Genomic DNA, 72,089 nt, shown 5'->3' with positions numbered 1-72,089 from the left:
AAACGTTTTATACAAATATTTCTTAATATGATTTTAAAAACTTTACAAATTAATTTGTTCACTCACAATATTTCAATTTTGTTTATTCAATATTTTCGTATAAAATATGAATCTGCAAAATTTATATATACTGGAAGCGCGCCCTTCCACATAAATTTTCAAAACATAAGTCTTCATATGATAACACATTCTAATCTGCACAGTCACTGTGTACCTCTATTATCATTTTCTTCTCTCAAAACTTTCATAACAATTTTATTAACTTGGGAATTGGTCTGTGAAAATAGATTATAAAAAAACTTATTTGATGACCGAATGCAAAAACTATGCTTTCTTACCAGCGTGGACATCGATCTTAAGAGCTACATAAGAACTAAAATTTGAGACTGTAATTTTCCTTCCATGCATGTGCTTAGATTTGAATTAATTAAAATCTCGATGCCTGCAGATTTAAAATAGCTTCTTCTTGCTATTGGCTAGGACGACCTTGGAACAGAATAACCAATCAACAATATATTCCAAAATGATAGGAAATGAAAATTTCTAATTTCATCGTTACGTGAGCAAAGTCGTGATGTTTACTGATATCCAAAATAAAATCGGCGTTAGTTATTATGTATCATTCATTATTCTCAGCAGATGTCACCAAAGTAGCTTTAGCGCATTTAACTATTAAAAGGTATTGTAATTGAGCTAACATTGAAGATAGCAAAGGAACACTATCTTAATGGGAAATTTCACAAGGGTTACTAATAAAAAAATAAATGTCTTTGAATAATTAATTTAATTTGTATATACTCTTGGACTTAAATTATTTCATTTTCTTTTTTCTTGATTAATTTTTTTTTTTTGCAATTTTTTGCTTCGTTACTTATTTTACGTTCGTTACGCTTCTTACGCTAGTGTTGGAATCCTATTATCTAAAATACATCGCCTATCCTTCACGTAATCTAAATCTTCTTTTTTTGGGAAGTCTCTGCGTATAATCCACGAGATGCGTTTCTTATAACGCTCTGCCCATCAAAAAACGATTTCCTATGTATAATGAAGTGCTTGTAATCACTGTATTTTAATTTGTCAGTTATACATTTATTCGCTCCTTTGACTTTTTTGACTTCTTTCTCTTTATTATTAGCATCATTAACTATGTATACGTACACTCTGACATTTAAACTCGAAAACTTTATCATGATCCTTCCAACATTCTCATCTTTCATCAAACCTAATACCTTTTTGTTATTAGAAACGATATTGTGAATATTGCCGGGGATATAATCAGTTGTCCCACACTTGTGATGATTTTTTAAAATTGTTTTATTACCACCAAGTTCTATTATAAATAAATCCGTACCTGAATATATGGCCTTGCTTCTTCTTTGCTTCTGACTGACTTAAAAATTGTAATAAAAAACGTTTTACAGTTCCAGCGGAAGGGAAGTTTTTAGGGCAACCCCCAACCATGTAACTAATTTGTATCCCTATTGGACAAATACTTTTTGAACCGGCTTTTATTATAATTTTTTCCAAACTTACTTATTAACTCCGGCTACCTCTTGATACACTGAGTAAAGCCACGTCTAGTACGAATTTTTAATTGGTAAATAAAACTCTTTGTTACACAGTATAACCGACAAATTAGGCCCTAATTGCGTAATAAATAAATGAATATCGTACCTACTTAAATTATGAAAAATAACGGAAAGTAGGCTAGCCTAAGTTGAAAAGATTTCCTCCATTCTCTGTTGATGAACCCCACAAATTCCTCGGTAAAGTAAGTGAAATACTTATCTTTACTTCCTAATTGCTTCCTCGCAAGCGTAATATTTCTTCTATGTTGGTGGTTTACGTTGTGATAACTTAATAATTCATCAATTCGTTCGTAGATGACATTAGTGAATTTAATTTACTTACTTAGCAGTGGCGTTTTTTCTAAAGAAGTAATCCTTGAAAATTGCAGAGGACGCATATAAAGTTTTCAATTAGTCTCAGAGTAGTTGCGTTTTTTGTATATCGCTTCCTGAAACCCTCCGTCTGCTTGCTAGATCAATCATTCATTTTAATGATCTTGCTTCTTATTCTCCTATAGACGCTCTCGGACTTAACTTTATCTAAATTGTTAACACCGAATTTATTTAAAAAATTTACCCGAGCTTACTTTGGTAGAATATTTCAATAAACAGAGAAATTAAAAGGCTCAGAGCAGTCTCTCTCTGCACATTCGATGAGTATTTTTAGAAAGATTTGACTGCTCGATGATAACATTGTTTAACTCTTCGTGACCAACTGTCTCGGGCAGTTTTACTTCCCTATTTATGGACCTTTCTCCTTTTATTTATGAAGGAAAACCAGCTAATTAAAAAGTATATTACTTTTATCCTTATTTTCCGAACGCCCTAAATGTGCCTTGTGTTCCAACATCCGTTTTCCTTGAATTAGAATTGGCTTGCACAAACTATTTCGTTTACCGAAGAAGGTTGTGGCGGACACACTGTTAATTTAGTGGGGAGAAGTTTTCAATATCAATTTTAAAGTATTTATTCGTTAACTTCTCTAAGGTCTTATCGAAATCTTTGGGGTAAAAGTATATCTAACATATCTTATTAATGGGTTTTTTCTTTAAATTTTCATCATATTATCATTTTTTACATTCAGCAAATCATGCTTTTCCGTTCTTGTTATATCCATATATTATTTACTTTGCTATTCTCTATTGTTTTAAATTTACTAAATAATTCCGGTAAAATTGCCTCTTCATTACCTACCGGATCAATATTAATAAAAGTTTGAGAAGAGATAATGCAAATGTAAAATGCCTATTGTGGAGAATAGGTACAAATATTATTTTGTATTAGAGCAAGACTTGTTTAAATTTTTCGTTGACATCAGAGTTGTCGCCGAAAAATATTAACGCTTCTCCCATACACTGTTAATTTTATTATCATATATAATATTATGTGCATACAGTTCCAACACATTATTATATAGCTCTTGTTTATTTTGCGCGCATAATAAATCATTTAACTCCACATGTGTCAAAAATGGCCGTTTCTCACTGGTGTATATTGTTTCAAATTTATAATTATATTTCCCCACAATAAGTCGTTTTGATTTTAAAAATCGATTTACTTTAGGAAGGCATTTGTCGATGTGTATTTCTTGAATATTTTCTGCGATAGCATGCAGTGAAGATGTTTTACGTTCTTAATTTTTCTTGGGATAAGTTTCCACTTGTCTTCGAGTAATATCTTTTTCTATTATTATTATATATTAATGCTAAGAAACGACCCAAAAAAATTCTCGCTCTCATATACTCTTATTTTCTATGCTTAAACAAAATATCGCTAAATATACTCATACACTTCTCTAAAAAACAATATAATATGAGAGCATGCATTTCATAATAACAATTTATATACATATACAACTTCTAAAAACTTAAAACTTTATGCGTAAGCGAAATATTTTTTCAATAAAATATCCGCGAAATTCGGATTATAAAAAGGATTTATAATTTTATGAGAAAATTTATTAATGGCTATTTCATTTTTTACTTGAGTGTATATGTCGTTACCTTTTTCGTAAAAATCATTTTGAGAATATGTTGAATGTTTTATACAAAATCTAGTTTTGCTGTTGGTGTCATAGTTGTCACCGAAAGAAAAAGAAGAGATTCCCTCATCGCAGCCCATTAAAAGGTTGTTTTTCAACGTATTAAGGTGGCATTTTGTGTATTTATTTTCATATTCGCTACAGAGTACAATCAAAAAACTTGTAACCCATTGGAAGAACCGTTCTATATTAGAACAATACATTGCGGTTATCATTTGCCGCTTTATGAACTTGTGTTCAGATTCATTAAAATGATTTTCTGCATCCTTATACAGAATCCTGATAATATGATTTGTACATAACTGTAATATAAGAAAGGACGGTTTGCCTAGTTTCTGGTCTAAGTTTTTGAAGCAAGCATTAATATATAATGGCAATTCCATATTACAAAAAACCCATAAGATGGCAGTTATTAAAGCCATACTCCAATCGGATATAATTCGTTGACAAATTGGCCAACGTAAATTATTATCCTTACAAAATGTTTTCACATATATTAAAAATCTTTCTATATCTGTGGAAAAATGCCTACTTAAAAACGACTCGCACAAAGGGAAGAGAATTCCTGTTTCATTCTCTTCTCTTTGTATGTGCGCTATTATAGAGTACATGAAAATCCTTTTAGAATTAAATGAAATTTTCTTTATAACATTCCCTGTTGCATCCATAAAAAGTGTATGCGGATTTAATTTTTGAATTAATGTAAGTTGGCTAAGGGAAAATAAATAAATTTCCAAAGGATAACTTATTTTTTGGATATAATCGGACCAATTTTTATCTTGCAGCATTAAGTAGAGGTCTATGAAAGGATCGGAATGTCTGGCCTTCTCATTTTTGGCTTCCGATCTTATTTTTCGAATTACTTGTGAAGATGGGACCGCGACTTGTCCCACTTGTCTTAACTCTTTACTTTGTTTGCACAAGTATACATCCCTCCACTTAGCTGCCTTTTGATCTTTTAATGTCATTTTTGCGATGTTTCGCTGTTTACCACGGACTTGCGGAATTTTGTATTCTAATACCGAATGTGTAACATTTTCGCAATTCGAAAACACATCAAATTGATGCAACAGGGGCTTATAAACGATTTTATATTTCTTACACCCGTTATAAAAATATATGCATTTAGCATAGATACACAATTTAAAATTGGTGGAATTCCAATTATGGCTAGTATAAGTAATGGAGCAGACATTATTGACTAATGCGAATTTGCGCCTAATTAAGTCCTTGGCGTATACGATGAACTGCTTGTGTCCAGAAAATGCTGGTTCATTAAGAAAATTCTCCTGCATGAAAACGGTTTCATACCTTGTAAATGTTACCGTACCTTAGTGGTATTTGAAGGTGTTTCGCTGTAACGATGAACGTAATGTCCCCAAAATCACCTTCTTGTTTGGTGTTTTTGATGTTTTGATTTTGTCGCATATCAGGTTATATCCCTAGTCTCTGTACAGTAGTTTATTCTAGTGCTGCTTTTTTCCAAGTCTTCAGAATGCTTTGCCGACGTCAATATGCAACTGTCGCCCAATGAAATGCTTCGCTGACTTTCACTGTGCTTGTCTTCCTCCAGATCCAAAGGGGTGCACTAGAAATTGGCTTTCAAATTCATCTCCGCATCTACATATCCGCTGTCCATAGTCGCTTTCCCACAAACTTCAGAGTACACTGTATGTATTTTCTCTCTTCTTCTCTATCAATTTGATCATCGCTATAGCAATAACGGCCTTTATTTTCATTTCTTTATGCACAAACATACGAAAGAGTATGTTTGCAATGAGAATGAAACATATTCCGAATGCCTAATATTGTTGCGAAATATTGTTGCGAAACATTATTCCGGAGCATGATAATGAGTATGATAATTTTTAACGTTTACAAACAAGATGTAAGAGCAGTTATCTTAAACCGTGAAGTTATATTTAAATTTAACTAGCAAAGACAAAAATTAACAATTTTTGCTTGGACTGCTCATTGATCAAGGATTCACGTCATATTAGTTCCATTTGCTCGCGTCACTTGGTTTGGTCAGTTAAGTAAACTTTCACTTTTTCAGCCTTGTATTTGATATAGTAAAAAGACCTTTTTATACTAAGTTTTAATTAATTAAGATGAAGTCGTAATTTTTTATAATATTTTGAAGAAAATCCCATAAAGGTCCTACTTTAACTAAAGTTTGCTATAAATATCTCCGACACTCCGTTTAATAAAGCTCTGTTAACATTTCTTGGTATGTGCCTTTGCTAGTTAAATTTAAATATAACTTCACACCCTTAAATGCGTTATTCTCCGCCCATTTACATGACAAAATCCCAAAATTAAATTTGGTTGTCGTTTGAAGGCTTATAAAAAGGATTATAAAAAAGAAGGACTGAGAGCATGAGCTCATTCCATCCAAATTTTGCAGACTCATATCATATGATAAATTATGAAAATACTACGCTGTAAGCTATTCTAGAATCAAACACACACATGCACTTACTACTAACTCTATTATCTAAGTTATTCTAAGTTATGCACATTCATGTACATATAATAAATAACAGCACAAGAAGCGCGTGCGTCAAAGTTGTGGAACATTATTGCAGTCATTGGCAAGCAAGAGCAATAGTTCTATTTAAAACTTTGGAGAAAATGGTGAAGAGACACCAATAAAAGTAAAATAAATTGATCTTTATATTGGAGCCTGCTTTAAAGCTCATCCCAAAGTATATCAACTGTAAGGTGAAACGTCTGCCGGTAAAAACATCGAAATGATTGCAACGGTCACGAAATGCGAAATCTGAAGTGCTAACAACTCTTACATAAGTAACAGCCCAGCGTGGCCAATTGACTTTGACAGCGTGACTTCATTTATGTAAGAACCCATGGACGTGGAAGTCCGAGGAAGTCATGCCATACAACACGCCTCCCCATCGTCCGGAATAGAGTGGTAAAAGGTAAGGTATATTTAGTGGGAAAGTTGGAATGTCCACTTAGTGTAATCTAACAAATTTGCGAAGAGTTGAATGCAAGTTTTTTTTTTTTAGATGAGACGTATAAAGTGAGGTGCCGCCTCTCCGGAATATGTCAGAAGAGACTTCTGCGACGTCTTCGAGGGTTCCATAGCACTGAACAAGTAAGTATGACACGTGTACCTTTTTTTTATAGAACTAAAAAAAATTTGAGCATTTAGGCAATAGTCATATTGGTTGCAAGTTCAGCACCTTCTAGATGGAAGGCGGATGAAGATGTCAAATATGTAATAATAATCATATCCAAAATGACGGATATAGTGGAAAGGAAACTTGAAACGGAAGACAAAGAGAAGGAGACATAGGAATAAAAACAGAAAAAAACGCTCACCAAATGACACCAGGATTTGGAAATGGAATTCCTCAACCATGTAAATAGGAGAATGAAGGAAACTTTTAATATGTCACGCCAAAGCGATATATAGCGGGGTTTTTTGAATTTTTTCGTCATAAATGCATCTTTTTTGTGTTTTTTACGTTTAATTTTTTATTTAGAAGCTTGCAGAGATAGTAAGTTTGAGATATATTTGTGTTATTAAATTGAATTTTGGTTAAAATGATTTTTCAAAATATCAATGAAATAGAAGGCACTTCTATTGGCGTTATTCGCGCAGAAGCATACAGAATCTTCTTGCTATGCGATTTTTTTCATTTCTTTCGACTTAGTTTCGAAAGTCGATTCTAAAACAAATTTTTCACTTTATTGATTTTTGCAATTTTTCATTAATATTTATACAAACAAATGCGACGCAATGTTACGTCACACTAAACGCAATCATTGTGTTCAGCATTTTAAGCTGTTAAACGTCTCGTTGTCTTCTTATAATATGCGGCCATTTTCATCTGTCCATTACTTTAGCAATGGTGAGGCGGAACTATTACATGGACTACCAAAGCTAGCTGAGGAAATATCCAACGACTGAGGAAAATATATTTCTAGATAATATAGCAAGCATAACTAAAAATGCGATGCATCTGAAATGTAAAAAATATAAATGCTATTAATACAACTAAGTAAAAATTTGCATTAATTTTTTTGATATATTGTTAGCTATTTCTATAATAAACAATCTGTATAATCTATTATATTCTATAGTAAATAAATATGAAAAAAATCTAGAAAAAGTTGTTTGGTTACTTTCTACATTTAGGTTGAGAGATTGAATGTGATTGAAACGGAACTCGTTTATTTATTTATTTGAACCCTTTGAGAAGAAACCATGAAATCACTATTACAAGGAAAGACACTTTAACTTGAGAATCAATACATTATTATCTTACAGCAAAAGGCACCACTTCAACGTCTACTTTATGTATTCTATTGGTTAGTGGAAGTGCTTGCTTATGAGAAAGCGAGTATAGTATTTTAAATTATGATATTTTAACCCTTTAAGATGATAAAGGCAGGAGCGCAAAAAAGACTTCTTTACATGACAAAGCAAAAGGCAACAACAACAATATATTTTATTTAAAAGGCATATATGTAATAAAGCAAGAAAAGTAAACAAAGGAACAGCGAAATGGTATTGCCATTCACGATTTCGTCTGAACACTGTCATTTCGAAACTTATACTAACTGATGCGCTGAATAACGTTATCGAAGGTATCCAGCATTGATATATTTTTTGTTTATGTTCATATTCTGTTGCAAGCAATCCCTTTTCTAGGAAAATTGATTGTTTTTATTGCTTGTTATAACTATGAGAATTATGTTTTCTTGTTTTGTTATTTTAAGCAGAAGGGGAAAGAGCAGCATTCGTTGTTATTCATTGCTTGTGTCTCGCAGTCTCTGATGAATACATTTGTTTTAAAAAGTAGAGAACATTAGGAATGCCTTAGTGTTGAGAGTTGCTTGAAGGGAACCGCATGTGCGTACCTGTGTGCGTATATGTGTGTGGTTTCTTTTTTGCTATGCGAGCCTTAGAAAGGAACCTTCTAAATATACTGCTGGTTCGTACCAGCAGCATGAACGATTTCCCATCCATGGCACTTATGTAGTAAAACTACTTCTTACACAAACTTCGTCGACCGCTTTCCGCCGCGAGACCACCGTTAGGTATTACTTTGCAGGGATTGGTTGCAGTTGAAGCTCTCCAAATAGTGGGACCTTAGCGAAACATTCTACTTGCATCCACTTCCTCTTCTATTCAACTGGTCTTCTCTTAGCCGCCTTATTTCGTGGAGCACATTGCTCGCTAAGTTTTTTACAGCCCCCATGCTTCAGGAATTTCGACCGTACACTCTTGTGTGTAATTTTTAGCCAAACCTGGAAGATCACGTGCTCCACATCTTCCACATATACACAGCTCAGGTATACTAGGGAGCTATCTTGGCCATGTTGGTGGAGATAGCTTCGGAAGCAGCCATGACTAGTTAACAACCGTGTGAAGTAATATCATGCTATTGAGCAAGAACGTCCACCTATCTTCCGTTGCAATCTTCCGTTGCGTGTGCCAACTGATCGTTGATGTCAAGAGCTTCTTTTTGAGGGCATCTTGATGGATCGCCACGATCGCTAGAACTGTCCGTTTCGAAATCGTTCCAAGGCGGGATAAGGCTAGTCACCTTCCTGTATGCAGCTGTAGCTCACGCTAGGTTTGCTCTTACAACAGTTCGAGGCCGTCTGATGTTTGGCGTAAAGGGTACTAAAGATTATGGAATCCCGGCCGATGTCGACCGATAAAACCCCTACCCTACATTTGTTCGCGGACGTTACAAAGTTTAGCTGGTTATCAATAATCACATCAAGGTACTTAAGTGTGGAAGAAGATCGGATGATGTCGCCACACATCCTCATGCACATAGTGTTGACGTTTTTTCAGGTTGTTAAGTGTGTGATTTTATGTTTAGCCTGGTCCCATGCCAGGTCCACATTTGCAATGATCCTGTTGGCTGTTTTCTCCATCTCTCTAACATGTTTAGCTCTAACAACGAAAGTAATGTCTATCGTTTCCGCTCTCGTACACCAACGTACGTCTTGAGAGGTAACTCCTATTCAGGTCGACCAAGTACACTGGGACACTCTCCAGACATGGCATCAGCAGCCATATTTGACAAAGATTATAAGTCTATCAAGGAAATACCTTATGCAAGAACTAAATGCAATTCAATTGTGAGCACAACAAGCACATTTAGGGCGTTCGGAAAATAAGGATATAAGTAATATACTTTTCATTTAGCAGGTTTTCCTTGATAAATAGAAGAAGAAAAGTCCATAAATAGGGAAAAAAAACTGCCCGAAAAGTTAAAAATGTTATCATCGAGCAGTCAAATCTGTCTAAAGAGCCTTTTTATTTCCCTGTGCCTTTCAATGTTACGAAAATTTTTATAGGAAATACTGGAAAATTTAATAAATTCAATAAAAATTATTCCTAGTTTATTGAGATTAGTTTTAATATTATTATTTTATAATAAAGTAGTTAACTCAAGAAATGAAGACGAGGCGATTTTCGGTTATAAAAGTAAAACCTTTGCTAGTATTATAGAGAAATTTCCTTTCGAAAACAAAGACATTAATCAACAAAAAAATAATTTTGCTTGTATACATACAATTAGAGCTGTTTCCAACTACATTTTTTTAAAATCTCTCAAGAGGAAAAGATATAAACGCGCACTTTCCCATGAAGAAATGGAAAATATTTTACCAAAGCAAGCTGGGCTAAATTTTTTAAATAAATTGGGTAATAACTGTTTGAAAGCCTAGAATTTACACGAAGTCAAATCGGAGAGCGTCTATAAGAGCATAAGAGACGAAATAATTAGAGTAAATGATTTATGTAGCGACGACGTGGAGGATTAGAGGAAGTGATATACAAACAACGCAATCGAGGGCAATCACTTTTTCCAATACCTTGCCGAACCGTGAGAAGTTTAGCTTTTTGGTTTAGTGTTCGTAATGAGAGAGTAATCCCCCGCAGAGAAGATAAATCTAAAAAAATTCCGCTCAACATTTGCCGAAAAAATGGGAAAGCATGGCGTAGAAAATTTTATTATTTGAGCCAGATTTCTTGAGAGTGTATCGGTGTGGCACATCTCATAGACTCCGCTGTAGATATATGTGTAGATAAAATCTTGTTGGAAACTGCAATGCCACCGTACGAGTGCCGAAGATAATATGCGGCGGGTATAGAAATTTCAGCAGGATTATGATCCAAAATATTCATCCAATTTAGTGAAAGCGTGGTGCCAACCTCAATCCTATTTCCCTATGTGCCTCTTGGGGAGTGTTGAGGTGAAGTTTCGTATAACATCGAAAGAGAATTGTGAAAAAATGTTGCAACAATATGGTATAATATTCCAATAGTGATCTGCTCTAAATTGATTTCATGTATGCCGGAAGGAATATCAGCTGTCCTTAAAGCGATGCTGATTATACCAACTATTGACTGCTTCAATGGATTTCTTTAAAAATGATTACTTTTAAGTACAAAATGTTACGTTCTGATCAAGTTTTTTCGGTTCACCTGATTTCTAAACTGACCTCTCGTAAACCTTTGTTTATTCTTAACAGTCTTCTAAAATCAGTTTTAAATATGTTCGAAATATTCGTAGTTAGTTAATAAATGCTTAAATATGTAATAAGAAGGAATCGGAAAAGAATATCCTCCATCCGTCCACCTGTGTATTGCGAAAATTGACACTTCCTTATCCACTTGATTCAAATTTATGTTCTGCAACGAGAACGCATGCGAGAAATATGCTTAGTAACTCTAAAACTCTTGTAAATTCAAAAATAAAATTATAATTTTTTTATTTTATAGTTACAAAAAATTCCTTTTAACTCTTTATTTTTGTTTAATAAAAATTGTATACAAATTTTTAGTTTACCACAATAATGAGGCCACACTCTATACACTAGAAAGGAAGTATTAATGTGTTTGCGCGATCATAAATAAATAAATACACTACATACCGTACAATTTTATTTAATATAAAAGAAAATAATTTATTTGAATGTACGATCTAAACAATTAATACTTTTCTTTTTTTTTTTTATTATTATATAATTGTTTATATCTCTCTTAAATACTACTACTTTTAAATTATATTTACTTCGTTATACATATATATATAAATATATATATATATATTGTCTCGAATTGCATACGTATAACACATACACGTATATTGCGAACATTTTATATTAGTTCACATTTTAATCGTGAAATGAAAATCGAGATTTTTTTTTTTTTATGTTAAGTGATTTTGTTTCCATTTTTTTTTTTAAATTATGTTCATATCAACGACTGTTTAAAAATTCAAACAGTGGCAATTCAAAATGTATGAATGCGAATGACCGGAAATATTCACAAATACATAAATTCATATTTCATTAATATCGCGTGAAGATGATAAAGACCTTATATATATTTTTACATTATATTATATTACATATAATGTGTTTAGAGGTGAAGGCTCTTATGAATGTTCATTCGTTACTTTTAGATAATATACTCTGTTTTGCGGCTGCATAGGCTCCCACCGACAACAACAAAGAGCGGAATCCGCAATTATTTAGCTACAAGTTATATATTAAAATTTATTTCAGACTTTAATATAAGAGTTAATATACTGTATAGAAATTGTACTGACCAAGTACTTCTACAGTCCAGACCGACTAACCCCTAGGGAAAGGACAACATCAACACTATCAGAAAAATATGATTTGATGAAAATCTTTTTAAAACTTTATTAGAAACCAAAGATGAACTCGAAGCTTCTTTGCAAGAAAAGGGAAAGATTATAAAAAAACTATCTAAGGTTAAGAAATCAATCGAAATAAAAATAAGAAATGAATCAATTATTCAGTTCGAAACTACTGATTTTTATAAAAAATGGGAAATATAAAAATTAAAAAAAAAAATGGTTGTCAACAGATACATATTTATATACACCCGCCATATGTATATATACAACCGACACCGAGGTCTACGCGGAAAGCTGTGTCGTGCAATTAAAGCGCCAAGGCCGATGCGTCTCTGTCTCAACGCATACCTATTACTCCTAGCAACAGCAGGATCGAAATATCAGACAACCGAGGCGTGATGGCACACATTTTACACAACAGATCACCATAGTATCAAGTATCTTAATTATGATGTTTATATTATTCTCTAATATAGGAGAAATCCTAAAGGGAGAAATAAGGAGCTAGAGATCGATATTTTATCAGATCGCATGAGTCAGTCTTGAGTTAAAATCATATATTATGGTAAAAACCGACGTAGTTGTTAAATTGGCAATAAAACCCACAAGTAGAGAAGCGAAAATCTTTTTTTATTCACAATGTTTCCAATTCCCTACCAGCGGAAGAAAAGATACAGCCATCAATTAGGGCTTTTGGACAAAACTGGCGAACTACCCAAGCGGTTAATTCGCTAGTCATAAAAATTTCATTTTTCATGCATGAAGAAAAATGAAGACCAATTGCAACGAATGAACAATTTATAAGATTTCATCCTTTTTGCATCCTTTGTGCGAGGTCAGTATTTGTGAAATAATTTTACAATTTGTTTTTAATTTTTCTGCTTTTGTAAATTAAAAAAAAATTTCTACTTATTCTGTTACCTGTTATGATTTCACGATTTTGTTTATGTCATCTCATCTCATCGCTTTGCAGTTAGTTGTGATCATTTCCCCATTTAATTTTCTTATGGTGACGTCTGCCGAAGGAAATGAACATTTCACTTCCATAGTCAACATTTTGATGTGTTACCGGTTGCACTGCCCGTCTCTAAATGTTGCATTAACAATTGCTGTAAACTCACTCTTAAAGCCACCTCATCATTTATAATTTGCTTAATCTGCGACATATCCTGTTGCAATTGATGTATGGCAGTCCATAATTGACGCAATGTTGGTGTCATATCTTCGTTTTCCAAACCTATTGCATTTAGCATCGTGGGCAGGACGATGATAGCGGTAATGATGTGAAGTGATGTAAAAATATGAAAGAAAAAAGAATCGTTGTGGTATCGTATTTTGCGAAGAATTAGAAGAACAAACATGAAAAAAATCGGATAATGAATTTGCAATTTGGTTGTGATAAGGATAAGAATGATATAAGTATTGTAAGAGTACATAGAAAACATTTTACAAAATACGCAATTGGCTTAGCCAATTGAAAAGTCCGTGGAACGGCATTTGAGTTAAGAACAAAATGAATTTTATAGGTCTGGCTGAAACTTTGACTTACTACTGAACTTTATTGTGAGTTGCCACAGACGACAATAGATTTCATTGAACTCAGTTGTCGTCGTGATGCAAAAAGTCAAGATGGACAATCTCGTTGGTTTTAGTTTAGCAAAAAAAAAAAAAAAATCCCTTTTACTGGGGCTTCGTAGAGGTAGTATTCCCACAATAGACAACGATGTAAAAAATCGCTAGAAACTTGCTTTGTTCATCTCCTCCTCCGCCTAAAATAAAAAAAATTGATTTGACGGAGCAGGAAATATCGGAAAGGGAGAAGTTTATTTGGCGAAGGGGTCGAAGACAAATGCTGGCAAGGGAGAAAACGAGATGCATTACCATTTAAAAAAAAAAATTTAAGAGTTCTTTAGTTCTCCGTCCCGCGGACTTTCCTTATTATGAATGGTTTGAAGCATTTTTCTCTTTCTTCTTCCATTTGTTTTTCCTGTTAAATAACATGTAACCATAATTATAATTATATAAAAGATTTTTCTCATGTTCTAAGCTCAGATCAGATTGAAGAAATGCTACTTAATAGACTTAGTCTGCTCAAAATGAAAGTTAATAATTTGCTGCATAAGTTACAAATAGTTTTATAAATTTTAATAATATTTCATGTAAAAGTATGTACACGTCACAGAGGTCACTCTCGTATAAACCTTACGATCATCATACAATTATGTTATTAAATATAAATAAATATATATATATATATATATATATATATATATATATTTTTTTTTTTTTTTTTTTTTTTGTTAACAAAACCGAGAGATAGTGTATGCAGAGTAAGTTTAATTCATGTATAAGTTTTACGAATTTATTGATTTCGCCTTCAACTAACTAACTAAATACTTATAAATATTTTGATTATCGTTTACGCTTAGACAACACAAATACAATTCACTATACATAGTATAAATATTAAAAATTATATAGAAAAATATATATGATTAAAGTTTTTTGTATAAATAGTTTAAATTTTTTTTTTTTTTTTCTTTGCATTTTATTACAATTTCTTTGGCAAATTGTTAGTAACACTGATTTATTTTATAGTGATTAAGTAGCACTAGTATTATTATAAAACTTTTTTCTTTTTTAAATCTCTTTAAGTCTAAAATTAAACATACGTAATAATTAATTAGCTAACTAAGCAACAAAATCTAAAGCATTCAGTTAGAAAGTTTGTCAATAATAATAAGATTAGAACTAAAAATAAATTATATATTACATATATATAGTATATATATTAGTTAGATACAAAAAATCCTCTCATCCAATGATATCCAAATCCTCCTTTTTAAAGCAAATTAAAGACCGATAACCATTGTGTAAAGTTTCACTTTGTTGGGCCTTTTCGTTAATTGCTTTTGTGGATATGTTGCTACATACATTTTATAAGGTGCGTTGAAAGACGTGTTTCAAAATTGCACGCTCACGTGGAGCTGCTTGTAATTGCCTTTCTAATAGTTTAAAAGCTATATCCCTGATTGATTTTCTCTCAAATACATATAGCACTTGGGCGCATAAAGTCCGAGTTATAAGTTTTATTGTCGTTCACTTCAGTGTATATCAAACTGTAAAGGGGTGCATCCTAATTCGCAGCACTTGAGTCGCTGTGTTTTCAATAGAAGTAAAATAAAAAACACAATCATGTGCTATACCGTTGTCGTAAAAAAGACAAGAAAACAAGAAACTTTACAATGTTGGAATAATGGAACTCCGCAACTGTTCGGACGTAGCACGCAGAAGGGTTGACAAGTGAGGCATCGTATAACAGTAACAGAAACCAGTACCAATAAGTGTGACTTCTTCATATAATTTTTGATTTTTAGCTAACTGGTATAGGATAAAACGTGTATATGCCTTTCGGAATGATCGGTTAAAAATTTTGGAAGAATTTCGATGAACTCGCGCTTTGAATATTGCAAACTTCGTTTATCTGAGAAAGACTTTAACGCCATTCTCAAAGCGCTTGTAATATTTGTGGAATCTGCAAAAACTGTCTGTGGGTAGCGCATGATGTCGCTTACAACATTATAACTCGGCTTCCAAACAAGTTCGTTAGTCAGGTGTGGCTAACATTTAAAAGACGGTAAGGAATATGCTTTTTCACTACATGCAGGCCATCGAAAATGTGCTCATTTGGAAGTGTCCTGATTAATTTAGAATGCACCTCGTAGTTACTTTTGATTTTTCAACTAATAAAACAACCTATATTGCGCCGTGCTTGACGCACGTGTTCGGAAAAAACTGGAAAAAATCAATGTTTCACTCATGCGGTGTCACAGCAAGATGACAATATTCTACATAAATGGCAAAGTAAATAATTTACTGAAAGAGTGCTTCTAACGGAAAGACATGTAAAAGTGTTATCTACCCGTCATTATCTATATTATCCATTTCTAACAATTCATTCCCGTCGAATATAAATTTCCTTATATATAATTGACGGCCGTACCTTAAATTCTATTCTATTCTATTAAGTAAAAATTTTAACTACAAGCATAGCAAGGTTTTGCGTGATATAAAAAAGATTTCCAAAAAGAAAAAATATTTTCATAATCAGTCCTATAGTTCTTAAATGGACGGCGTTGCTGCTGATTAATCTATTATCGCGGTTGATTCTAGGTTTACACTTTTGATTTCAGTACAATTTTGTTTCAAGAGTATTTCTGATATTTGTTGCTTACAATTATTATAAGAATAGTACATTTTTGTAACTATTATTGAATTAACAATTAAGAAGAAACAAATATTTATGCGTAAAACTAAGATTATAACAACTACATATGTATATATTGTGTATATATATATATATATATCAAGGGTGTTTATTTAAATGCGTAAGCTCATCTTGTTGGCAAAACTCCCAAATCGATTACAACGTAAAACCCGCAAAACAATCGATCCCTAGTCCGTATCCAACATTAATATCAATGGAAGTTATCTACTTATAATAATATAACACTTGTATGTGATAAATACTGCATATGTTCGAATTCAAATCTTCGAATTGCCTTCAAAATTTTGATATCTGTTACGGTTTGTATATTATTATAATAATATTGTAAAAATTTATTGCAAAAATTTATTTTCTAATCCAATGTTCGACATTCTGAAAATACTAATATTGCGTCGTCTTTATGAGATCTTATTCCCCTCGTCTCCGCGTCTCCTTTATGAGATCATATTCTTCCAAGTATGACACAAATTTAGTGCACATATTTTGTTTCGCAAGTAAGTGTATGTTGTTGTAGCCCTCTCTCTCTCTCTCTAAATGTTTGGCACTCCGAAAACACCAAAAACAGATAGACGGACGAATGACCAGATCGAAAATACTGAAATTCTTTATAAAATCTTAGAAACCTATACTTTAGATAGAAAAAATGACCAATGTCCGCAAACAAAAGTCAGGACTGCCCCAGGATCGTCTGTTGATTTTCCATGTATTGAAATAAAAACTTGAAACTCCTTGCCAGTTTTCCTATTACATGACTCAAGTCAAGTTTGGAAACTAAAGCATCTCAAAATTTTCAAAAATAATTTGGTTTTTTTTTTAGGAAATTGGGTATGCCCTGGAAGAATGGATAAAAAGAAATAGTCAGAAAATGTTATCTTCGAACATAAGTTTGCAGCGCATGTACAGGAGCTCGAAACTTTAATTGTGCTCTTTTCAAAACACGATTTTTCGAAAGGGCACCTCTAACAAGGGTAACTCTAACTATTATCATTTGAATTTTTCGCAATATTTTTGAAAAAGACATTTTTTTTTTTAATTCAAATTTAGATCAACTACATGCCATGCCGCAGAGCCCGTTAAATTAAACATCCATCGTTATTATGGCTCCGGCTTTTATAACTAATTATATGCTTCTATTGACCTTTCGTTTGTTCTGAAACAAAGAAATGGTTTTTTTGTTGGACTGTTACAGTTGTCCCGTTCTTTATAGTAATCTTGGAATCCTGGACATAAACTGTTATCATGAAATATTATTAGATGTACAAATAAAATTCTCCCACTAAAATCGATTCCTTCATAAAACGTGTTTGATGCGTTCAACTTTCTCGAAATTTCAGACGACTCAGAGAACTTGGATATTGATATTTGAACGCCGAAAGTTTCAGTTGCTTACAAGTTGTCATTCGCTATGTAACTGAGTTTATCTGGAAAGAAATGTACCTAAACCTTAGACACTGGTTGGATTAGTATGGAATGAATATGCAGTAAGTTACAAAACACTTAAAAAGAAGTTTGCGAGAATTTGGGCAACATATTTAATCGTCTGTCTTTCGCAAAAACAGCAAGGAAATAAGTTTCAGCTGGGGAGTTTTACCGCACCAGCTGTATTCTCCAGACCTGGTCCTGTTCGATTGCCATTTATTCAGTTTGATCCCAGCATAGTTAGCAACCAGCGCTTCAAAGAAGTTGGAAATGTGGAAAAATGGATCCAATGGCTGTCTGGGCTTCAGGCGAACAGGTTTCTACCGCGAGGGTAAGCATAAGCTACCCAATAAATGAGGAAAGATCATAACTAATACTGGTGCATATTTCGATTATTGAGCTTTATTATAATAAGTACATTTTAAATATACTCGACTTTTATCAAAAACCGGCAAGAATTTATTTATATAGTTTACTCGAGAAGACTTCATTCACACAATATTTAATATATAGACATTTTTCTTTGCAAATAAGAAGAACAATGAATTGTTATCCCCTTCGCGAATATTCAACAGTAAGTTATATGAATATCGTTAAATAAGCCATGGTCTTAAATTCCTTCTACGTGATCCTTCTGCATTATTATTTTTGTAACATCAATAGTTTGGCCAATCTTAACTTTATGTGATTCTAAAGAGAATGAAATAAAGTCTTTAATTCGTTCTAACTGGACGTTTGAAAGTTTACGTTTTTCGGGAAACAGAGGAAACTAATTATATTTCAACCAATACTTTTCATAGGTCACAGAAATTGCAAGTTATTGTTAAATTTAAAAATTTGTACAAAAACACAGTCGTCTGTCATTCAATGCAGGTTTTAATCGGACTTTTAAAACGGGGCACGATGACTACTGAGTTCCAAATAACTTACTATTAAACTTAAAGTTGGCATTGCTCAATTTAACATGACATGGACATCAGCATTTGCTCCACTTAAAGAATTGTAAATACTCTTTAAAAGTTTCCGAAATATTTGCACAGAAACGTAGAGTGCTACGCTGCTCACAAGCCTTTGTAAAGCAAAAAATATCCAATAGATTACCATATTTTTCTTGCAACGCATGTGCTGTGTTGCTAATGCAATTGAGTTAACTGCGCTAAAAATTTATATTAAAAAATTATTTTATAGTCTTAGGTGCTGAGAGCTCGAAAATTCATCTTAAAAATGGTTAAAGCTTTTTATAATAACTATTAGTAAAAGTTGATGTACATGTTGTTGAACATGCTGTTGGGTGCGCGGCATCCGGCATTTTTTCAAATCCTATAATCATTTACATCAATATATGTAAGGGGGGAGAAGTGATGAAACAAAATGATCATTTAAGTCTTTTCAAGGGCCATTGTTATATATGAAGTATGAATTTCGTTATATGTACATGTGTTTGTAAGTTTGTTTTAGAAATCTAGCATTCAATTAATCAATTTTGAAGCTTTTCTCTGTTACAGTGGGCGGCAATCAGTAATTGTTGATTTTTCGCCACTGTTTCATTACAAAATTACCGCAACACCAATTGCCTGAATGCCTTTGAGAATCACTGTCTCCATTACCAACACCGTATACGGTCGCATCAACAGCGGACGTCGCCGAACCATTTGTATTCCCTTTAAGTAAAGCGGTTGTGCAGGCCTTTTGAATCGAATGCCGACCGTCCACATCATCGCTGTCATCGAGTGCTTCGTCGCCTGTTAAATGCGGAGTACTGCGTCTAATAGCAGTCGATTTAAGGCCATAGCCTAACATATAACCGCCACCGTAGCCTGCGTAACGATTACTCGATCCACTCTCAAAGGAACGATTTAAACGTCGATCGTAAAGTCCTGGATGAGCAGCGCTCGCTGGTTGTTCTTCAGAATATTGTCGTATATTTGGTGGTCTCTTTTGCCCTTGACAGTTATTTTTTATAATTTTTGGTGACGTTTTGTTTTTCCGTGGCAATAAAGGCGTCATAAATATATTATCGTAACCCGAACCGAAACCGCTTTTTAGACGATTCAATGATTTTCTGGTAGCTCTCTCTTCTGATAAGGCACGGTAGTCTAAGACACCTAATGAAGTATTCGCATTGCCGCTAGGACCAGTTCCAGCGGATCCAGATAGAGAATACCGATAACCGGCCGCGTTAAGAGAAGAAATCGAGGAAGAGTATAAATTAAAATTGTTAGGACTCGCCTCACGCCAAATATACGATGAATTTAGACTATTTGTGGAGTTTTGTTGATTACTGGCTCCGCTGGAGCCGGGAAAAGGAACACCCGTACTGCATAAGAACGGCAACTGAGGATTAGAAGTGGAGAAAGGTTTGCTAGTCTTTAATTTACCGCCACGTATGGGTAAACACGGTGTCCATGGTTGAAGAACTATAAGACGCCGCAAGAAAATTTTAAAATATTTGCGCAATAAACAGGGAATAATAAAGAGATAAAAAGAAATAGAAAGAAAGAAACAGAGAGAAAGAGAGAGAGAGAGAGAGATACAAAGAGAAAGTGTGAAAAAAATCATATAAATATAAGCGCGCAGGCAACAGAACGGGATCGACAGCAATGAAAAAACAAAAATGAGTTTATTAATATTTGAAAAACTTAAGAGCAAAAAAATGTAATCAACAGAACCAATACCAATTACAGCAGCAGCTGCCTTGCATATAAATTTTTTACAGAATTGTATGATCAAACACTGACAGATCAGGAATCGAAACAAGCGGAACAGCTTAACATTTAGACAAAGTGATAGTTTTCCTAACTTTTGGATTATTTTACCCAACAATCATGTGTTTGTCAAAAGTGCTTCCAAGGCGGTGTCGCTTTTATTATCAAATAGAGAAAGCATATTAGATTCGTCAAATATTTTCGAAGCATTGAGTTAAGTCCGCGTATCGCCCTTACCGGCGGGAATACCAGAATTGATTTCTTTGTCTGTCTTTCACGAGCTCTTTAACCCAAACCTACATGCATGCTTGTTTCCCTTACCTAAAGTATACTATACCACGTGAGGGTAGTTAGTTTAGAACTTGCTTGCAAGCCTAAATAACACCCATACCCCAATTCCAAAAAAAAAAAAAAAATTAAAAGATAAGACAAGGTATGTTTACCGAGCCGTGAAATGATATGAAAACACAGAGAGCGCTCAAAGCCTTTTTCGAGTTTCTTATTGCTTGGAAAAATCAAATCCTTTGCATTGTAAAGAGAGAGTATAAGATAATTGGTATGGAAAGCGCGCAAACGGGCAAGCGCTCTTTGTACGTACGATTAGGATTTGCTATAAAATTTATATGCAAGAAAACTGTATGCACTTGTGTTAGTTGCTATATGTCGAATGATAAGAGTTATTCAATTTGTCATACACTAACTTTCCCCTTTAATGTGATGTCGAACAAAGAAAAACAAAATGTAAAAAAATTAACTGTGGGCGAACGAAAAAAAGACACATTTAGTAAATAATTGATGGAAATTATAATGAACCGTAACTAGTATATATAAACGTTAATGTAGTTGAATGTAGGTTTAGTGCCGAATAACTAATCAATTAATAATGGGTGAAAAAAAAACATGGCAAATAAATATTAAAGCAAATCAGTGAGAAAACTCTATGCGGCTGACATCGAAAACCTAGGATATCCATCACCAGTAAGTGCGTATTATTTGCCACTGTATCAGTCGACCAATTGAAAGTATTTTTACATAACAATTTACAAAACTATTATTTTTTAGCCAATTAGTTACCATGAAGGTGTTTTCGTTCTTCTCTGGTCAGTTTCCAAAACTTGTCTGCGAAAGGATGTTTTCTCCAATTTTTGCATTTTTTTTATTTTCTCAAGGTCAATCTATCCAAAATTTCGTACTATAGGGACGACTTTTCACATCTTACTTATATCGTTCGATATTGTGGACGCCTCTAATTAATATTAAATTTGTCGCAAGTTCTATGTTGCAGTTTTCCAGATATTCCGCGTACATCCCGCACATACATAAATTTGTTGAATTTGCTCCTAAACTTCCCGAAAAAGAGACCTGTTTTCTATACCAATAATTTCCAAATTCCTTTACAGCCAGAATTTGTGTAAGTATTTGTAACGGAATGCTATGCGTCATGTGAAACGAAATGAGGTTATGACATAAATTATCGCTTTAGAGGAGAGATCTGATACATACACACTTTGTAGAAGGAATCTGATCTTGATCAACATATTGCTTCCGATGATAATGCAATAAGGTACGGTCGTCGTTTTATAGTCGCCATTTTAATGGCCGATTATATTTTTTTAAGAATTACTTTGACATGGATATCATATGAAAGTGCCCGAAGAGTAGAATACGACGAGCTAAAGGAGTTAATTTCAAATTTAACGTAACGGACGCTGTGATTTAGTGGAAAATCTTTTCATTGACAATCCCATTGATACAGATATCAAATAAAAGGCTTAAGGGAGTAGAATGCGAATTGTAATAAAGTACAAAGTAAAAAACGAATTGTATGTAAAAAAAAAAACTCACTAAATTTTTTCTTTTAATGAATGCGGTGCAAAACGAATGTTTTCCCAAAGTCAATTGTATGCGAATATGTACAAAAACTTGTGACGTTTAGAGAAATTGGAAATTGGAAAATGAAAGTTCGTTCAAAATGTTTTCTTTTTATATAACATCATATTCATTAAATCCTTTCGAAAGGCTATCATTTGCTCGCAACTCGGCAAAACATGCAACTTGTTCTATTCAAAATATGCATTCAGCTGTGATAAACTGACATTTATCGCTTACACTCTCTGGAACTAGGGACTCTAAGCAGAATTGAAATAATGAAACGTTCAGAGATAGAATTGGAAGAAATATAAACAGTTGCGGCCGTGAGACTTGATGAGGTATCAATTTCATTATTAACACAGTGCGGCGAATAATAAAAAGTATGTGTGATACGCTAAAAAATCGGGCTAATGGAAACAAAATCTGATGAGATCGGAAAATATTCTATTCTTTTGCAAAAGAATTAAAACCACGCATCTGCAAAGTTCGGCCTTTTTTGATAACTTTCATGTGCCTATACGTCTGTACTAATTTTGCGCAGATTTTTTTTTTTCCTCCTCAATTACTCCTGCCTACTTTTGCAATTAACACAGTGGCGTATCTCCGGCAGAGTTGGTACCTGATAACTAAATTTAAAATAAAATTTCTAGTGTTACGTCAAACTTCTTAAATGGAATGTAAGGCCGCACGCTTTTTAGGCGAGGACTCTAGATTTTTGTTAGCATTTAAGTAACTAATTATGGCGAATGATGGGATTTCATAAACAAATTTGATTTTCTTCTAAAGCTTTGGTTTATGTGTTTAAATTAAAATTAGATTAGGCCCAAAAAAAAAAAAAAAAAAAAGAAACTTAAAACTAAGTTATTGTGCAAACTATTACAATATTTAACTAAATTATAGAGAAAATATAAATGCAGCAAATTATTAGCATAGTGTCGCATTATTCATGTTTCGTTCACACACGTCACCTAGTAAAGCTATATGAATTATTTTCTTAACGGCTCTGTGTGCAAAAAAAAATTTCCAAAAATTAATGTTAACAACAAATCATTATAAACTTAAGACAAATTCATGAGTCAAGCACATAAAATTTAATTAGAAGACAAAAGCCAACAAAGAAAATGAAAACTGCTCGTATTATATGCGCGTAAACATACCTGAATGTATGGTATTGCGTATGTTGTTTTGATAGGCGGCGCTGTAAGCTTCAAAGACACGCAAAACCAAAGCGTCTTCTTCGAAAGTAGGTTGATTTTTGCGACTATTAAAATAAGAAGACAATGCGTTTGAACTGCTTCCACCACCTCCTCCACATCCAGTATTACTTGTAGCGGTGGCGTTGAACAGACTTGGCCGAAGTGGTGGTGCTGGACGTAAATTTGTTATGCTCCAGTTAGCTGAAGATAAGCAACAACGGCCAGAGCTTGACAGAGCTTCTTTGATTTAAAATGTATGAGACACTAACTAACTAACCTTTTGTGTTTACGCTCCTTACGTTTGTGGCCATGTTTAGAGGGAGATGGGTTTGATTTGGAGTCTTTGAAATACTGCTCGATGTCTGGACTAAATTTGATTTGTGGCTTGGAAGTGGCGCCGGATGATTTGGTAGACTTTGTTGTTGTTGTTGATGATGAGGTTGATGAGCAGGTGGTGGATGCTGATTGTGCGTATATTGATTGTAACTTAGGTGATGATTGAACGATAGGCTCCGTTTGTGTTGTGACGGAAGTGACATGGCTGGCGGTGCTGCAGCTGTGGTGGTCGTTGCGGCACAATTCGTTGTTGCCGTTGATTGTTGTTGATTGTTCATTCGTTGACTTAGCAAACCTAGATTGGCTGGCGGAGACATCTAAAAAAATGAGGAGGAAAATAAAGGAAACATTAAACTGAGCTTTAAGCATTATATATATATATATATATATATCAATATGTACATGTGCATTTTATATGTGATTAATTTTTCAAGTTAATGAAATGTTAACGTAAACAATTGTGAAACACATTTTTTAGTTAGTTTTGATGAAGCATTTGTCCATATACAAACAGAGGCTCGTCCAGCTTTATACGCAGGCTGTAAAAAAAAGCGCAAGCAAGCTAAACGCAGTGCAATTGGTAAACATGTTTGTAAATTCGTTTTCGTTTTAATCCATTGCTTTCGGGCATATTGTTAAGATCTCCATTTGCATAATATTTTTTTTTTTTTTTTTTTTTGTTTTTTTCTTTATAAAAGGAAAGCATTTAATTTTCACAAAGTCTGATACAAGCAAATGTTTGAATTCCATAGTGCAAATATGAATCAGATGACAAAGAGGAAATACAAAAGTAACAACGAGAACCACGGTCACAAAAATGGGTCAAATAGGCGAAAAGCTACTCATGCAGTTTATATCATACGTTTGAGTCGTACAATAATGTGTTTCATTTGAATCCCAATTGAATTTGTACGGCTTTACAGCATAATGTAAACTAGGTTCTTTGAAAAAGACGAAATGTAATGGTGGTAGTGAAAGCAATATTATTGTGGAGAACTTAACGAATTTACAAAACGAAAAACGTGCACAAAACAATTATGCCAGAGTTATTTTTGATCCCGATCGGAACTTCCAAAAATAAACTGGCATGTTCGATAGTTTGCTTGCCTTCTAAAACAGCCGCTGGCACATCCTCTGCTATAGAACCCAAAGAATCGTGACGAGCTATATAGGAAGCCGAACATAAAGGACACTCCATGGAAGTCGGGCGTGTCCTTGGCGTGTAGGGAAAGGTGGCAGAATTCCGATAAGTAGAATCCATTTCTCTGCTATTGTCCTTAAAGGAAGTGCAATCCTGGCATATTGAACAATATATTGTCTCCTCACCAAAGCCGCCAGCGCCTACTGCGCAGTAACAACTTGAACATAGCGAGCAACGTGAATCCTCACTTGTTTGCTGCGTGGGTAACAGGTTTTCTTTGCATGCATCTTTTATGCTTCCAACCAGAGCGGTGGGTAGAGGTTCTTTTTTCCACCAATGTGCATACATTCCTGAACGAAATAAACCGGATGTTTCAGGCGCGTCTACCTTCTCCAAATTTGGAGTGAAGATCATGTTGGAACACAAATTAATTTTACTCGTATCAGCAGTGGGATTTGTAGTATTTAAAACAGTACTGCTCGCCTTTAATTGCAAGTCCACATCGGCTGTTAAAGGATTCGAGGATCTCTCCACGTTCGTAATATCACTAGATTCCTGCACAACTTCTGAGGTAAGAAACTTTTCTCTAAATGTACCGCAAACATCAAAACGCACCATATCTGTAGCGTCATTATCTCCAATTTTTGGTGTACTTATCAATTGCGACGACCCGTCGATATCATAATAATGTAATTCTGTTTGAGGTGGATCGGGTGAAGCTATTGTGCAACTACCAGCCATTCCCGAATCGCTGGAACGAGGACTGGGGCATTGAGAATTTTCACAACATTTACATTTAGAGAGATCGATTGCCGTACCGTTGCCATTACGATGACGATTTCGAACATGATCACGATTATCTGGAATGTGATTTCTTTCATTTGTAGCTTTCAATTGGGAACCAATTTGTTGTGAGGAGTCCCGCTCGTTGTTTAAATTCATAGGAATGCACTGGAAATGAATAAAACGCTTTAAGGAATTCGAACGACGCTTTGGATCCGCTGATTCTTCCCTAGATTGTCTCGAGCTCTCTTTGTACAAAGATGGCGGTGCAATAATGTCATTGCTTTCTTTAAAGTTATACAAAAGCTCTGCTTGAAGTTTATCTGGAATATCACGACACCCTGTTGGTGGCAAATCCACTGAACTGGAATGAATTACCAAATTGCTTGACTGGGCGTTGCGCTCGATTCCGTCAACACTTTCGTTTTGCACCTCATTGCGATCTTTCCAGGATGGTACATAAACCGAAGTTTTTGAGCTGCGATTAAAACGATTCCCCACAAAAATATTTGGCATACTATGCCTTTCGGCAGGTGCTACGTTTGGCCGATCAGTTTTTATTTGAGTTTCGTCACACATATTGGCCAGATTTTCGCAGGCAACGTACGCTCCACCCAAACGCCCATTATATACCGAAGACATCTCAGAGGTTTCTGATGTTTGTTGTTGTTTAAGAGGGGGCCTCAAGTATGTTTTTGGATCATTTGCACTCGCACTAATATTTCCACTAAGATCAAGACGAGCTGTCGAGGTGTGAATAATAACACTTTGCTCACTAGACTTTCTAGCTATCGCACGCATGGTTTTTGACCCGATTACTAAAGATTCTTTATGCATTCCACTTAATCGCTTATCATCGTCGACGTTATCTAAATCGAACCTTATCAGATTTATGGAAGAAGTATGACGCATTCTATGCGGAGAGTTAGCTCCGGATCCATGGTCTATAAAAGTTCCCGTTGATCCAAGTGAGTCATGCCTATCTGTGTAAAACTGAATGAACTCGAAAGGGTTAGAGACACATTCGCCACCGCAATCTTCAACGTTGGAATCTTCTACTTCATCTCCACTCTCAGAATCAGTGGGAATTTCAAATGCATTTTGCCTTTCCAAGTCCAAATGCTGAATTATGCTGAACGTGTCCATGACATAGTTACAATTCTTTTTAATAAACTTGACAGTGGCTTTATGGCATTTCTTCTGACGTATCGGAATTGATTTTAAATCAATGCTTTGTCTTGACTGCGGATATAATAGCATTTTGACTAAAGTTCCCCGCAATTTTCCAGCCTTTACCAAATTAGCAAAGTGCTCACTAAGGCCAGCGTAAGGTGCTGCCGGTGGGTAATTGTTGGGTGGCAGAGTGACATTATGCAAAATAAGCGAGGGGCTATTATAATAGGCACACAATGAGAAACGTGTACAATATCCTCGCGTATCCAAGTTTTGAGAAGTCTGTTGATTCTTTTATAATTTGTCGGTATTTTTTTTTAAAAAAATGTATGATATTCAAGATAAACAAACTGATTGATGGGTTTAGAATACTTACGTGCGTAGGTGGTTGATGAACATGTCCGCCGCCACCAATTGAAGCATTACTTAAATTGCTTAATTGACGTTTTATCCCCACAGGCATTGAGAGTTTTACGGATGTCAATAGTTCCACCCATTTGTTAGCTTCGTTGGGGCCCTGGCAAATGGCGACGATACGTTCAATAAGAGGGCTGTTAATTTCGAAAGCGTTCTTGTAAATGTCGGAATCATCTAAACGATTAACTATAATCCCCGTTAATGGCAATTTACCCTAAAAATGACAAACAAATAAAACTTGATATTTTAACTAAAAATGAGGATAGATTTCAACGATACCTCATAAATAAAGGCACTCATTCTTTGGCTAACACTAAGTATGAGCAAGGTATGAGGAAATAGAACGAAGTAGCGATCTCTATGATCTGGTCCCACCGCTACACTCCCCATATGTATAATGTCACCTAAGCGGAATCCAATGCATAGTATTAATTGAGTAAATGGAGATTTTTTAAGAATTTACCTAATGAACTTAGTTCTTGGCCTTGCCAACCCCTTACGGGACCCGTCAAAACTTGCAATTCCAACTCCTTCTGTCTTCTCGTGGCTGAGCAAGTGGCCTAAAGTTTGTAAAGTTAAGAAGGAAATAAAGTTTAAAAAGCGAGCTATATTACGTACTGCTATATCTTTGTAAACCGATACACTTCGCTGCGTATCGCCACGATCAGGATGACTGTTTTCCATATGACGTTCCAACTCTTGCAACATAGCTGAGTACTTATCTAGACGACGAAATGGCTTCGAAAGACCCGTTGTGAGTACTAAAAGACCGGGACTAGCGGCGCCTTGACGTTCCATATATTTCTCTAACTCATCTCTAAATTTATATAACAATTAAACTTTTGCTAAGTCAATGATTTTCTTGTAAAACTCAACTTACTTGTGTTTATCTAATATAACGATGGCTTTAGGGTGTGCCGCACAATAGGCTTGATGAGCTTGTTTCATTGTCGGTGCTTTAGTAAGAAACAATTTTCCCACTCGATCGTTGCATTCCTCCATTTGCGATAGAAGCTCTTCGTGGATTTTAACTATCTCTACAAAATTGCACATAAGTTGAGCATATTCGTCGGCTGTGAGTCTAAATTTAGTGAACAAAAAAATAAAAGTCATTACTTCTTTGCATAATTATATGAAAAAATATTAATAGGTTTCACCAACATTTGCGTTTGTTGCAAAGGTTCCAGGAAATTTTCCAATAATCCTTGTATTTCGGCAACATGTGCCCGTTCAGAATCGAGTAAATCTTTCAGAACTACCGAACGATATTCTTGTATTTCCTCAGGTGGTCGAATAGATTCTGTGATGGGCAGAGGTGCCTTATATTCATTTACGTAATTGCTGGGAAACCAGCCAGTCTTATCGTTCAGCGTACCTTCCCACCAACCGCCTTCCTCGCGCTGCGTTACTGTTATTAAATCGCCTTTTTTAAAGCACAACTCATCATTATTGCCGCCCTTAAAGGAATACTCTGCTTGCACTATAAGCGGTTGATCCATTTTGTAACGGCTAGAGTAAACGCATATAAACTTTTTTTACGCGGGTTGATAAGTCAATCTGCAAGACAAACAATTGTTTTACCCACATTGGAAAGTTAACTCTTCGCATTAACTGAGTTTACTTGGTCTGAATTAGTGAGACGCGAGATACAGCGCGTCTATGAATTCGCATAATGTTTACCATATTCAATACACTCACACGATCATTAATTAATATTTCATTTATGAAATATGAAAAATCTTTATAAATATTATACGCGATACTCTTTCTTCCTCTAGAAGATAATCAGCAAGTTGTGAATATTTGTTTGCTAATATCTACAAAAAAAAATTCGATCATTTTACTTGCACGCATATGCCGCGTAATTATTAAAAACATCTGTTTTTGAAAAGATATATGAACGTAAAACCCTCAACGCAGCCATCAATTTTCATTATTGTTATAAAAAACGAAACCATTAGAAGTTCAACCGATGACGCCATCAATGCTTGAAAGATTTAATATGTGCGTTATAAATGCAAGACAAGCCCAAGACAATCGAGGTAATTATATATAAAATTCGACCGATATCATTTACTCTTCTTTTGCGTCCATAGAATCCGAACTGGGGGCGATGGTAGCTAACAAAGTTTGTCCTTGATTTTACTTTAGAATTTTTAATTGAAATTTATCGTAAATCGTAATCGACAGCGTTAACCCTTTGTACTCTTCAAGTCGTTTGCGTGTCGAAACCACCGACCAACTCCTATCAAGGAGCTAGAAGTAGGTATAAAAATTAGGAGTGTAAATGTCGAATTGCCCGCCCGAATAAGAGCAAAGCAAATGAGTCCGATTTACTCCTTAGAATTTCTATGGAAGAAATTATTTTATGATTGTTGTTGTTGTACAACCGAAGAAAATATAAAGGTGGTATGAAGCGAGGTGGTGGCGAGCAGAAAGATGACATGGACTTTACTGAATTTGCCTTTTTGGCACGGCATGTGGCTAAACATAACCAAATTCGGCTTCCAGAACTATTTTCGCCACATTTTTAAAGTTTGGTATGGTAGTGTATACCGACGGGAAAATGGTCAAATTTGAGATGCTGGTGCACCAAAACCGAAAAATGTTGCCTATATTCGCGTATATCATGTGAATAATACACCAAACAACAAATTGGGCTTCACCTGATATAGGTAAATATCGACTGAATTTTTTAGTTTGGTCGCACTAGAATACCTACGAGACCTGTTAGATCGTGTACAGAGCTCTGTTCAGGGAGATGATAGAAATCTTTGGTAGGTAAATTCGTATTTATCTTCAAACTCTTCTGTCCAGGATGATAGGTGTTATTTAATTCCCTAATTAATAATTTTAAATCATGTAATGTCGATTTTATGCCAACATAGCAATTGATATAAGAAAGACAACGTCGAGATGTAGTCGACGTAGGAGTGAGAGGAAATAACTTTTACAGGGAATAGTAAAAATTATTCTGCTAAAGTGTAGATAGTACTTTTTGGGACCTTTGAAGAAGCCACGATCTGTGCCAAAAAGGAGCCAAACGCGAAGGCGTTACATCTTATGCGTCACACGAGATAAAGTACTGGTAATGAAAAAAGAAGAAAAAGGGTATAAATATCTATTTAAAGTCCTACACCCCAAGCACCCCGCACGGGTTTAGGTGGTTTTACTGAGCTATGATCTGCTCCAGCCAAATGAAATTATCGCTTACAGACCCTACCAAGAACAACAAACGCTTCCACTACGTTCCTTATTTAAGGAAAACAGTTGCAATACAGGGAAATGCATTATAAGTTGAGTTTTCAGCAGGGCCTCATATTACGAGGCGCGTCCAGACAACTGTTCTTGTACACCTAATTAAAGCAAACAAAAAAGTCTGCACCACTGAAGGAAGGAACTTCGGAGACTCTATAAAGTATATATATTCTTGAATTATAACTACTCTGAATTGATTAAGCCATGTCTGTCCGTCTGCGTGGTGTGTTGCTGGCATTCTTCTGGTTGCAAAAATGAAGAAAACGACTTCAAACTCGGTAGACACATTGGAAATACTTACAGGCAGGTTGGTATTGAAAGTGAACCAAATGGTGGAGCATGGACAGCAGTTGCGTTTTTCGTAATAAAAATTTGTGGGTTTTTACTCGTTATTATTTTGTACTTTCCTCGAATGAAAATATAGTCTGCCTGGGTTAATTCTAAAATGAATATGATAGACTCCGCGATCTGATTTAATTCTCTCTTAATAATACCAGCAGGGTGGGTCTCAAGCAAACCAACTTGCAGAGTAGAATGCGATAAGCATAGCGATGGGTAAGCGAGATTCGGCTCCAGCCGACTATAAATTTCTTACTTGTTTAAGGCCTAAAGCCTTATTACAGATAAATTGGCGTAAAAAGTATTGCAAGTCATTAAAGCAATTATCAGGTGCAATGATCCGGATTGAAAGCAATACGGAAACTTCGTCGGAACTGTAACTTGAAATTTTAAGCGAATTTCTCCCGAAACCATGTTTCGATGCTTTTTCAACTTTCATCCGATTCGCACAGGAAATTTTATGTTTTGTTTTTCGAATTTAAAAAAAATTTCAAATTATCGTTATTGCCTTTTAAATCAATTTTTTGAAACAAATCGGACTATGCTCACTTCATTTGGAGCTTAATTTCTCGAAAATGTTTAGTTTTCTAAAAAAAAAAGAAATAAAGAAAAAAGGTGGAAAAAAATGAATACAAACAATTTCAAGTTCAAGAAAACAAACCAGAAACCTTGCAAGAAAAAACAATTATGAATGAAACAGAGAATGTCAAAGATAAAACAAAAAAGAAATTATTTTAAAAGCAAACAATATGTGTCTGGGGGCACCGACAGTGAAAATTGTGCCGCACATTGCAAGCCGTTGTTGTTGACAATTATATGGCCCGACAGGCACGACAGGCACGACGAGGATGACACTTAGCAACGTTTACATGCAAGAATATTTTTTCATAAATGCATTGTATAAAAATAAATGAATAAATAAAACAAACGAAAGAAGAAAAATGTAGTTAAGGCACAAATGAACGGCACACAATAGAGCGTGAAAATATTTTTGAAGGCATTTCCGATCTTCATAAAAACAAACGAAAGAGTATATTAATTTATTTATTTATTTAAATTTAAATTTATTTATATATGCTGTGCATATGTACAATATTATTATATTATGCACAAGGTCACAAACACACACACACGCGCACCATGTCAACGATGTTTGCTAACAGATTAACTATTCGACAGAAAAAAAAAACAAAAAAAAATTTACTTTAATTGTAATTACATTGTATTGATGTCGTTACGTATAGTAATAGCAAGCAAGCAAAATATTAGATGAATCTTTGCTTTCGTTTTATTGCCCTATTCACAAGATTTTGCAATTTTGGCTAAACTAGAGCAAATTGTCTTTTAAACATTAGCGCCGAATCCGAAAAGGTTGATGTTCTCGTTACAGCGAAGACCGTGAGTGAACTGATTTCACTTTGTTTGTTTGCATTCTCTCCCATATGAAATATGAAAGATGTACATCATTTTGCTATGCTATGCTATGCTGCTTATAATGTATTTTTATATTTATAAAAAAAAAAAAACAAATTACGTATGTGTATTTATGTGTCGGCTTTTTTCTGTTTGATTTAATGAATGATGAGTTGAATGAAATCCGCTTAATTACTGAGGAAAATTTGAATTTGCATATGTAACTTAATTTCTGATAAAAATCTTTCCCTTTTTTTTGTTTTGCAATGGAATGATTTACAAAAAAAGCGTAAAAAATTAAAAAACATCGACGGAAAAAGATAAAAAAATTGCAAAATAAAAAACAACAATAACAAGTAAGGAAATTATACTTCTATATATTCACCAACTCTGTCCTAACGCATTGACGTCCGGACACAATATTTCTCGTTTTCATTTGACTTTTGCTGCTTTTGCGGCCGTAAAGCAGAAATGTCGTTTTGGTGAGAAGCCACCATCACTTGATTGTTTTTGATATAACGGTGTTTTGTAAACATCACCATTCTTATAGCACATTTTTGCACCACATGAAGTCACGATACACTATAGTGTATGATAAACGTGCTCGACTTTTTCCATTTTGGCACTAGCACTATCACATCATCCTTAGAAATCCCAAATCCCTGTAAATTTGTATCATTACACTTTTAGAGGATATAAATGACAGATAGAAAGCGGAACTATTCTCAGCTTATGACCAGAGAGCTTTTAATACAGGCCGCACGCAGAAGGACATGCTTAGATCTAGTCATAATTCAATACCTATTAAGGATACATGTGCTTTACTGCTAGACTGTAAAGCTTTTTTTCGGAAACCCTGCAAACATTTTTACAAAGTGAATGAACTTGCATTCTTCGTTGCTGCTGGTGAGTATAAAAATATCAAGTGGACAAGTTGTGCATATTATCACCCTTTCATTCATTTATGACTCCAATGTCGTGATTTTTCAATATTCTTATGCCTAATACTTAAGTACAGTCTTAGCAACTTCCTCGAATATTATTATTCCGTTGGTTGTTCTTGCATCCCAAAGAAACTTTTGCAATGAACTATGAAGAGCTTTCTTTTTTGTAAGACCACATATGTATACCAGAGGAGTTCAGAAATTGTCCTGCTCCATAAAAATTTTGCTCATTTTCTGTCAGATTCTTGTCAAGAATATTACTTCTTCGTCTTATAACAAATTTTTTAAAAACAAGTCATTATACGATTAGTCCGACGCAATTTATTTTCGACAGCTTTCGTTCTTGGACACAAAAATGTCAGCATATTAAAATTAATGGAGATATCTCGAAAATTGCGACCTTTAAATGCATGGACAAACAGACTGTCTGACACACAGTCAGACAGACTAAGAGCATTTTCTTAATCGTTTAGAGAAACAAAATGTAAAGTCCTAAACAAACTTAATACACCCATGCCACCGCAAAGTGATGCAATTCATAAAAGAGAAGAAAGAAAAAGTAAAACCGCAGAAGATATTAGTCTCGCGAGTAGTATTCTTATAGTTAGTTATGAAAATAAACGCCTATTATCTCCTCTCTTTAAACATCTGTATTCACATCAAAGCGAAATCAATCTTGGCAATTCACCGTTCAAGATAAATTTATGTAAATCGCCGGCCAGCGAGGTAAGGGAGCCGATGGATATAAGACTAAAATGATCCAGGAATTCATATTTATGAAGAATTTGTTTCACTGACGTAGACTTGTCTTTTAACTATGTTTCCAGCTTTACGTGATCTAATTTATTACTCTTTATTGTTGAAATATCCATAAGAAAAGATTGGAACGATTTTTGTGTAGAGCTTCTTGAGGTTTATTAAAAAAAAAAAAGAAAAAAAAAATCACAAAACACTCCCATAAATATTGTGTGGTATTCGTTTAACAACAACTCATCGCGTAGGCTTACTTTGCACCAGCATTAATTTTTTTTTTTCCTGGTTATGTTAATACAAGCGCTGGAGATTACCTCACTGTAATAGTAATGTAACTTTTCGAATTCATAAGCAAAACGTAGGAGAGATAAGGGATAAAGTTTTAATTAATCCTGTTCAAGGTTTGAAGTGGACACTTCATCGCTGCTAACAGTTTGTGGACTTTTTGTGGAGCTTCACGAATAACGGTGTAGTGTTTATTACTTTATTCATTTTATTGTGTTCGAAAAGTAGTCGGTGTTTTTCGAAGAGCTCGTGCGAGTTTATCCGGGCGATTCACTTTTCTTCCTTAGGTAGGCAGGCAGCATTTTAACTGACACTTGTGTAAAATTTCATGACAATGTCTTTAGTAATCGCTACTTGACAATTGTTAAGCTTCTTGACTTTCGTAATCGGTATATCTTGAAGGATAGTTAAAAAGTTTATATATAGTCTTCAACGCGTTCTCTGCCCTGTTTGAAAAATTTATATTAATCAAAAAATTGGCTTTGGATATAGAATCGCCATCAAAACATTTTGCAATATTTCGAAAGTCGAATTTCTATTCTTGAAGCAAGAATTGATATAACTTCTTGGCTGCTTACGTTCACTCATTTTAAAAAGTTAAAAATTCATTTTTTTATTTTTATCTTTTTTTTTTCCATGACGTATCATTCACATGATTTGTCCGTTACATATAACACGGTGGTGGTGAGAAGGTGAGAGGAGTAATGAGTGTGTTGCCTTTAGCGGCCGAGTAATCGCTACACGCACACCCACAACGTAATTGAAGTATGATTTGCTGCACTGAGGATTGAACCCGTATATGGCGACTTCAAAATCGCTCTTTTCTAACTACTAACTAACTACTTGAGTTGACCATGCGGTACCTGGCAGTGGATAAAAGTAAACAGGCATGTCTTATTAAGTGCTAAAAATGTTGGCGTCAAATTTCACATAGATGCGCGTTAAAGAGTGAAAAATTTTCCTTTGAATAAATCACAAAATTTAAATCTTAAAGTCTTACGACTTTTTAAAAACAATTTAAAATGTCATGAACTAGCATGGTCTGCTATAAGACACCTTACATTATTATTTCCGTCAGAAAATACCAAAACATATATCATGTAGGCAGACAGAATGTACTTCTAACTCAATTGGTAAAGTAAAAGTTATCTGTAAACTGTCATTATAAAGTACATTCTCTGTGACTGCCTTAACTTTACCTTGGCTACAACTATTGCATTTGGAACGAAAAACGCTATGGAAATCATACAATCAGCTACAGAAGAGAATATCAATGCAATATATGAATTTATCAAAACTACTAGGCTCAATGTCTAATGTGCTTTTATAAGTTAGAGCCGATAGCTTGTGTTGCTAGTGCTCAATGTCTTTTTTTTTAGTCTAAGAATTTATTCCATTAATCTAAAATTCTAATAATAATAATGTAGACATCTTCACAGACACATTACATTCTTACACAACAAGTGGTTTAGAATATAAAAAGCAGCACGGGTATTATGAATGCAGACCATAACGGAATATGCGAATCAAATCGAATTAAATTTCATTGTAATAGGCAATAGCCGGTCAATTTGACCGACAACTTGGATTTGATCATCTCGCGACCTTATATCGCCCATCGGTTAAAAGTTGATACTTTGAATATCTCTAGAAGACGGAAACACTGAGAAAAAGCATATGCGAACATCCCAGTCGTGCAGGGCCGTCCTTTATATACCCTACATCACTAAGACTAATACAGTTTCTCACTTTTTTTGGTAATAATACATTAAAATTTATACATTATTTGCATGCAAGCGTATACTTTTCGTATACTTACGGCCCGCATATGGGAGGAATATTTATCCAAAATATAGACCTACGCGGTCCAAATTTAATCACGTTGACTTCCATGCAATAGTAAAGCTTGTACCTTTTTACTATACAAAGATTCAGCTTTCGTAGAAATGGTTATATGAGTTTTCAAAACATTTTCCCAGTTGAACCAAATTTTTCGTACCAATTTAGAATTTCCAAATACTATTACAGAATGTAGGCAAAATATGGCGTTATTTGGGGAGTGGTCGCAAAAATAGGCCGACCCGAACCATTTGCAATAGCCTCACTGCAACAAATTTCTATCAAAATTTCCCAAAATTTCTGACCTTAGACAGAGAGGTTTAGATCGATTCAAAATCATTCTCTGAATTGGTTGATATAGCAATAGGTGGGTTTACCTTAAGAACTTCGGTTACAAAGTTGTACACAAACTTAACATACCATATAAAAAAAAAGTGTTTGAAGCTTATACATATATGACTCAGATCTGTAAGGGATAATAAACCTAAATAAGTTGGATTGCAAAAAAAGTTTCTCTAAGGGGGAGTGGAGATTTATCCAATCGACAATTTTAACGCACCCCTCGTCAAATCTATCCAGATGTATTTATAGAAGATAGAACCGGGAAAAAAATGATACGAAGTATTGAGCTTTACTAACGACAGGGGGAGTTTTTAACAAAAAGAAATAGTCTTTTGGTTGCAAAGATATTTTTACGGAATATTTAGACAAACTTAATGAGACTAATTTCCTGTAGGAATTCCCTTAGTTGTTCTATACACTAAGATATACTCTTTTTTAATGTCTTTCAATTTATCAATTACATCAATTCTTTCGTTCGCCTTTCGCACTTGATATTTATCAAAGCAACAATTAAATCGACACAATAATCGAGAAAAGCAGAAAAACGCGAAATATTTTCTCACAATATTTGGAAACGAGCCAAAAAGAAAAAAAGCTTCCCACTGAAAGGAGAAAAAAAAAAAACATGAAAAGAAAATGGACAATAAGTAAATAAGCGTATCGCTCGATATAGGTGGAAATATTTAAATATTTCTAAATAACCAAGCAAAGCCAATATAGCATTTGGATACAATGTGTTGCTGCGAGCGATGCAACAAACTGTAAATGGAATTTAAAACAAAAAAAAAAAAACGCATCAAATCACTCGAAATATTTTTAGCATAAGTGTAATGATCATCGAGTACTTTGTTCTAATCTAATTGAATCGACATAAATCTGAAATGATGGAGAAACATTTGTGATTTTGATATAATATTGTATTCTTATGGCAGACATCTGGCAACATATATATATATATATATATGATATAGATTTACCAATTAATGACCCTTAGAATTCATGCATGCTTACATCCACGTATACACACATGTCCGCAAACAAAGTATATTTTATTAAAAAAAAAAATTCGCATACATTACTCATTAAAAATATTCTACGATTTGATAATTGTTTGCATTGCCAGCTTTTACATGGGGAAAAACGGCGACCTCGTTTGCAATAAATCAGCTGCAATTTAAGGAGCACCAACATTTGGTACTTAAATAGCGATCTCTTCTTTCTTTTTTAGCCTTGCAAAAACAAACCAAATCCATTTCTAACTTACTAACAGAGTTAAAATCGCTGCAGGCATCGAGCGATAACATTGTTAATTGTTATTTAAGTCTGGACTGGTAAATGCATTTTCGCAATAGAAGTTCCAAATCATGTTTATTTATTTTACCAGACGCTATATTCTCGTATTGTCAGAATGATAGGCGAATGCAAATGCGATAGTGGATTGCTTGACGTGTGTGCGTCTGCCTTTGCGTTCAACATACAGGTCGCAAATTTTTGATATATTTTAACGGAATTGTATGCACTGGAACAGCTTTCAATATAAACAAATATTCTTACAAAAAAATGAAATGTTTTTTTTAATGGCAATTTATCAAATATTCATTAGTAGAGGCATAAGATTTACCGATTGGGGATATACTTACAAAGCTATGGCCACAGTGCTACCAATTCAAAAACATACTTCTAATATTCGACATACTCGCGCATTTTGACTTGAATATTGGTCTTACTTTTTGATCACAGTATGACGTGTATTTTTCTTATCACTTACGGTATAAGTGCTCTCATCAAAATTAAGCCTTTCTATGATAACATAGCCTAATTGTTGGTTTCTGATGAAAATAGGAAATGATTAATAAATTTTTCACTAAATATACATGATATCGGTTGACCTTCTGGATCCCTTCTTATATAAGGCTTCTAAAGAAGATAAGTCTTTATATAACAACAAGGTTTAAATGAAATACGTAAACTACTGTAGGCCTTGCCTACCGATTAGGTTTTAAATTGCTTCATATCATTTTTAGTAATATTGATATATAAATTATGATTACATTTCGGCTTACGTGCTTGCTTCAATTGCCAATGTATTATGCAATATTTTCGAGTTTTATATACGTACAGAGAGAAATAAATATCAAAATATCTATATAGGGGCTTAAAATGTATGCTTGTGCGGATACCGTCTTATCCCCCACAGTCACATAAACCACAAGTGCCTAATATTAAGTATCTACTGCAGCACGCCTTACTCAGTCAGTCACTAACCTGCGGACTACCAAAGCTTAGAGTGAATGATTTGTAATGTTGACTGTGTTTTGGGAATGGTTGGAGTATTCCTTCCTTTTAATACGTTTGTTTTTTCTTTTAACTCTCAACGTCAACAACAACGACGTCGCATTATTGATGTTGGGCCTTTTATGTATGTTGAACAAATAAAAATAATACAACCTTTTTACACAATAAAGCTAGAAAATTGCACATGCAACAAGCACACACTCATGCACGCTCAAAATAGAATCTTCTTCTTTCTTGGCACAATGGATGCATTGCAAGGGACGATGTAAACCGAAAGCAAATAGTATGGTAGAACACTCATAGTGACAAGTATATATGTATAGGCTTCAGGGAATTGTAAAAACTTGAAAAACAATAAGACAGATATTCGAGTATATGCCGGTAGGAAAAGTGGCGTCACGAAACGGCGCCTTTTAACTTTCACCAGACATTGTTTTTTCACTATTTCGAAATATGAGCTTTTCTTAAGTTTTTGCTTATAAACTTCACCAAGAGAAAAATAAAAATTTTAATAGAAAAATATTACAATAAATTGTTGCCACTTACTACTTATGCATTTCTGTACTGACTGATTAGAAAGATGTTAAAAAGATCCTTTTTATAAAGATAGCAGAGCAGTGTGGAATAATCTCTTTAGGCGTTATTAATTATTCGCATTAATTCGCTTTTTATACGTTTTGTACTGTCTTTTTAAGTTGGTGTTTTTTTTTTATTTTTCTTAATGAAACATCTATAAATAAAAACCGCAAAGATCCGTCGCTCACTCACATTAATTAAATGAAATTTGAAGACATTTTCATTAGCAAAAAGAAAAAACTATGAACACACGTGTAAACACTCAAACACACACCTAGTTTAATATACCGCCGTTTGCTACACAGTGAAATGGTAACAAACACCTTTTTTTTGGTATATTTATAAATGTTTAATATAGAATCGTTAATTTTTCGCTAGGAGCACGAATAAATAAAAACTCAACAAAATAAAGAAATCAACAACTTTTTCTACTTTTCATAAATCGCAAAGTTAACTCAATAGTAGAATTCCAGCCTTAAATTTCGCCAGGACCTTTTTATTAAAGAAAAACTTATTTAAAATGGAAACGACGAATAGTTATTACACTCTTATTTTATCACAGTTTTCTTTTTTATTTAATTGTAAAAAAAATAAGAACACCCGCAAAAAGAAAATTTGTGATCTCTTCACTGACTTTGTGAAATAAATCTTCTTTATAGGGTTGTCGTGGTCATTAGTTAGTCATTACTCTATATATTCACAATAAGTAGTATTTTGCAGCGCAGTGAATGTGATATTCCTCTTTTTTTCGTATTAAAACTGCTTTTTTTAAGCTCTTTATGCTTATGCAGCACCTTTTTAGGAAATCTTCGTCTTTACAAAAAATAATGTACTAATTTTGGGATTGACTGCATATGCAACCTTTATTCTTGTTTGCTTCCTGGAATTCAACAACTTTGTCCACCTCACTGGCTTATCAATTCGCAAATAAGAATAATTCTAAAGATAATATATGCAATTGTGGTATGCATTACTGCAATGATATATTGCATTAAACAAATAGAACACATAGTTTGCATTGCATTGCTGCAGAAAATCGTATGGTGGCAAGGAAAAGTGACCACCTCATGAATTTCGCTCTTTACAGAAACATTAAAAATATTAAAAAAGGAAAATTTTCTTTAGAAACCCACTCTTTTTTAGCTATAGAAAATTTGTATTACTCTTCGCAATCTTACTAATATTATGACATAAGTATGAAATATACATAAGTACAACAAAAAAATATGTGAGAAAGCTTCACTATCTATCGCTGTTACCTGTATACAGTTCTATTGGAAGAAATTGGAGTTGAATCCACATATTGTTTCATCCGGTTCATATTTATGGAGCTTTTAATGTTTTAAACTTCAATTCCCACGCTTGGCAATCGCGCGATGCTTTGATGTGTTTTTCTCTTATTGAAACTGAAACGGTCTTATTAAAAGCTTTTTAAATTCTATTGTAAGGCAATAGAGAGCGGTTTAATTTGGGAGAAATATTTGCCACTTCACACGCAAGTGATATAAGAAAAGATTATGCAAATACAGCTTTGGCACTTCCTATATTTTACGGAAGCTTTGAATCAAAATCGCCATTAACAATTGCCATGTCCTTACCGTAACTTGCAAGTGGGTAGATTTCAAACTTCTAAGAACGATTTTTTCGACAAATTTATTTCACACCTTGTTCTACGTTTATTTCATTTTTAGTATAATTGTTTTATTCTGATTCATAGCTAGTTTGAGAAAATATATAATTCCAAATAGTATAAATTTATTCCTAAAACCACAACAACAACTTTTTTTAAAAGTTTAAGAGATTGCCTTTTATTGGGTTTTTAATGGAGTTTTTGCCGCTTTGGCGTTAATACGTAAGTTCCCAATTATTGAATGAATCGAAGACACATTTCTAATGCCTTTCGAAACCTTTGTGTACTCTGTACTGTAACAAAGCCAAAAATATATAAATTTGAATTTTGGTTTATTAACCATAAAATCTTGATGAATTTTCCGACCATTTCCCATATAACAGCTTATTTTAAAAAGTCGTTATATGAATAATTAAAGAGTGACGTACAATCTTTTATAGTAGACTGTGACCCATTATAGTTTTTTTACTTTTTTTAAAAGTAAATTTTAGTTTGTTTTCGATTGTATGAATTTGGTCACATCTGAGAGCAATTGAAAAATCGAGTCCGTACTTGTTGATTGATTGGTTATGTCATGTTCTTTAACTGCGAGAGCATCTTCCATCAGTTATACGCTGTAGTAATTACCTTCGAGACTATTTCATCCCGTTTCATGAACTTTTCGAACCCAAACGCAAATAAATGCTGAAACAAAAAACGAGTTGAATTTAGAAGTATCAATTATTCTTGATTATTCATATGGTTGCATAGTGAAGCGCCCACAATTTCTTCTTTTTTTTTACATTCAAGTCCTAGAATTACATCTTATTTCGTTATAATCACATAACTTTATTTTAGTGTAGCTAAAACGACTTTCAACCATAAAATATTGAATCAACTTTTTCATGTCTATCTGGATCTGTATCACCTAGTGATAAAACTTAAACTGTAAAGAGATTTGATGGTTTTAAAGACATGCCTCCACTACGACTACACACTTAGTGGCAGCTTTTTCTATTTTCAGCTTACTATTAGTAAACAACAGACACGTCGACGAAAATTATCATGCACGTCCTATAGGCGACCCTGCATTCAAATAGAAAAAAATCAACGACTCCAGTGCAGCATTATAGGAAATCGAGAAAGAAAGATGAAAGATTCAGTCACAACTGGGAGTAATATGAAAGAATTTTTTTTTTTTTTTAGTTCTCAAAGTCGAATCTGTGCAGTCACCGAAGGATTTCGTTAATACAATCAAAATGACAATTTTTTTCCTCGGCTACAATTCCTTTGATCACATTTCTCCTACAAGTCGCATGACCATGCCGGCAAACCCAAAGTAGAAGTAACTCCATTCGTTTTCTTTTCATTTAAAGAGGGATTTGACGTAAAGCAATCGAGATACTCTGAAGTATAGAAATCGAGGTTCTAATCGTTATCCTAGCTGCTGCACACAATAAAATCATTACAACAATTAAGATGAATTTAAGCCCATTTAGGCTACTTACAGTAGTACACACCTCTGCAACGATTCATCCAATCGAATTTCTTCTTCTCATCGGCTGTGATAATTTATTTTTTCAGATCTGTACTTAAACCGCGCTTTTCGCATGGTATTAAGTATTAAGTATTTTTAGGAATCGCATTCTTTTTAATAAGGAGTGTTCCTGTTGTGTTTGGGTTTTCAACAGAAGCAGAAGATTGTAACCTTTTGAACCGAGCCTTGGTCTTTCTTTTATCCATTTTAAGATATATATATATTCGATTTTCAAATTATACTTTTCACAACGACTGTGCTGACTGAAACAGGTACATGCTGGGCTGGAGATGTATGTTTTTCTCTCTCCTATAATCCTGAACCGGTTGAACTATTGGAGAACAAAAACTTACACGGCGTGAAAAGTGTTTTCTTTCCATGTTCTGACAAATGAAGAATGATGAACAAAACTCTTGGTACTTATCACAAAAGTACAGGACTGCAATTTTTGTTACTGGGTGCAGGTTAAACTTCCGAACGATCGCCCGTTGTGAGAAATATGTGTTCCAAAATCTGCCTGGTGAAAATTCTCAACTTCAAATACACAAACAATTTAAATAGGAAATCAGCTGCTAAACAGTTTACGATATGATGATAATAGAGTTGCCAAACTTTTAGCTTTTATTATGTTAACTAGGTATTGGGATAAGACAAATGTGCACACAAACGTATTGTACAACAAACTGAGTTTGCAACGAAATTTTAAAGGAATGTAACGATGTGTTTTATTTATTTCAAGCTCAAATCCATTTTCATAAAACGTACGTCGACAGTATTTTCTTCTTTCGTAAAACTTATGTAACGAGGAAATGTTTCGTACATACAAATTTAACCTTCTATAGAAACGCAAGTTTCCAATATTGGAATTGCTCGCCTAAAGGAAGTTTTTTTTTTGTTTCGTGTTTATTAAAAGTTTATGATATTATTTAGACAATACATAACAAGCATTTTTCCAAGTTTCACCAGGGGACGTGAACATAGATTTGTCTTTCCGTTTTTTTCTAGAAAATGAACGCATCGAATATCCTATTACGGAACAATAAAAAATTCCGAATCTCTGCCTATTTCGAAGATTTATATGGATGACTTGGACACAAAACACATGTAGAAACTTGAATTTTCGTAAAACTTGTCTTAGTTGATGATAAAAAAAAAAGTTTAAAAATGTAAGCGATAAATAAGTAAGAAACTTACAATCCGCAATACATAATTTTACTCAATTCGTTGTTGCATTATGAAAGTTCTTAAATACGTCCCTAATTAAGTTCTTAAATTCAAATCTAAAAAGGGTCATTTGGAGGATCTAATAAAAAATTTGTTCACTAGTGAGATATTACTTTCGAAATATTTTTTTAATTGATATCTGTTAAGTAGTCTAAACACGTAGTTCAAAAATAATCTCTATCCTTAAAGGGATTCAAGGCACTTGCAGTATATTATAGAGATTTTAGCTGATACAAAAGTTTTCGAAAGCAACAACATATTTATGGTAACGAACTATTGATTTTTGCCTACGTCTCTTTCTTAAATTGCTCGTGTATTGCCTACGAACACGATTAGGTCGTGGTATTCAACGTTTTCTAATTGGAAATTATGTTTGCTGCTTATAGCTACTTCGAATAAGCGCCATTACCTAGTTACACTGAAGCACATAGGATCTTCTTGACTCCATCTAACAAACGATTCAACAATAACAATTAACTGATGACAATTTTTTGCTTCTTTTGAAGTCACTTAACGAAGCGGTTATGTTTCAGGTAATGCGTTTGCTTTGATAGATCGCAATAACCTAATTAGTGTGGATGGTTCGTTTGTCACCAGCAGCGTAGCCGACAATTTAATGTACAGTTTGCAAAAAAACAATTGTACTTTTTTATAGCGCATAATTTTTTTTGTCGAAAGGACGTTTCACATACTGAAAAAAATAGCTTTATTTTATGTTTGAATTTTTATACTCTACACCACTTGTAGTACAGAAACGCTTCAGATAGACCCTCCTTTCATCATTCCCTTTCTATCATTTTCTGAATCGATCTAAGTATGTCTGTCCGTCTGATGCTTGTCCATGTGTATTTGTGTTCAGGCTGCAGGCCGTCATTTTTCAGATATTTTGATGAAATTCGGTACACTGACGTATTTTAAATCACTTTTCGACCAGTCCCCATATAATGCTCTATTTTGGAAGTAGTTATGTGGAAAAATGTGCAATTTCGAAAATTTCTCAACAAAAGTGGCTAAGTAATAGCACCTCTGATTAGCTGAGGCAATTCTCATATAACGAAAACTGAAACTCAAACGACGAAAAAGCGTAATTTTCGAAGCTTTACAATGAAAATTATATCATAATAGTAATCTAACATAAAAAAATTAACTGTACCAAATTTGGACCATCTGGCCTCAGGATATGGCATTATATGGGGAGCTCACTCCTATTGTCCTGTGATTTTTGCATAGCATAGCAGTTGAGAGCTGAAATGAAGAGTAAACCCGTGACTTGGTAAAGAAACAAAGAGAAAGAAGCATCAGTCATTAAGTGGCGTTTAAAGTTGTAAGATTAGTCGTTAAGTAGCCGTCGGCGGGTAAAGTCTAAGCCGCGCAGTCGTTAAGTAGACTCAACAGTCGTCAAACCTTTTGCCTACTTTTTTATACCCATCCACGAAGTATGAGGAATACATTCACGACGTTTTCAACGCTCAGAAGGAAGCACAAGTATATACATTCTTGATCAGCATCAAATTCTGAATCGATTTAAGCTTGTCCAACTGTTCCTCTATGTAATATCTGTTGTAAACATTCTCTTGGCCACAAAAATGAGTCTATCGTCTTCATATTTGGCAGAAATAGGTCCACAGCATCATATAAACTGAGAACATCTGCGTTTTTCGAAAGAAAAATTGGTTTTTTGCTCATTACTTATAAACTATAGCAAATAAATATTCAAAAATTTGAATGCATATTCTGTGGGCGATGTTGTAGCATCTGCGCACAAAAGTGAAGAAAAATTGACCACACCTATCCAATATTATAGTCTGTCAATATACAATTATTTTTTCAATACCTTTTGCCGTTAGCCGAAATGGAGATATCGCCTAAAAATTGACAAAAGAATTTGGAATTGATCTAAACTTTTTAAAGGACACGCCTACAGCGCCGACATGCTTCCACGACAAAAACTTTTATTTTGAAAATAAAAGAAATCAACTGCGCCCGCTCCCTTCATGGCAATTTCGATCTTTTACGTCTTTTGTCTTTTTTTGGGGTAGATGGTGGTGAGTGTAAAAGACTCGGTCCCGACCAAATCTAATTTTCTTACTTGAGTATTATTATTATAATTTTTTTATATTTATTTAGTGGTGAATTTGAATTACTTTTGGATAACATTCGTAGAATATCTTTAACATTAATATAATGTGATATCAAAAATCCTTTACAATATGTCTGTATAGCTCACATTTATTTTTTTTGCTAGAGTAAATACAATGTTTTTTTCGATTCTAAATAAGTTAATATATTTTTGGTTATTTTTGTAACATATTCATACAATTTTCATATAATAAATACCTGCATGTTTGAGAGCTCAGGTGTCGGAGATCCTCTTCTACTTAAAAATTTTTACAAAATACTATCATCGAATATCAAAATTAAATGATGCATAAATTTAGTGAAAAATATAACAAAACTATTTTAAATAAGCAACCACAAAAAAACGAAGAGTAAATAAATAACTAAAATATACTTTGCTCTGATGAACTACCAATCGATAAATATTTTCATATATGTGTGTAGGTTATTAATTAACTGTTGTTGAATTTTAAATTAACGCCTTGGGCTATTATATATCATTTTTAATTCTTTGTTTTGACAAAATTGAAGTCCTTTTAAAAAAGTTTCCTTAGGCGATAATATTGCCCACCTTATGAGCGTGAAATTGTGGCTTATTTTCGGGAATTTATTTTAAAAAAATCAACGAATCCTTTGAGGTATTAAAAAAAGTCTTTCTTAATTTTTTAAGAACTACAAAGCGACGTACAATACCTCTCTCTCTCTCTCTCTCTCTCCCTCTCACGAAAGGTTACTTTTTACAATATCCCCTTGTTCGTCGGAATTCCTATCGACTTTGGCTGTTCATCTAAAAAAAAAAGAAGAAATTCTGGAAATATTTTTTAACAGGTATAGGATTTTTTGAAAACATTCTAAAGATGTAACCTTTTCGAACAAGCGAAGATAGGTACGTAGTGTTGATACTAGCAATGGTATAACGGGCAGACAAGTACAGGCACGAATCAAAGACCATGTGACGGAAGATGTACAGAAAACGGACGATAACATCGCATATGGCACGACAGCACGGGCCTGTCAAAACTCTTGCTTGGTTTATTAGCTTAGTTTAGTGTCATTTTCTTTTATTTCTAATGTTGCCTGAGGTCGTCAGGGTGAAGCAAATGTATAATGCCCCCTAGTTAATAACGTTAAGCAGCGCGAAGTGATTGCTTGAATTGTTAATACTGTTTCAATGGGACGCAGCATCCCACCGATACTAATGCTGAAAGTTTGCATTCTCGTGCCATCTTTCAAGTGCACATTCATATGACGGATTTTAAAGCGGATAGTAAACGTACGGTAAAATTTTCAATGATACATTCTGCTGGCAGTGAAAGAACGGGGGGCTCTACCGGTTTAAGATTCCGATTTACACTAGATTTTAATAAATCATTTTGGCGTTTAGGAAATCGCATTAATAACTTACTCGATGGCCTGAAATGCGTACTATATCGCGCCTCTTGTCCTACTCGCATATTTTAAAACTCTTTGGGAGGCAATTGCCAGAACTTAATGGTGATCAATGGCGTCAATGAGTTCTTTAACCGTAACACGTGCAAAAAATAAAATCTGTGTTTTAATTAAATGTGTGTGCTCTATGTTAAAAATGAACTTGTGAAGTAAAAGTACCGTCTCCAACGAGCTCTGATAGTCAAAATTTCTGAACGCTGTAAGTTAGATAAAACGGCTGGTCGATTTTGTCTTAATAGTCCCAACTTAGGCATTTAGCATAATGAAGGGTACTGCACGGAAAGTAAGGGGCTATACATTTTTCTTTTATGCACATAGTAAAGAGAGACTTATGTTCTTTTAAATAAGCAGTGCGATTTCTTTCTTTCTTCTTACACAATTCGCTACGACACGCTTTATCATCCTAAAAGTATTTTCTTTACAAAAAAAGATACAATTTTCGTTATCTTATCCTGACATATGGAATACAATCCTGCCTAACCCTTGCGGCTTTACTTGAATTTCTATTCATGTTGCACTCTCTAATGTTTATTTAACACAAATATGGTATTTAGTTTTTTTTTCCAAAGAGAATCGAGGAAAAATCGTGTGTAAAATTGGTTCAAGTGAATCGTTTAACTAACATTTACACCCTTCATTAGGGAGCGGTATGTTTGTAGTGTCGTTAGTTAAAAACTTGGACTCTTTTTATAATTGCACCGACTTCCGTGATATGTTAGATTCTCCACCTATCGATAATAGTGAAAGTTCCCCCGATAGAGTTGGAAATTGATGAGAGAAATTCAATTTTTCAAAGTAAGGTATTTTTGTTCTTCTTTATAATAAATTTTTATTCACAATATTTGTATAAATTTTCTTTGCTTGAAATAGCTTATGGACCGGAAAAATAGAATAAACACAAGTGGGTTTATTATTTACAATAAAATAATAATAAAATTGCATATAAGAGCAAAATATCAGTTAAGCAGTAATGAACACAAAATCTATGCTATTTATGTTATTTGCATGCAATGTCAACAAAAGAATCAATTTACGTCAGCATAAATTGATGCCTCATTCGATGCGTATAATATTACAATATCATATGTGTGTATGTGTGTGTAATGCAAATATAAAATTTCCAAAAATACAGAATTACATTTGAAATTTGAAGTCAACTTATTAAACACAGAAAGCGTTCGGAGCACGATCGACTCGAAAACCATAGTTTGAAGAAAAACGCGATTAAAATATTTTAAGCAGTGACTTTGCTTGAACAATACAATTTTTGATGTACATAGAGACTTGCATCCCTACATGGGCCCTTTTTTGATATTATTGTTGAATACATTTAAGGAACCATTTAAGATGACAAAAAGAAAAATGATAGAAAAGAGTCTACAATTTGACACAGTTTCTTACAAAAGCTTTTCTACATTATTTGCTTTGCTAACAATACAGGTAACATCAGGTATGTACATATGAAACCGGAGATTTCTTCTTAATCTATCCATGGATTTTTTACCTCTAGCATGCCCAGTTGGGACACGATGGAAAAACGTCTTCCTTTTGTAACGTTCAGCGAATGGAAAAGTATCTTTGAGTGACGACAGATGTTGGTGTTCCGATTTCCCATTATTACTAGATGTCTAAGCTATTTAAAAAAAAAATCTAACGCCAGACATGTATGATCTCTACACGTGGTGTTAGGACGATCTAGGGGTCAATTCCGGTTTCATATTTACGTATAATGCATAAATGTTGTGTAAAAATGTGAGAGGAAGACAGCAGCTTTGGAAAGTTCCGGCGGGCATATTGATCGATTGAGTATATAAACTGCATACAGTCTATTATCCAAATCATAAAATCGAAAAATACCAGCATAGTAATCTATCTGGTTTGTTTTGCATTGTCTATGTTGCACTTGTGTAAGTTGCATTATATATGTATAAATCGAATGAAAAGATTTCAAATGAAATCAATCCATATGAGAGAAATATGTGATGATTCTCTTCTTTCTCATTTTCGGCTTAAAAGATTGCCCAAAATCAAAATTCGAACTTTTGTCTCTTTTAACAAAAATTGCACTAGCGTTGCTTCGCATTGCACTTCACAATTAGTTGGGCAATGTAACCAAAGACAATAAGTATCTATTGTTCGTTCCTTTTAATTGTTTTTATATATATATTTTTTTTTTTCTTTTTTTTGCTCTTTGAAAGTTAAACACATTCAATGATAATGGAATTTTTCTTTGTCCATGGAAGAGTCAGAGGAACGCTTCCTATTAGCATACAGTAATTGCAATCGATGATTTGTGAATGAGAGCAATTATAACTGGAAATGGGATTAATTATGGATGCTATTTGGATGGCTGATATAGCCTTGGATTTTAAAGTAACTGGATATAAAGGAACCTTGCCCATATATTCGCATTTTTTCATGCCACAAATTACATAAAGACCTTGATTTTTATATTTTTCATTTGAAAGTTGTTCCTTCTAACCTTGCAACTTCAGATTTGCTTTTCCAAAGTTTGCTAAAGTTTCATTGCTTTCGCTTTTGTGTATAATTACAAAATGGCTTCGAACAATTTGAGCCTGGATTGTATCAATCGTGTATTGCCAGGTGATCTTACTTAGGTTTCTTAATAGTAAACGTAGGTGTGGATTGACTAACAAGTGCGCAGAAAGCGCAAATTAAGCAATGGTGCAGGACGTTATAAGTATATGTCTGTAACAAATGAAAAAGTGAGACAAAGTTGCTGTTTGAAGAATAAAACAAGAAGAGCTTTAATGCTTTCCAATCGATTCTGGACGAATATGATGCTTGCGGGATGATTGGATCAATCTCCTAACGATCGATGGGACTTGCATTGGAACCTAAGCTCTGCTTTTAAATGCGAAACTCGGATTCTCAACGCAGAAGAAACTGCCGCAAGTGATATATTCCGTCTGTCCGTATGTTCACTTGTTTGTCTGTATTGTGTTTTTATGTTTAATCTACGGACCGTAATTGTTGTGATACTGTCGTTGTGATCGGATCATTTTTTCGATGATTTCCCATACCATGCCGCATTTGGGAAAGTCGATGTACGAATACCTGCAGGGTGATGTAGGGTACTAAATATTACTATACTTTAAAATGGAAGACGATTTTTTTGTATTTATTCGACTTATTTGATAGTCAACATTAACCTATTTACGTTCCTACGGATATATATGCATAGCAGAGTATGTCATAATTCGATTCAATGCCATATTTTACAATGAGCATGGCGTATACTTTATGGGGTTTGTGGCTCAAGAGCACAAATTTAGAATAATTAAAAAATCCACTTACTTGCGAGATTCTTGGAATATTAAATTAGATGCGTACTTGCAACTTTGCATTCGCTCATGTACATGCATATATGAATAAAAATTCAAGTATGAGCCTCTTAGAAAAAGAAAGAAATAAAAAATAAAAAGCTGACAAGTTTTCTTAATACAATCATCGGTCATTTGAATGTCCGCTTCCTTGTCAAACCGTAAGAATTAATGCTTTACACACGATGCCAATGATCGGGATAGCCATTGTTATTGCTACTGTCATGGCTGCTGATGTCAAAACAACAGATTTATGCATGCATCGCTGACTGCTATCGCATGTGTGTCACGAACTCAAACATCAATTCAAAATGAACTTTCCTTCCTGTCATTTCTAACATTTAAACTTGGACAATGTTCATAGTGTAGCGGTTGTAACGTAACCGTTTTTAAAATGAAAAGCGCTAGGTGTATGCGAATGATATTAAGCATGATTTTAAGCGAGCACCGCTGCATTATAAAATATGCAAAAGCGCTATAGCTTGCAACGGCCGATTATCAAATACCTTGCATGACGCTACACTTATTCATGTAGGGAATTTTTATAGCAAGGCATTATATCCTTAATCGAAAAAGTTGCTCTATCCGAACCGTTTTCGATGGCTTGCGTTATTGAGCCGCAACAGGTCAGTCTGCCGAATTTCATCAAAATTCCTTAAGAATTTCGGCCTGTAGATTGAACACAAGGAAAATTATGATCGATTTAGAAATTATTACGATTTAGAAAATGGTTTTAAATCGACAGGTATAATAAAACGTGGGTCTATCTCAAGTTCTTCTGGGAATTGCATATATTCCCATAAACTTAATACACTCTTGCATCACAGACGGTATAGTAAATGGTAATTTGACATTTGAAATGAAATGAAATAAAAATTTATATAGCAAAACAGTGTAACATTTAGATTGTTTTGACGAAAATCGGTTCGAAATGGCGATCCGGCATACTAATTTACTATGCCAAGATTTTCTTCTCTGTAAGAGTTTACATGAAAATCTAACCTTTACCATGCACCTACATACGAAAAAATATTTTTGCGCTCTAGTCCGACTGGTTATTGTTTTATATTCACATATCTGTACATCTCTGGTATAAACTATAGCAAACTATAACGTCTACCCTGTACGTTCAAAATGTACTCCAACCTTATGGGTGTTAGTTAATGTTTTTGAACACGTCGACATAGATTTCAACTTTTTCTTCACGTACGTCATGCCAACATGTCGCTGTGTCCTAACCCAAAAAAAAAGTGACGAGTGATCCTTGTCCCTTGGTGGGGACATTCCAGAAGAATCGGTAATCCTTTATATTTTGGCCATAAGAATACAAAGTGATTATCGTTGGACAGAACACATGTTCAAAGTGTTGAAAGAGGCAGTCAAGGGTCTAGTTTTTTTAAAACCGCAAAAAATACTTCACTGCGGCCCGTATCCGTAACATTTACCAGCCTGTAAATCAAGTGTTCTATAGAAAATAAAGAGATTTGTTCACCAAAGCTCTCACCCACTTATCTTGAAATTATCTGCGTATCATACGATTCGCTATTACTCGTACCCGTTGTTTATGGAACTATCTACCGGCAATAGTTCTTCTCATAATTTTTATGTTAAGGGTACATGAATTCTGCCGCTCCTGCCTAGCTATATATATCTTCCCAGTCACCTTCACGTCTGAAAGTTCGCGACAAATCTACTGGGTGGTGGCTTATAAAAAAAGAAGTAAGCTTATGCGGTGACAATAGGGATAAGAAGTTTGCATAGCAATCTCAAGGCAAACTCTCAGTACTACTTATCATGCTTCAAAGCAATGGTTACAAACTTTATGCCAAAATGTTTCTTCGCCCCATTGCATACAACATAACAAAACCTTTATTACAAAGCATTTGGAATCAACTGTCTTCGCATCTTTAAGAAGGCGGGTTTCGTAGCTTAGAGTAGTAGTGGTTTTAATATCACTTTGCTAAATAACACACACATTTGTTATATATATATATGTATTCATTTGACCTAATAAGAAATAATCTACTAATCCAGTGTTTTGCGACAATTTCTTTATTATTAAAAAACAAGATTTAGTTTGTTTTTCGTAAGACAAAAATTTGAAAGGATGCAATTGTTAAACTTTGCATTCAAACTTATTAACTTATGTGTATAATTTAAATGAATATGTTTTTATCTTCCACAGAGAGATTTATATTAAACTCATGCCCATCATAGTAAAGCAAAAGCACAGACAATTGAGTTAATCAGTTGATCCAAAAACAATGCAATGCATGTACATATGCATGTGCATGAATATTCATAGTTGTTGTACGCCTTCGATGACGTGCAATCCAGAATGACAAATTTAGTTTCACCGTCACTTTTTGTTTCAAATATGTTCAGAAAAGTAGTCTTTTTTCATGTTTCATGAACCGACCTTAGAATGGATTGACAATAAAAAGCAATAAATAACATTTTATGCACAGATGACTTTATAAAACTGCAACGGCTATAGAAGCAGACAAAATATATAAAGTGAACTGTGTCTAAAAATATACATATATATGAATGTTATGAAAAAAAAGAAGAAAATAAATTTAATGTACACTGAAAAAAATTACTGAACTTTTTCACATTAATACGCAATTTCTTCGAGCTTTGGAAGGTTACTTGCATGCACTTTTTTTTCCATTACGCATTTCATATGAACAAAATAAGGAGTTTCACGAAAATTGACCCTTCGCAGACACCCAATGCTAATTTCATATAAAAAGAAGGATTGTGTTAGACAATGTGGTGTAGGGTATTCAGTGGTCTTACCCGAATGTTCTAATTTGTTTGATAAACAAAGTGGAGTGTAAAATGAGCTCAATCGTGGCCGTTAGAGAGCATCGTTAGAAACTGAACATATTATCAACAGACATCGATCTTATAAAAGATAACTTAGAAATAAAAAACATCATTGGAGTTAACAAGCCACATTTATTAGGTTTGTGTACGAATAATGAAAAATCCCAAGAGATTAGAAGAAAAAGAAAAACATATTATTTAAAGAATGGTCCGGTCCGCATTCCCCATTTTTCTGAATCAGATTATTTAAGACTGTCCACAAAGAAAAATCCATTCTACTAGGTATCGTCATATGAACAGAATCGGATTAACAATAAGATCTCAATCCAAGCGGATGTTAATCAAATGGAAGAATACAGTGAATGTTAAAAGCACCTTTCACCTTCACGTCGCTATCGTATTCTGGAAGTGTTGCGAAGTGCTCGACGAGCGTTGTTATGTCGATAAAATACTCTGTCATCCCTTGCATCAGTTGCCATTGGTAGGCTGCCGATGGTTCCGTTGAGTAGCGTCATCTCACCTTACTATACATTCAACTGACTCCTTTAAATGTGCATGCTATGAAGGTTCGAATATATCGTGAATATTGAAGGTTCATCTTGTCTGCATTTATTAGCACTTAACATATCCTAATACATCCTTTATTTACACACATTTACACTGTTAGTTTTAGATTCGTTTACATAAGAACCTCTACCTCTAGCTCTAGCTAGATAACAATGTCATGAAACTCCATAAGCGTCATTTTTGATAATTGCTCATAAACGGCGTAAGAACATTTCTTGCAACTGGTAAGCATTTATTGGAATCTTACATTTAATGCAAAGGGGAATGAAAAAGTTGTATGTGCTTATTGAAGCGAATTGGGAGAATTGAACAGGATCGTTTATGAAAGAATTAGCGTTTGTTAGTTGAAAAAGGCTCCCAGAAAAGTTGATCACGTTACTTTCGAAATGAAGCCGCAAGCAGGCAAAGAAATATCTTCAAAGATGAACCAAATCCATTCGCAAACGGCTTCATTGGAAGGCAGTTGAAAATTAATTTTTTTAAGCACTTGAAAAGTTGCATTCTTCACCCTGCCCTTGGTTTCGCTTTGCACAGATCAAGGAGAAGAAAATTGGCTAGCGAAAGAAGTATTGGAAGTTTTTTCCGAAGAAAAGTTCAAAGGAACTTGCTTTGAGAGCACCACATTGCACAAAAGCACTTTTCAAATTTTAAAATTTCACACTTTTGTTATTTCGGAAGGATTGAAAAAACATCTTTTTATTGCGCTTAGTCGAATATCCGCCATTCCTGATAGATCGTTTGCTAGTTTCATCTAATTAGTATAGAGTTTGTAACACTTCCTCTCAGTGTACGAACACAATTATAAATGTAAATATTTTCTTGTTGTCAGATTGCAAAGCAAGTTCAGAGACAGTTTTTTTAACTTTGATTTTTCTTTATTTTTCATTTTTTTATGGTTTACCAGAGCATTCATAGATTTATGAACACAAATGATGGTACAAGTAAAAGTAAATTGCAAAAAAAAAAAAAAAAAAAAAAATGAACGGTTGAACGAAATCTTAAATAAAATATCATACACACAAGCACACATACACACATATATATATATGTAGTGTTATATGAATATATATATATTCTCTTTCCATACACTGAAGTAAATTTTTTAGAAAGAATTAGTGAAAATTTTCTTTTTTTTTATATATTATCCAACTTGATCTAAATTAGATGAATACTTGCATTAAAATGAAATAAGTTTTGATTTATACATAAAATGTTTAAAAGTTGGACCTTTTTCGTGCTATTCTTCTCATTATTTTTTTTTATATGTTATTATATTTTTTCTTAAGGAATTGTAATGAAATTTTAAAGTATTGACGCAGTTTGTCAGATTATAATACCAATAACCGCATGACTAGGCGAATAGGAAAGATCCATGATTAACAAGTCGTCGTTTGCGGTTCAAATCTCAAGTGTGATAGGACTTATTTCATCCGTTGTTATAGTGTGTGCTGAGTGGGCTAACGCAGAAAACACTTGGCTGTTGGGCGCGCATTAACTACGCTTCGGCCGATCCTTATCTCTGGCGCTTTCCTCACTTCTTTCTGACCGCACTGAGCGGACATCCCCCGAGTGGTTGGGCATTTAACAATTTTTCATTAGAATCTCTATCTATTTTGTGGTGAATTTTATCTAAATCCGTAGATATGCTAGATAATAAGCAGATTCCCCTGATGGGAAGAGAACAAAAATTGTTTAAGCAATGAATTCCGCATTCATTCACATTCGAATCTAAGTCGTCCTAACAGTAAGCTCTAAAGTTAACAAAGCGAAACATTTTAATTGCTTACAATTTCCATTCTTTTGTTCAGCGATTGAAGTATCCCCGAGTATTTGCGAAAGGCTGTCAATACTTTCAAGCAAGCGTAATGACATCTTTTATGGCATTTACTCTCTCCATTACTGATCTGATGGTACTCGTTTAATTTACCAACAATACGAAATATTTTCAATTTTTAATCAAGGAATATCGATACTTCGTAATATTTTTTAATGCTAGAGCTTTTTTTTTTTTAATTTCCATAACAAAAATATGAAAAAAGAAACCCTAGGGTTTATTGCTTTACCGAACTATTTTTGATTCAGTGTATAAGCAGCACATACTGTATGCAACTATGCATTCATGTGTGTTACGTTTCAATTCTGTTGGCTTATTAGAAAAGTTTTCACGCGTCCTACTTATCGTGGGTTTCTTCGATGGAGATAAATGTTTGTTACATCTGCAATCTTGGCATTCGAACAAGTTCTGAAGTAAATTTGAAGTTATTTACGAGCTAATCTAGCGCATTGTGCCCTTGATGGGTGTGTTGTATCAGAGAACATGCGCGAAACATTTTTAGCTTAACATGTTTGCAGTCTCCTTGCAAATAGAAAAGATTACGGAGTTTGGAATCATTTGACGCAAGCTTTTCTCTTCTTTTATATGAAACTAGTCAAGGTCAAGAAGATTAAAGATTTGAGGAGGAGTTGAGATTCATTTGCTCTTGTAAGATCATGCCAAGACCTATTCTACAATTCCCTTTCTCTCGGTAAATCGTATTAAATTTGATGTGAAAATCATCAACTTTTTTCAAGTCACGTTCAGCTACGACTTCAATTCCAATATCCTAAAGTCTCAATAAACAAATAATTGCGTAAGGGTGTATAAATTTTCAGGCAAGACGTGGAAAATGCGGGAATGGCACGGAAAATACTGTAGCTGCAAATAATGTCTCGTTTACACGTACCAAACTCAGAATGTGAATAAAACGTACAGACCAGAAGACCTTACATATTCCTCAGACTATGGCTTAGAGAGGCTTATTAGTATCGAAAGGATTAATTTCTCAAATCCCCAATTTTTTTAAAATGCCCCGTTATTTATGCGAAATGTGGCTCACATAAAACCTATGTTACTTATATTGACACTTGAAAATTGAACTACTGCTACTAATTATTCCATGAATGCCTTATACTTTTTCTGTTAACCCAATATATGCACGCACTTGTGCACAAATGGGTAAAAGTATGTATACATTTGAAATTGAAATGCCAGTGAAGCAGCACCGATACTCGCAAACAAGAATCCAGGATCAACATTTATTTTTTTATGGCATAAGAAAATCGTACAACGTAACGATACTTGAAGCGAAACACGCGTCAGACCACAAAACACAAGAAAGACAAAGTGATACAAATGATGTAATTCCAGTGTATGAACATGAACATGTATGTTGGTGGCATGTATGCGTACACATACACATAATCTTGGAGAAGTACGTACATTTATTTTTTATTTAGATTTTTTTTTTTTTTTTTTCAAGACGAAGAGAAAGAAAAGGGCAAACTTCAACATCTCTCTGCACGCACGTAGAAGAAAATTTTTCTATTTGGAAGACTTTTAAAGCCACTGAAGAAAAAATCGTGATTTCAATATAATGAAACATTGGTAGTATTTACATACTTAAGGCGCACGTGTGTGTATGTGTACAATTGTGTAGGAATAGTCTCTTTGAGATGCTCGCAGTACTACCATACACATCCATAGGCATATTTGCGATTTGAAAATTTTTTCCTTTCCTATTTACATTTAAGAGTTGTTTACTTTCGAGTCGTGAGCATCGTACGAATGAATGAAGTAAAACGAAAGTTTCTCTTGCTTGAATTCCAACGTTTTGAAAATAAATGCAAACTCAATATTGTTAATTGGTATTATGTGGTAAGTTTTTAATGTTACACAAATAGGTCTGGAAATAAAAAAATGCGATAATGGGCTACCTTACACCACCCTACAGTTGTTCAGATAGCGGCTTTTCAAAATAACGCATTATAAATGTTTGAAAGAAACATTTTCGATAGGATTCGTCCTCGACTCAAAACTACGCCGGTGTACCAAATTCCATCAAATATCTCAGATGTTGTCGTCTGTAGGTTAAACGCAAAAGAAAAAGGTGGACAGACGGACAGACACTTTTAAATCAAACTAAAAATCGATTCTGAAACGATCAGTGTACTAAAAGGTGGGTCATTCCCAAGGCTTGATCTAGTGTTGCGTACATGTCTTACACCACAAGTGATGTACGGTATATCACAGGCGTAGAAAAGATGTACTCGCTTGAAGATATATCTGCTATGCTTTGAAATAATTTTTTGTTCATTACGATCGTTTCGGTAGGCTGGCCTTATTCTCTGTTTACTTAAAGTTATCTAAAAATTCTGTTTCATTCTTGCAATTAGGGGCGGGCTTACGACCAATTCGCAACTGAAGATCGTGGGAATTAGACTTCGGTGTCATTACTTAATTGCTGGAGCTTTGAAGGCAGTAATAGCTAAAAAGACATGATTTAATCGATGGACAAAAAAAGAAAAGAAATATAAATATGTGTTCATGATAATAACTTTTATTTACGCATCACATATAACACATCACTCAATAAGAGTGTCACTAAAACAATTCTAGTTTGTACCCTAACTGTCACAATCTCATGAAAAGTTGGTAAGTATCGTTTGAAGGTTAGTATTATCCAGAAACAACATAGCCCTGTCCACAATGATCCCATATATATATATGTATACACACATCAGTCGAAAAGTCCCGCCTTTGACACATACATATGTCATGAGTGGACTAATATAGCGACGTTATGTAGTGTTGGGTAGAGAAACAACTCATGCAGTACCATAAGAGAAATTTCAGTCAAAAAAATGGTAAGGAGTCAGGTGGCAATTTATTAAATTATTTAAGAAACATTTTCTGCGTCTTCCATAATCAGTTCTTTTCTTTCTTGATTCATAATTAACATCATTTGCGGTAATGCCATCGCAAAGTTTAAAATGTTCGAAAGAATAGAGCTAATAGTACTACACGCTGTCGGAGGTGGTACATTCTTCCCCCCTTTTTATTAACGTAATATGTTCGTTAACATCTTTCAAATTACTTTCATTTCTGTGAAATGAAAATGCAAATTTAAATGATGTAAAATTTTCACATTGCTCGCTCTCCATTAAGTTTCTCTCCATAGTGACATTTCTTTCACTTTTTTTGACATATGAATTCTTTAAAGTGTGACGTTTAATCGTGCAACAAAACATGTTTCCCTAAGCGGACAATTGAAGGTTTGAAAAGGTTGAAATTGAATCGAACTGCTACGAGTTAAACTGCTTGCAAGCGAATTGGATTGAAACGGATCGAATTAAGTTGCATTGAACTGAAGTGAATTGAATTTAATTGAATTGCATTGAACTGAATTTATATTTCATTTATTCACTCATTTATTTTTTCATCTTTTAGCAACTACACACACAATAAAGACTCATAATAAACGTATAAGTAAAAAAGTGAGGTCAACTTAAACTACATATAATAATATAATAATTTAAATCCAGGCCTTTAAAACCAAAAAGAGAGTAATAAAGCGAAAATAACAGCAACAACAGTGCCTGGGATTTTAAGATTGCCTTATCCATGAGGTTAAATTTTGTGTTATTTTAATTAAAAAAGCAAGTAAAAACGCTATAGTAGGCCGCGCCTCTCTTGCTGATACTTATATATAACGAAATTTTTAAAATAAGCCACCACACGGAAAGTGGCCTGAAAAATGATCTGAAGCGAACCAAGTTTCCATAGCGTTCTTTGTTGGAGCAAAGAAGCTCAGTATACCTAATCCCATCCAAATATATTAAAAGTTACGACCTGTGGGCTAAACACAAGAAACGAAAGCTAACAGACGGACAGACAAGTTTAGAATTACTTCCTGAATCGATCGGGATAGTTGAAGGTGGGTCGCACAATTACCACAAGTGATGTAGGGTATAATAAATATTTTCAAAAGTCCTTTAATTTACTTCTTATCATGAAATCAAACCCGTGACGGATTCCAAACTTTCAAGTATAAGAAAACTACGGAAATAGTTAGTCTATTAAGTTTTTATAAGTGATCCCATATCCCATGTGCAGGACAGCGTCCTTACCCGGCATCGCGACTTTTAGACGATGACCTTATCCATGGCTTAATGGTTTTAATTTTGGCGCGATAAATACATAAATAGCATGATATGGAATACAATTATCTCCACAAAATTCAACTGATAAGTTCGCAGTTGAAGACGTTGATCTGTTGAACCGTTAGAGATGAATGCTATTTCGCCGATTTTCATTGCAAAGTGAAGGAATGAAATTTCTCTGTCACTCTCTCTCTCTCTCTGTCACGAAGCAAACATTTCACAGTGGAACAATAGTGATAAAAAGCTCACAAATTCATTAGATTTTGGCAAGAATTTGCATTGAAAGGGCGAATTTGCAACCTTTTGATTATTTGCTCTTTAAACTCATCATCAAAAACTATCTTCAAAAAAAAATACAAAACCAACAAAATATGAATAAAACGTAATGAATGAAACGAATGAAAATTGAAGATGAATGATGATTACGTGTATCGATTCTATGGATGTTACATATGTGTATATATGTGTTTATAAAAACGAAGGGTTAATTAGTTTTCTTCAATTTCTTCTTTCCTTTACACAGTGTATATATATATATATGTATTTTTTTCTTTTTCGAAATTTTCATGATTATATCCAAAAAATGCGCTAAAAACTAGAAGGAATTTTAATGAGTTTTCCGCCTCTTCATAAAGAAAAGAGCAACATAAACTTTTTTGATGTATTGCGAGGGAAAATGAATAATTTTAATAATTACAATCGTGTAAAACTGTATAAATAATGTGAATAAGAAAGTTTGCATACTCGCAGACGCGCGTTCCCAGTCAGAAAAGGAAAGTAACAATACCTACAATATACATGCATAATTACGTATAAATGCACGTTTGCCACCATACATACTTATAATTGCGCAACTGACGAGTGAATAAGTGAATATGCTGAGATGTAAGAAAGCAACTTTCGAGCCGTTAAGGAAATCAAAGCAAAATATTGCACGTACTCGAATATAACGACAATAAATCTTTCATAATTAAAAGCGAAACGTAAACTTATAAAAACTTTGAAGATTTCTATGTATATGTTCCATGTACACACAACACACAACTTTCTCAACGTCTTGCTCAAATTATGACGGCGACGAATCAGCAGTTGGATGGATATGTACTTGTGTTGGTAGGATATGCAAAATTTAAAGAAATACGTTACATCGAAATGATTACACGATTATGTGAATAAGTAAGCGAAAGAATATATTTTCCCCGAACTTCACCTGTGAACTAAATATAAATACTAAGTTATCGATTTAATGTTGCCTCTGTAGTTTTTAATGCTTATTCGACAAAAAAGTAGTTACTCGTATTACAAATTACGAGGAAATACAAATTCAGATTTGAAAAAGTCGACTTGAGCGGGGATCTTGATCTCGAAGTGGGGAATAAGAAGAAGATCGGGAAGTTATCGCAGTCTAGTGGGCGGATAATGAATCGGTTGGTGTTATGCTTTTACACCCACTATACCTACGACTACGAGTGTACTCTACTGCAAAGAAATTTGAGCTTTCGAACACTAGCTTAACAGTCGTGGTTCTTATCTACTTTGTAACCCATGCAGATATTGTTCATCTTGCTACTTTTTGACTCGAAGCCATATCAACATTTCCCACAGTATGAACATTGACTATTGCTTATTGATTTACTTAGTCTAGTGAAAGGTATGCACATTCTAATCGTAATCTTTGAAGTCACCTTACAATATGGCGAAAATTATTCGTTTTCCATATTGAATAAAACGAACCTAAATGTTCCCGATTAAGCTATCAGGTTTTATCCTTTTGCTAAGCTCGGCTAAGTTTCTTCTTTCGTTTCTTAAGCTTTGCTCTCTTTGCCAATCTAATTAAATTAATTCGCTACCATTTGTCAACTAAGTTACGCTACGCTCGCACTATATATTTATTCTAACAGAATCTTTGGCAGATTATTTAAGTTTACTTTGTACTTTTTTTTATATTATTTCTTGTTGTCATACTTATTTATGTATTTATTCTTTGTTTCTTGGAATTATTGCACGTAATTTCAAGTTTTGTAATCCTGGGTTTTTAATTTCTCCTCTTTCATCTATTTCTTTATTTTCTTTGCCGTAAAATAAGTTTAAGTTCATCATCCTATAAGTTCATAGTTGTTTAGTATTGTATACGGTATACGGTATTGCATTGACTAATCATAAGAATTAATATTGAAAAAGGAGAGAATGAAAATACGTGCCGAGCGTATACTATGCAAAAATTAACAAGATATTGATTTAAATAAAATTTTTTTTACGAAATGTAAAGAAATAATAATAATATGCAGAGCTGTTATCAGTTACTCATCAGTGGTTATTCATATTATGAAAGTAGAACACATTACTTCAGAATATACAAAATTCATTTTATTGTCTCATCCCTTGGCATTCCCCTTTCTTTTTTACCAACCACTAACTTCTTCTTAGTCAATAATTTCAAATAATATAATGTTAACTCCAGGCCGACATAGAGGGTGACGTAAGACATGCAATGTGGGCAGACAGATGTGCGAAGCGTTAATTGTACAACAGTGAACAATTTAGCCGTTAACTAGTACTCTAATGGCTATTAAACTGTAATAACTCTATAATAATAAATCTTTATCGATAATAAGCTCTTAACGGCCTATCTATTCAGCTTCTAAGTAAAGTTTAGTTGTATTTAGTTACTGCTTGTTTTGCTTTGCCTGTCTTCCTGGGCTTTTTCTGAAAAAAGGCTATTTTGTAATTGCTTTGTCTTTGTTCTCTCATCGTCTTCTATGTGCTGTTATAAATTTTAGTTACACTAGCGCTTACTTACTACGCTTATTACTTTCTTTGTGCGAAGAAAAAAGAATAGAACACGACTGACTGTTGATCTGACTGCTACTCGCTCTGAAAAGAACGGAAACCCCTACAACCAATTTCCTTAGTCCAAAAGTTGACATCTGCTCAAATCTTAGCCCAAAAATCAAGTATTTCGATTGAGATTGCCGCAAAATGCCTTTTCTGGCCTTACTTGTGGCTAGCTTATCCTCACGCTGGAATAAAGGACACGCCAGCTCAAAGTGAGCTACGATTATTAGTCCTCGCATTCCTACCCGATTAAATAATCAATTTTTCGTTATTAGAATTTAATTTATTGTTTTTATGTTAATAGAAATACATTGGATGTTCAAGAAGTAAAATTAAACTAACAACTGCAAGGCTACAATGATTATTAAATCTTCAAAACCTATGTACCCCTTGTCAAGTGAAAACTATTATATTAGTGACGAACAAGTTTTTAGCTGCTAGTTTAGAACGCTAGAGCTTAGCTGTATGTGCCGATGTAAGCTATCACGCTGAAGACGTGCAGAACGTAGCTCTCTACAGCTTTGAACAGATCGAAGTTTATCCTATGACCGAAGTGTTTCTTTTCCTGCTTAAATCAAAAGGGACACAATATAGCAAAATGCCGTGGTTTAGGTGGGCGGAGTCATGTATGTCCGAAATTCGAGTAGCCTTAGCAAGCTTTCGCTGATTATGAGTTGATGCAACACAAAGAAATCATGACAGGGAAACGCTACCCGCCACAAATGGCGCCATCGGATGGAAGAACGGTCACAACGTGAGCAATAGTATGATGAAGTGATTTTTCAGCATAACCAGGCTCAGACTGATATTACAAAATCCATATGGTAACCTTTAGTCAAACTTAATGCGGTCTTGCCCGCTTTGCTGCCTATTCTTTTATTCCATTAGCTTGCTAATTAACGATTATGTCAATCTATGGCTTATTGCTTGTCTGGGCAGCACTTTCAATTTTCTGCTCTAGCTGTTTTAGAAATTATTTGCTCTCTTGTTATGAAGTCCACATTTTTTAGAAAAGGAAAATAATTTGAAGTTTTTAGTATTCAAAATTCAAAGAAAACTAAATCAGAAATCTAATATTAATTAATATAAATTATTTGCCAAGCGATGTCTTTAGGTCACTCCTGAATTTGGAACATAAATACTTTGATTATTAAATATTGAGCTTTCAAAATGTATATGATCTGCGCATATTGGAATATTTTATGCTTTCTTTAGTCTGTAAACCAAAACAACAATCTTTCGTACTGCTTTGATAGGTGACTCAGAGTCACATCGTGGTATGATTCGTTATAAAAACGTGGAAAGAGTAAGGTTAATAATCTGTTCACTAATACACTATGACAGTCTCAATTGTTGTACTATTAAACAACTTACACACTTATATACACAGTAATTGTGACCCTTAATTATTAAACAACCAGGTATTATTTTCAGTACGTTTTTTTTATTTATAAAGCAGTTTGGCATTAAGCTATTAAGTACAATTATTAAACTGCGAAAAACTATTAGTAATTAAATCCTTAAAGTGTTAATCTTTTATTTTTTCGCTATTTGCCCAAACGATGAGCGGATTCTATGGAATTACTGTGTACTATGGAATTCTTACTGCATCTCTTTACGGATTATTTGGCATTTGTTGTAAAAGATTGACAAAAACTGCATCGTCACAATGAAAATAACACCTGCTTAAGCGTAATTTCGATTTGTCATATATATATATATATATATATCAATATATATTGATTGTTTGATTTATTGATTATTTGTTTGATAATAAACTTCTCAATGCCCAGAAACTTTGAATTTTTTTTTTACACTTCATAGTTACAAGTGTGTTATTAATATTATTATTTTTTTTTTTTTCAGTTATAATACATAAAAATTTCAATTTGTTTTCTCGATCTTTGATGCTTCTCTTGATTCAATGAAATTTTTTTCATTTTAAATGAAATATTCTTGACACAGTTTATTACTTACCATTATAAGCATTCAAGTCACATTTCGTATACATCTGGCTAGCGATGAATTTAATGAAATTTGAAAAAACGATATTGAAAATTTTCTTCTTGTCTTCTTTGTCTTATCACTTAACTTTTCGGGCAAAAAATAGTGTGTCTAATATTCAACTTAATTCGTATATTGTGAAAAAAAAAAGAAACGGGGAAAAAAATATATATATATGAAATAGAAACTTTCAAGTCAGGCTATTGGAAATGCTTTAACACTTCTAACAAAACTTTTGGACAAGTATGTGTGCCGATATGATGACATATCGTTTCCTGTGTCAATCATAACACTCTGTTCAAAACGATGGCAGCAATTTATGTCAATCGAAAAGCTCTTAATACGGAAACGGAAATAAAATAGTTATATACTTATTGCAACTGCTGTACCATACATATGATGCGATGTCATATAATCTCCCTTACAAACATATACATTTATATATCTACTTATACATCATATGTATACGTATGTATGTATGTATGTATATGCATACATATACATTTGTAACCAACACTAGATATATGCATTGACACACTATCTCAAGAGTCTACGCACGTAATGCTTTTCTTTTGTAAGCAATGTTAGAAACATTTCTTTCGTATAAGCTAAAGTAAAGAAGAAAAGCAAAAAAAGAACAAAAAACAACACTAAGAATATATGACTGAATTGAGAGTAGAATTTATATACATACATTTTTTTTTTTTCCTAAACTTATGCTTCAATGTATGCATGTATGCATGAGTTTCAAGTTCATTGTGTATACTTACTGAAAATCGCTTTCTTTCTGTCTTTTTAAGTGTCAGTTGTAAAAACTTTTCATCATCTTTATTTCGTTTTTTTCCTTTTTGTCATTTTTCCTTTTCGAGAATGCATATTTAAACTTCTTTTACATGTAGGACATATGCAAACCACTCGCAACAGTCGAATGGTGGTTTGACTTAGTCATTCGGTCTGCTACGTTTCTAAACTCATCGCAAATTTCAAGGGATTTAGCAAAGTTACTTTATTTATTTATAGCTTTCCTTGACTTTTCAATTCGCTTCTGGATGACATTGTGGTCTTTTGTTTTAAAGCAAAACGTCAATCGAAAAGAGTGGTGAACAAAACGAATAAAGAATGAATTACTTAGCAATAGCCAGCTATTCTACAATACTTAAAAAAATTTCGCACTTTGCAGGATTCTATCTTTTTAAATTCAATTTCCATACTAATGATGACATTGTTTTAATCATTCTTTGAATTATGCAACTATTGTACTTTCGTTGAGTTATCGTAGCATATATTGCCAAAGGTTTGCAACCAAAATTATGAACTGAGCACTCTACGGAGTGCTTATTATGATAAGTGCGAATCGAAGGAAATAATTCAGCCAAAAGTCCTCGGTCCATTAGTTTACGCAATTAGAAGAACAAGTTCGATCTCAAATTACATTTGTTATTCCTCCCCCTAAATAGTCATCGAAATTTGTCTGCTGTCTTTCCGGAACAGTTATACACTTACATCAAACCGGTCAAACATGGTCAATGTGAGTGCCAAAGCTGCTGTCTAAGGATCGAAGCAAGAAGGCAGTGTATATACATCTATATATATAGTGTACAGCGAGGAAGTTAATGATTTATTTATTTTACAATCCGATAGCTCGGAATGAGACGTCGGCTTGCTGCCCAGCATTTACGCTTCAAAATTCAGCTCCTTAATGGCGGCGATACGTAAATGGTAACCAAAACGCTTCTGGCGATGGTGTTCTGGAATAAAAATGGAATCATTTATATTCATATATTGTTGACCAATCTGACTTTAAACAAAGGAAACTGTAACTAGGTTTTAAATCACACAAAAAAAAGGTCAGCAAAATACAACCGTTCGGTCCCTACACAAGTGTTTGCTAGCCAATCAGTGCAATCAAGTGCCGTTAAATTCTGCAAAAATTTACGTACGATATATCAAATTACTTTCTTGTTTCTCTTGTCTTGGAAACATTTTTCGCGGGCCATAGATTTCCAAAGTTTACAGTCCTAAGAGAAAATTTTTTATCATTCCTGAGATGTGATGAAATGTTGGCGTTACATCTTTTTATTTTGGTCACCGCTATCTCAATTTCGCAAATTTTAGCGCATGACGTACTCCTCGCATAATGAGATGCTGAGGTGACGTTTCATTATTTTGGTTATCATTACATAACTTCACTGCTTGAAGTTTAAAAGTCATACTTTCAACACAAAGACGATAACATGACACAATGTTCTCCGTTCTCTTTAAGGATATTAATCATTTCATCGAATTTTCTTATCTTCCATTGATTCTTCATAATGGAAATAATATCAGACGTGTGTCCACATATGTTGATATTGTTAACGTTTTAGCTTTGGAAGTAACATATAAAGCAGATGAAGCGATAATGTATAAAAATCTCTGCGTGAAAGTTTAATAACTTACAACATGTTGCAAAACACATAATCACTTATTCGGGTGGACCATATCCTAGAGAGCAACAATCCTTATTCCCTGGTATCTTGGATATATTTTTGATTTTTTCAGCTCACTAAAATCGAAAATCAAAAACACCCTTTGGTCGTACACACTTTTGGAAAATACCAATAGACTCTTAAGAAATTTACTCATCCAGTTAACAATTGTGGTCTGAATCTAACTATTAAACGTATAGTTTGTAAATTCAAAAACTTTTCCAATGTTCGAAGATACGTCTTCGGGCCGCGTAACGTTGTAGACATCTGGAGTAGTATATGGAGAACACAATATCAATAAAATGATTAACTTCATCGTATTGAAAGTAGTATCCTTTGGCGTATCCCTTAAAAAAAAAACAAACGACATTCTTAGCTGTTACCTACTTTTAGTCCCGAAATTTTTATTTTCCCGGTCTAAGCAAACTGTAACAATAATGATCATTGTTTTCTTCTCCGTTCTCGATCACTGTTAGAAGAAATTTGTCAGTTTGCCTCTCAGCTTTCGTAGTTGCATGTGGGAAAAAGATATTTTATTATGCGCATGCGAGAGAGAGAGAGAGAGAAAGAGAGAGAAGTGAGATAATGTGCCTAGACGCTTGCGTAGATTGCTTCGCTTGCAATGCTGTCATCTATTTTTTTGTTGGAAAATGAATGATTAAAAGAAAGTAATCGAATACCTTAGGTTACGGGGATGCAAACGCGAATGGCCGACCCTGCCTTAGAAATGTGTTTGAAAATTTGTATTAATTTTTATTGATCTAAGTGCATTTACTATGGTTTTAAGAGTGAAGTCGAAACTGATAGTGCGTCTAAGTACGTTATAAAATTTATATTTTATAGAAAGATGTTGTAATTTTTCCTTTTTATAAATTTAACAAGCAACAATTCGGTATAAGATTTAACATCTATACCGCGTATTTATTCAAAAAATCGTAATAATAACATTCGGCTCAAACCGTACAAATTCATTTTCTTCTTCAGTATTTGGATCAGTATAATTTCGTATGTGAATGTGTGCGTGTCAATGTGCCTCTGTGTATGTATGTGTGTGTGTGTGTGTGTATGTTGCGAATATAAAATATTGAATGGACAAATATTGTACAACGTGCATGGAATTATATGCATTGAAAAAAAGCTCTATTTTTGCTGACGTCTTTCAAAAAAAAAGTTCTTCTTTTTTTGTTAACTGATTGCATTGGTCTGCTTGCAATGAACAATGTATCGTAGCAATATTTTCAAATGATTTGCATATTTCTATTTATGCATTGTTGATTATTTTCTAATAGAAGATATATTAACTTCATGCATCCATTTGTTTTTCGGATCAATTACCTGAGAAAAAATTTCTGTTTCTTTAATCTCTTGAAAGAATAGTTGAACCCACCATTTTTTAATGTGTTGACTTGAGTGAGTGCTTGATTCTCTATATACCAGTGACGAGGTGAATGTTTACGTGATCACGGTGACAAAAAAATGCTATATAAGTGTATCTGCTTATATTATAAAAAAACATACGAGAATTATCCTTGAATTCGCAATCTGTTCACTGGGGACTTTGTTTACACCGAGGTAAAGAAATATGAAAAATTACTCAAGATCAAGAGCAAAAAATATAAAAAAACATTTTTACGATATAACTGCAGAAGAGAATAGATTGTGCTAACTCCACCTTGTACTTGCCTTTAGTAATGGCATCTATCAGTTGAAGTGTGAAAAACATCGCAAGTCAAAAGGCATTTTTTTCTATGTGGTGTACGGGTCTTAACGGCATCAAACAGAGTTTTCTTATGACTATTCCTCGGGAATATTAAAATTTGAATTAAAAACAAAGCAACCATGAGAAGAATACAATTAATGATCAATGTACAAGACCGGATTTATAGATATTTAAAGAGGTTGAAGGTATAAAGATTATTTATAACGCCTCGGTTGATAAGTATGAAAAGTTCGGCTTGACTTGTATACATTTTTTTCTGATTTTAATACTTTATTGCTTAAAAAAAATGCGGAGTGAGATAGAAAAGGAGCATTACGAAAGTGGATATACATCAGAAAAAAAACAAAAAAAGCAAAGAATGCATTAAAATTGTAAAAAATCCGAATAGTAAAGAATCCGATTTACATTTTGATAGATTTACACGTTAAATTATAAGTTTTTATTCGAATCTTTCAATAAACAGTCATTTTAAATATATAAGTTATGTATAAAACATTTTGAGAAACATTTTGTTATAGTATAACTCTAGATACATTACAGATTCATTAAATCACGCTTGTATGGTAACTGGTGGGTAAAATTGATGAAAATCGAAGTTTTGTCAGAAAATATGCTTATACGACGGGAAAGAGAATAATTCGTGTTTAACGCAGTCGGTTGCCTACAAAGTGTGTAATCTGCGAAACGTTAAATATCATAAAAAACCTATGTTATGCGTTGTCAATGGATTTCATTAGGAATTCCTTTATATTCTTCATTAAAAGGATTTATTAAAATGTTCTCAAGTAACTTTGCATTAAAGGAACTCATTGAGAGTTCCATCCTGATCACATACGGCGCCTTCTCAAGGCCATTGCGATATAAATACAATTCGAAAAGAATTAGAATAGATTAGGAGAAAAGAGAAGAACAGAAAAGGAAAGCATAGAAAAGAAAAGAAAAGCAAAGGACAGGATGACAGGAGAAAAGAAGAAAAACTTGGTTGAAAAATGGTGAAAATCGGTTGAAGCAATTGAAAAGATGGATCATTATAGAAACAGCTTTCGGGAAAATTGATAATTTATTTGTTTTTGCTGCATTTAACAGCAATTGGCCAAAATTTATATAAAATTGAAGACTCATTTTTATACAATACGATTTCTGAACGTAGGCAATACTCAAGGAAATGATGTTTGATCTCTTAAAGCCTCAATACTTTTTCTGGATGAATTTTAAAAAATTTGTCATAATTCTTAAGACAAAGACGAGAAGTTTTCCTCGCGAAATCAGAATTGGCGACAAGAATCTTTTTTAAGGATAATAGCGTGATATCAACTTGAAGTCTTACATGGAACATATATATAATAAAAAAGTCAGCCAACGGACAACGAATTCCTATAAAAACCTATGGTTGACACACGTTCATATGTGCTCTTCATTCCAATGGACTGACCTGCAAAATTGGCATACAAAAACTTTGAGTGAATCCTTGTAATTAGTAGTCGTATTCTGAACAACATCACAGATGTTGACCTGGCAACTTTGACTTATAACAACAATGACATTGGAGTCTTTATTGTGACTATTCCTATGAAATATCAAATTTAATACACAGTCACAAAAACCATGACAAGAAAACAATTGTTTTTTCAGTTATGACTGGTGGCCAGTCGCAACGCCAGAACTACTGTGCGTTTATTGTTTCTCGTACTTCACGAGTGATATTAGAGCGTTAAGGCTGACCGTGCAGGCTTAAGTGATGACCAAAATGTTATCCAATTGGGGTTTGTGTTAAACGAAGACGACGGCAAATCTATTTTATCGATGGGTGCAATTATTAGAATGGGCAAGTTTGAAAAAATTCTGTAGTCGGTTTGCGGCTTTTCGGTATCAAGTAAACTCCATCGTAATTCGAATACGTTAGTCGACAGAAATTTTACGATCGAAAAACTTTTCATTCGATAATAAGAAAAATGCATCCTTTATCTATTACTTTCACAAAGCTGCAAACAGGCCACACCTTACTTCCTTTAAACTTATCTTCTGTGCAATTGATGTTTGTTCCGATATATTTTTTTTTTGGTGATTAAAAATACTTGGAAAAGTTAGTTTTCGTGGTGGTTATATAGAATAGCACTACAATGGGTGTTTTCATAACGAAACCTCCAATGCAAGGCCGAGCGAATCGAAACAGTACTCTTACAACGCATCTCCTTCACGCAAGAAAGTTTCGACAAACCAGTTGGCTTGAAAATATATTTATCTGTTAAGATTTTTTTCTTGATGTTTATAAATTATTCCCAATACTGGTTATCATGAACTTTCCATAAAAAGAAACAAATCTTAAAGAGTCGCTTTTTTTTAAAGTTTTAGTTTGTCCGGATTTCTTATAACAAGGTTTCCATAAAACGCGCCATCGGTTTGCTCAATTTTTTGTTTGAATTAATCCTGAGTTTCATATAAGGCGGCTCGAATGAACGCGTTCTCAGAGGCTTGACTGTAATATCGAACAAATAAAAAATTAATATATCTGTTTATTTTATAAAATCTTTGACTGGTTGAAGGAAAATTCTGAAACTCTGCTCCTATTGTACCCCCAGTCGAACATTAGCAGTTTTCCTGAAGATATGTCATTTTCGATTTATTCTTCATTTGTAAATAACGGTTCACAAAGAACTACCTTCTGAGTGTATAAAGTGGCTTAAATCAGAATAAGCACAATGTGATTTCCTAGAGCAAATTTACCAGTAATTTAGGGTATATAGGGTATTAAAACTATTC

The 72,089-nt window shown here is 33.8% G+C and overlaps 1 protein-coding gene across 12 annotated transcripts; it reads right to left on the bottom strand.

Moving 5' to 3' along the window:
• Positions 1-11,657: 11,657 nt before the first annotated feature.
• On the bottom strand, positions 11,658-40,216 carry LOC119634160 (rho guanine nucleotide exchange factor 7). 12 transcript variants are annotated; one of them, XM_038028139.1, is made up of 11 exons: positions 39,637-39,909; positions 28,761-29,156; positions 28,480-28,680; positions 28,218-28,416; positions 28,063-28,159; positions 27,879-28,003; positions 27,559-27,813; positions 24,027-24,402; positions 23,711-23,950; positions 19,584-20,393; positions 11,658-13,506 (listed from the first exon to the last, which is right to left on the bottom strand). In XM_038028139.1, the coding sequence occupies exons 2-11, from the start codon at positions 29,096-29,098 to the stop codon at positions 13,319-13,321; spliced, it is 2,829 nt and encodes a 942-aa protein (XP_037884067.1). In that variant the 5' UTR covers positions 29,099-29,156; positions 39,637-39,909; the 3' UTR covers positions 11,658-13,318. The 12 variants fall into 12 exon arrangements, 11 of the variants coding, with proteins under 11 accessions (XP_037884067.1, XP_037884066.1, XP_037884056.1 ...); XM_038028138.1 differs by having other exon boundaries at positions 11,659-13,506; positions 19,536-20,393; XR_005246926.1 differs by having other exon boundaries at positions 13,432-13,506; positions 18,907-20,393.
• Positions 40,217-72,089: the final 31,873 nt, after the last annotated feature.

The sequence above is a fragment of the Glossina fuscipes genome, unplaced genomic scaffold (assembly GCF_014805625.2).
Source record: "Glossina fuscipes isolate IAEA_lab_2018 unplaced genomic scaffold, Yale_Gfus_2 2, whole genome shotgun sequence".
Classification (NCBI taxonomy): domain Eukaryota; kingdom Metazoa; phylum Arthropoda; class Insecta; order Diptera; family Glossinidae; genus Glossina; species Glossina fuscipes.
Note: the sequence above shows the minus strand (reverse complement) of the source record. Positions and strands in the feature narration are given on the sequence as shown.

Coding starts and splice junctions, on each gene's coding strand:
- LOC119634160 (XM_038028128.1), bottom strand. CDS start 29,098: ATGGATCAACCGCTTATAGTGCAAGCAGAGTATTCCTTTAAGGGCGGC. Junction 28,417..28,479: donor GTTATATTAGATAAACACAA/GTAAGTTGAGTT, acceptor ATATAAATTTAG/AGATGAGTTAGAGAAATATA. Junction 27,474..27,558: donor TTCATCAACCACCTACGCAC/GTAAGTATTCTA, acceptor AAATTATAAAAG/AATCAACAGACTTCTCAAAA.